The 72,089-nt window shown below is 41.9% G+C and overlaps 1 protein-coding gene across 1 annotated transcript; it reads left to right on the top strand.

Annotated features, from left to right (window-relative positions):
* Positions 1 to 14,023: 14,023 nt before the first annotated feature.
* Positions 14,024 to 59,651, top strand: NEIL3 (nei like DNA glycosylase 3). The gene is made up of 10 exons (XM_032329415.1): positions 14,024 to 14,285; positions 28,287 to 28,414; positions 36,829 to 36,963; positions 37,239 to 37,452; positions 40,093 to 40,167; positions 41,731 to 41,897; positions 50,291 to 50,448; positions 51,907 to 52,327; positions 58,131 to 58,305; positions 59,195 to 59,651. Exons 1-10 carry the CDS (start codon positions 14,130 to 14,132, stop codon positions 59,375 to 59,377), a joined length of 1,812 nt encoding a protein of 603 aa, XP_032185306.1. The 5' UTR covers positions 14,024 to 14,129; the 3' UTR covers positions 59,378 to 59,651.
* The last annotated feature ends 12,438 nt before the right edge of the window (positions 59,652 to 72,089 follow it).

Here is a 72,089-nt window from a genome sequence, read left to right as displayed (position 1 = left end):
TGGGTCCTTTAGGTGAAACTGAATTCACCAATGAGGGTTGGGTTTCCGGACCTCTCGGTGAAATACGATGACAGTTCTCAAAGGACAATACGCTTACTGTAGCTGAAAGATAATTAAGGAAGGACCCACATGCAAGTTTAGTTTCGATCTTTTACCAGCTTTTTGGACTTTGGACAGCTAACCTAAATTTTTTCAGCATCCCTGGCTTCTTCTTCAAAGTATGTGCACTGATTATTCCTCTGGCAGGACAACTTAAGAATGCAATATCAAACACAGACTGCTGTCCCCGAAACTGGTAAATAGGAGCCTTTTCTTTTTCCTCCAAATCTTGAAGTTTCTGGCAAACCTTGAACTCAGCGATGTCCTTGCGGAGTCTCATGGTCAAGAAAACAGTACCTACTAATGGGCATGTTGAGGAAATCCATTAATGATGAAAAAACAGACCGAAAAAGTGGTGGTGTCACTTTCTCACCAGATTCCTCTGGGGAACACGCACAGTATAAAAAGCAGTATAAAGGTAGCTGGCAGCAGCGGACAGTGGTGCTTGTAATCGGAGATGAGCTAAGTGTGAACGAAATCTCGCTAGCAATTTGGAAGCAGAAATAGGACAGTAAACATTATGCACAGTACAATGTCATGCCCCCATGGACACTCAAAAATATGGGATGTTGATTATGACAATGATGAATGGGACCAGGCCCCGCAAGCAGTGTCTGGAGCCATTAGCGAAAAGTCGTGCACTTAGGACAGGGAAGCTGTTGCCTCCTCGGCCCTGATGGTGTCCCTCTTCACACACCGGGTTACAGGGCAGTGTTTTAAGAAGGGGAGGCCTTCAAGAAGACAGGAAATTGCATGTTTTGTGACCCCAATAAAATGCTGACCGCCTGTCACGAATCAAACTTTCAATTTCTGCCCTCAAAGCTGATTTACATTTTTTGTTCCTCTTCAGTGCTCTATCTTTGGGATACTCGATTTCCCCAAGGTGGGGGGAAATGGTTGTTGAGCTATTTGTGTCAGAAAGCCATCAGCTTACGGATGTAGCTTGGACGTTGCTTTAACTAACTATCTGAGGTAAGGTCGAGAGAGTCTTTATTTTCAAATAAGGTACTGATTAGGAGAAAATAGGGGAAAGGCTACAGAAATACAGGACAAGCACAATAAGGATAAGAAGGCATGGTGTACAAAATAACAATCAGGATGTCACAGGCATCACTAAAGCAAAATGGATACGGGTAAATATCTTGAAGCAACATGTGATAGAATGTGCTGCTTGCCTACCCGATATCCATCCCCTCCTTGGTTTTTACCAAAAGAACCCCCATTTACTTTTTATTGGCAGTACAGGCGAAAAGGAGAAAAGAAGAGAAACAAAGCAAAGAGAAGGAAAAAGGAAGGAGAAAAAAAAAGAACATAAAAAATATCTACACCATTTCTCAGACTCTATTCCGGAATATGACATTGTTTGGTCAATGATATAAGCTGAAACTTACCAGGAATTTCTACATAGTTTTGCTTTCCTGATGTGGGTGCCAGCTCTTCCTCCTCAGAGCTTTCTTATCCTTCCTGCCAGGAATGCAGAAGGAGGTTCTACAGAGGTGGAGAATGCTATCTTGGAACCATGAAGTAACCATGAGACTGAAGGAACAGAAAGACAAAATAAGGCCAGGATGAGGCCAGGATGTTGACGATATCATGCCACAACAGCAACTTTGCCTACCTATGTCCAGACTTAATATATGAGAAAAAGATACCCTTGTCTGTTATATGCAGCTGAACATATATCATCCCTAACTAACACCAAAAGAGAAATTCTTAAGAAATCACAAATCAGTCAGAAGCCAAATTCAAACTTCTGCTGGAGACTTATGCCTCTACATTTTCTACTCTTCTAGAAGAGTTTCCATAAAGAAAACTCCTTAAAACTTTCTGTGTTCGTGCAAGGATGCTGCACAGACTTTCTCCCATCAGGCATCATTGTGGTAATCAGAAATCCTCCAAGTAGTGTTTTTCTGTCTTTGAAATATCACTCCTTTTTTTCAAATGAAGCACTAAATCCAAGTGATACTGAGGAAGATTATTGACTGCCCTGCTGTTAAAAAAAAAAAAAAAAATCCACTTCCTAGTCAGTTCGAAAGACTCTGAGGTGAGATTTGTGCAAAATGATTTTATCTGGAACCCTTGTAAATGTTTCCATAACTGGCTTGACCACTTCTTTCTGAGTTGTCATGCTTACCCCTTCCCTTCTGGGGAGTTGTGAATTCCCCATGTGTTGCGCTAAGCCGTCCCTTTCACAGTAACACTCAACCCTGGAAGCAAGTCCTGATGTGCGTGCACCAAGGGATTAATCACACCATTGATAATCAAGCTGTCACAAAAACGTCTGAGGAAGCAAACCTCCACATAGGAGCTAGAGCGTAATTCCAATAGGCATTTAGGATATGGCTCTGGATGCCTTCACCAAGTTAGTGCAGGAAGGGAATGCAGAGTTTCTCAGCTTTGCTAATCTAAAGTAGAATATTTTGTGAAGGTAGATGCTAATACTGAAAGACTATGAAATGTGTATGTGTACATGGGTACGTACACGCGTGCGCGCATGCACACACACACACACACACACACCCCTTAGCATTTTCCAATTGCTTCGCATATGAAAACAGCGGAACAGAAAAATCTCAGGTGCCAGTATTTAGCAAGTATGCAAAAAACCCAGAATTTTAAATGTCTAACTGCTTTGGGTCTGATAAACCTTTCAAGTCCAAGAGATTAATAATGGAAAATAGAGCCTGTTGTGGCTTAATCACTAGCTCAAATTGAGTCCAAGCCAACCATAATTAGATGAGAAATGCCAAAGAATCCTTCTGGAGGCTTAACAGATAAACTCTGAACTCTGTCCACATAAAATGAACAATATCAAAATATTGTTATTCATTTTTTTAATGGGTTTCAACACATCTACAAATAAGACTGAGTTTTTCTTTTTGTTGTTGACCTTGGTAGCTAATTAAAAGTATATGCTAAAAGTTAGGGCAAGAGGTGATCTTGCATTTGGCTGTCGAAATGGACCCCTCTGTTCTGTTATAAATATGAGTCCATTTTACTATATTCTAATTGGTGTGTTCTCATTAAGATGTCAAACACAATGGATTGGACTCAGGCACCTCCTGAGATTTCTACTTGTTTTATTACATAGGAAGAGACGGATACGCATCTAGCTGTCAAGTTATCCCCCAGGTACATAAATATGATTGAGAATGATAGTGCATACCCAACTGTCTTAAACAAGCTCACTGTATTTATATCTGACCTTTAGCTAATGATATAACCTGCTTCTATATGGTCTGTCAAGCTCAGGATTGAGTATTTTTGCTCAGACTTTGCACACCTTCGATTGCTTCATGCTAGCAAGGTCCATCTGTTGCTGTCATTCCCCAGCTCTCAATTTCAGTGTTGCCTGAACTTCAGATCATGCCTCTACACCATCCAGGTGAGTCCGGAAAGTCCGCAAAGTGGATGACAAGGCATAATGGCATAATTGAAGCATTTCTGTTTTAAACTCCAGGTTCATTGTGTCAGACAGGTCTGACCCAATCAATCAATCAATCAATCAATCAATAAACAGAAAAACAAACTCCACGTTCATTCTCAGGCTCAAGACCTTCCCCTGTGTCTTCTCTATAGTGGCCAGAAGGATTTGGCGTAGGATCTGCTTTCCTTGTCAGCTGCCACCTCCTTTGCTTTCGCTTCTCCAAATGCTTTGCTGTCCCTACAAACAAGCACCCAGACTGGGTTGTTGACTTTGTCAGAGTTTTCCAGTTCATTGTGTAAAACCAGAAACCATTAAAAATAAGTAGTTATCCTCGGGTTATGGGATCAAACCCCACATTGGGCTCCCCACTGAGCAGGGAGTCTGCTTCTCCCTCTCCCTCTGACCCTCTCCAGGCTTGTGCACTCACGTTCTCTCTCTCTCTGTCTCTCAAATAAATAGATGAAATATTTTAAAGAATTCCAGTAAGACTTCTGTTTCTCAGCTCTTATTTCTTAAGGGGAGCTCCTCACTAAACCCATCCCCACATTCTGACCCAGGCAAGGCAGATAACAGTTGCCGCTTTGCCTTCCCTGTAGTGGGAATCTTGCATGTTTGAAGAATGATTACCTTGATGTATCTTCTCATTGGAACAAACATGGTCCCCAGCAGAATTTTTTGATAGTAATCACCTTCTGGGACCTGATCTCTTTTTTTGTCTTTCAGTTTGACCAATAAAACATCGTTTGTGTTGACACAGTTATTTTGATTCTATTAATAATCTAGCAGGAGTCGTGAGGGAAATGGTCTTCAAAAGCGGTTGGACATGTGAAACAAATATACATAAGTGTTTTCCAAACTGCCAGATGCTATGAATTTCAAAATTCTGCTATGAAACTTTAAAGTTCACTTACCTTATGATGGATTGCAGAAAATATCTAACCAAATAAGTCAGCTTCCTCTAGAAAATGCCATAACACACCTTCGGTATCCCTCTTTGCTAACTAAATACCTCAGAGTTAGTTGAAATAGGGTCCTTTAAAGATTGATAAGTGAATGTTTGAAAGGCAGATAGTTTTATCTTGTGAAAGCTCTTCCAGAAAAAACAAAGATGGCACAAGTCACTTTATAATATTAATATCTTGGTATAAAAATTGAATAAGGACAATACAAAGGAAAAAGGAGAGTAAGCTTAGTTCATTTCTGAACACAGATAAGAAAACATGAAATAAAACAGTAGCCAAGTAAATTCATAATCGGTTAAGAATGATAGGGTGTGAATTGGAAGGGATTATTTTGGGAATGCTATAATGGTTTACTGATCAAAATTCTATCAATGTAGTTCATCATAATAATGGACTAAACAAGAAAAATAAATGATCTCAGTAGATACAGAAAGCATTTAATAAGTTCTGAGGTTAAATACTGATAAAACAGAAGAAAAACTAAGAAAACTGAGAACAAATATGATGTCTTTAACTTGATAAAAGTATTTACTTAAAAGGCTCAGCTAGATAGTGCTTACTGAAAAAATTTTAACATCAACAAAGTAAGGATATCTCTTATCACCACTACTATTCAATATAATACTGAAGGCCCCAGCCAACACAATAAGACAAGGAAAATAATTAGAAATGATAAGAATTGGAAAGGAAGAGATAAGACTGTCATTATTTGGAAATGATAAGATTTTCTACTTAGAAAACCCAACAGAATGAACAAATTAGGACATCTAATAAAAAAGTTAAGTGAATTGCCAGATACAATATAAACTTCAAAGATTAACAGCATTTTTCTGCTAGTCTCAAAATATTGGTTCCCCTAAAAGTTGATAGATAAAACTTAAAAAAATAACAATCTTTAAAAAGCAAGCCAACTGATCCTTCGAGTCTAGCATGACCCCAATATTTATTCATAAATTGCAGTTACACAGTTTACATACAAAGTGGTGTATATATCATAAACAAGATTTTCTCACTTTCAAATCTTGGTTCTATTACTTACTGGTTGTGTGAATTTAAGAAAACTACATAATCACTCTCTGCCTCACTCCTCTTGTCTGTGAAGTGAGAATAGTAATAATAATAGTAATAATAATAACAGCAACACTTACCCACTTCGGATATGGTGAGGATTAAGTAATTTCATGTTTGGAAGGCATTTGTGGTACCTAGCACAAAGTTAATGCTCCTAAAAATTATCTCTTGTTATTATTATAGAACTATTATATTAATACACTAGATACTCTTTGCCTAAACATAAAAATGTTAAAGTAAAATTAAAAAATAAGCATACAGAGAAGTGCTAGTATTTTCCTCTCTTCCCCAGTTGGGTGTTTCCATTTCACACTGGAGTCCAGAGCCTCACATGGAAATTCAACAACAGCAACTAAAACTGTAATAGAGAATAACATGCCACTTAAAATACCAACCCAAACAATGAAACAACTAGGAATCAAACCAAGGAAGAAAACATAGTATCTTTACCTAGAGACTTGTAAAATTTCTAAAAATTGAATAAATGAGACCTTAATAAAAGCAGACAAAACATGGTAAAACTATTAATGGTTTCCTAAGCTTATCTACATATTTAATGTATTTATAGTCAATATTTCAGCAGAATTTGGGGGAGAACAGGAAACATTGTCTAAATATAACTTGAAAACTTGACCATTCCTACAAAGCTAGTATAATTTTGAGAAGGAAAACTGAAAAGCAGGAACTCACAGGACATTAAGATACAGTAAAATAGAACAGTCATAAAAATAGCATAGAATTGTGCAGGATCAGATGGATCCCTGAACCGCAATAGAGGGAGCAAACACATTTGTATATTAAGGACAAGTTTCCATATGACAGTGATGGCATCATAGTTAAAAGACTTAAGTATAAACATAAGTGTTTTAATCACATTTCCCTAGGTTATGCTTCATAACGAACCATTCCAAAATTTCACTGGTTTCCAACAATAAACATTGTATTTCTCCTTCACAAGTTTATGACCAGATAAGAGAATTCACACTCCGTTGAGCAAAGGTAGTCACACAGCTGGTCCTGACAATGGTGTGATAAGTCTGTTCCTCTACAGGAACACATGGCAAGGGTAGGGTTAATGACATTTCTTTGAAAAAGTGAGTAATACCTGGCAGCAATAATTAATTGATCATAAGAAAACTATAAATAAAGTTAATAGAAAAAAATGTAGAGAGATGTTTTATGACACTGAGATGACCTTGGATGGGGAGGAGAGTATGAATCATAATGTGAAATACTGATAAATTTGAATATGTCAAAAATAAAACTTTCGACTCAAAATAGAAAGTTAGCTGACGTATAAAGGACAGGGGAAAGGAAATTAGCATTGTACAAGGGATTATTTTCTGGAGTGTAACAAGAACTCATATAAATCCCTAATTTATAAACTTCAAGAGAGCAGGAATTTTGTTCATTTCCTGCCTTGCTCACCGTGGTAGTGTTCAGTTAAGTCCCTGGCATTATTGAAAGCTCCTTACTGTTCGTTCTGCCTCAAGATTTGCTTCCCATCGATCCCATTCTCCAAAACAGATGTATTAATTGCCTACTGCTTCTATAACAAACTACAAGTTAAGTGGCCTAACACAACAAATTTATTCTCTGACTATTCTGAAGTCAAAACTCGAAGAGCAGTCTTTCTGGCCTGATATCAAAGGGTCAGCATGGCTGGCTCCTTTTGGAGGCTCTCAGGGAGCCTCTGTCCTGGCCCCTTCCAGCTGCTAGAGGCCCCTGCATTCTTTGGCCCATGGCTCCTCCTTCTATTTCAAAGGCAACAGCCTGGTGCCACCATGTCTCCTTCCCTGACTGCTTCTGTGCTCACCTTACCTTTTCTGTCTCTGTCTCTACTGCTTCCCTTTCATCAGCACTTACGATTACCTTGAGCCCACCTGGGGAATCCACACTATTCACCTCATCCAACAATCCGAGGTCACATCACAGCCCTTTTGCTGTACAAGGAAATAGAGTCACAAGTCCCAGGGACTGGTGCGTGAACTTGGGGAGTGGGGCGTGAGGCGGCATAGCATACCAGGGGTTCTCAACGTCAGCACTCTGGACATTTTTGGCTGGATGCTTCTTCGTTGTGGTGACAGGTCTCGTGCATTATAAGCTGTTTTTCAGCATCTCTACCCTCTGCCCATTAGATGCCGATAGCACTCCCTTCCCCCTAGATGTGACCAACGGTCCCCAAACAGGCAAAATTCACCTCTGTTGAGAATCACTGCTTTACACTGTTCTGGTGACCATTAAGTAAAGCTTATGGAATCGTGTTACTCTATTGCATAGGATTCTTTATTGCTCCCCATTACTCTAAAAATGATATCAATACTTCTTTGCATATCATTTTAGATTTTTCTTTTTTTTTTTTTAAACATTTTATTTATTTGACAGAGAGAGATAGACCATGAGAAAGGAAACACAAGCACAGGGAGTGATAGAGAAAGAAGCAGGCTTCCAGCAGACCAGGCAGCCTGATGAGGGGCTCAATCCCAGGACGCCGGGATCATGACCTGAGCCGAAGGCAGACGCTTAATGACCGAACCACCCAGGCGCCCCAATCTTAGATCTTTCATAACCTTGGTTTGTTGTCTTCTCTGGCCACCATCAGCTCTCACTTCCTGACCTCTTGTCTTCTGGGCATCCTAGCAGTTCCCCTAATATGACGTTCTCTCGCACCTCCTGGCTTCAGAAATTGTTTCTCCCCTACCTGCCTGAAAACCCCCTCCTCTGACTCTTCTTAAGATGCAGTTCCCCCTCTTCTTCCTCAAAAGGGAGCTGGGGTGTCTGGAATCCCAGGTCTCCTTTCCACATCTGCTTGTGGAGCTCCGAGCTCACCTGTTAGAGAACTGGCACTCTTTTGCTCTGCTCCCTGCACTAGTCTGTGAGCTGCCTAGATCTCTGACCTTTATTGGGATCCACGGGTTTAGCCCCCTTCCTGCAACACAGGAGGAGCCCATGATGGTTTTTTGAAGGAATGAGTCAATGGCGCATTTCATGACTCATCCGTAATACATCCTCTGGAGGCGGAGACTGATGAGGAATGTTGCCCCAAGATATTAACAAAAAATAACTCACTGGTCTATTACAAAATAGGAAAGAAATCAATTCTCCTATTTTCTCTCAAGGGGGAATACCCTCACAAAGGGATTATTTTGCTCCTCTGTGAGTGCTTGATAGCTTTTAGGTATTGACTTCTCCCAAATCAAGTTCATGCTCAGAAACTACTTTTACTTCCTTAATATGCCTAAGTTACAAAACAAACGAGAAAAATCCCTTCTGCGGAGAATTGTCCAAAACAAAGCTAGAATTAAAGCAGCACAGTCCTGGATTCCACAACACTCTGAAAAGTCTCCCTATGTCAGACTGGCTTCGTGCATCACCTAGGAGGCCCGGCTTGGTTTTGCGATTTCGATTGTGACTGTGCTGGCAGAAAACTGTTACCTGGCACTGCCAGGCTTTGCAGTGGAACGAAATCCACTGCTCTGTAAAGTCTCAACATTTGGTACCTGCCTCAAACAATAAAACTGTCAAAATGGTTTCTGTTGCTGTGCGTTTTATTATTCTTCTGGTAGTCTACTGTTAAAAGTTTCTCTTAATGGGTAGAAACTGGAGACTCTTTAGTAAATATCACCAAAAACACCTGCACCTCATGTTCACTAATGACTGTTTCCTCTATCCAGAGCTCAGAGTAAGAGGCTGTTGAGAGAGGATGGATGTTATCTCTCTACTTGTTAAATATATTCAGGTAATTTATGTAAAACACAGAGATTAAAGAAATTTTCCCCGGTTACATTTTTATCATAACACCTAAAAAAGCTGCCCACAGACTTTGTAAAGAGAGGGCTGAAAACGAAGTTTCACTAACCAAAATATGTCAAAACTTAATACACGAAGGGAAGGTTTCTTCATTGACTTTAATTCCTATTTAAGGGTGACTAAAAGGTTGCTTTTCCTCTAAACCACCATTTCTTAAGCTCATTGCGAAAAATGTCTGGTTGAAGGCCAGTGTACTATAATTGATGTTGCTGAAAATATTTGGCGAAGGCCATGATTTGCCTGGTTGGATCCCAACTCTGTGGCCTTGAACAAATTGCCTAACCTCTCTGTGCCAGTTCCTTCATTTGTAAAATGAAGATAAGAATCGTGTAAACCTCAGAGGATTATTGCAAGGATCAAGAGTCTGTATTTGCAGAATGCTTTGAACGCTGCCTGGGATTTAGAAACATTAAATAAGTATCTGGGATCATTGTTAGTGAAAACGGAGGAATTTTGAACTAAGGACTCTTTAAAGTGTTATGAACTCAGCATTATGTAAACAGCTATGCTCACCTACTATGAGCCGCTGTGACCCATCTGTTTTGTTTTTTTTTTTTTTAAGATTTTATTTTTTTTATTTGGCAGAGACACAGTGAGAGAGGAAACACAGACGGGGAGAGGGAGAAGCCGGCTCCCAATGAGCAAGGATCCCGATGCGGGACTCGGTCCCAGGAACCCACAGATCATGATCTGAGCCAAAGGCGGACACTTAACTGACTGAGCCACCCAGGCATCCCCATCTATTTCTTAGTGAAGAATTAGCAAATAAGGGATCCAAACTGCAGAGTGGGTTCCTCTTCAAAGTTTGAATGGAGTTCTGGATTCAGTTTTAGTAGATAAGTCTAGTGAATTTGTGGGCTTGGGGTCCCTGCATCTGCTCAAATGTTTCATGGTTGCCCATTGTCCAGGAAGATGGATTTTGCTGTTCCTTCTCCTAGGCTCTCCACACAGCATTCCCTACGAATCTTTCCAGGGTTATCTACCCGTACGCCCCTGCCTGACAATTCTTTGATCACTGTGTCTCAAATACATCACATATTTGCCTGTATTCCTCTTTCTTAGAATGCTCTTAATTGACCTTTCTACTTGCCGAGGGCCCTCCTTCTTAAAGGACTAGCTCAGACCTCATCTTGTCTCTGAGCATCTCCCAGACATGTTTCTGAGTGATGTGTCCCTTCAGTGAATTCTCTCAGTCTTCAAATCCTTTTTGGTATATAACATGGGCTCTCTTTTCCTCTTGTATCTTTTCATGTCAGCATCTCTACCTACATTGTAATCTTTGGTGTGCAGCCTGACTCAGTGCCTCACACAGAGCAAGCATAAGTATGTTTTTATTAATGCAAATCTTTATAAGTAAAACTCAGGTTTATGTTTAGCTCCTCTCCATCTCCTTTTGGTGATTTCTTACCCTGTCCAACACGTTTTCCATTAGTGCCTAGGAGCTGTATATTAGAGACCTGAGGTCCTGGAGAAAGCTATCTTTTCCAGTGTTTTAGACATCTTTATTTCATCTACACTTACCTGTGCTGCTAGTGAAAAGAATATTGGCCTCAGAGTCAGAAAATTTGGGCTTTATTTCTGTATCTTTGTTGGTGCTTACATGTGATTATGGAAAATAACCAGTGGTTTGAAACACAATTTATTTATTCATGTAGTACAAATATGTATCCTGACCATCATACATACTATTTGTGGTTATTGTGAAGATAAATAGATAGAAATGAATGTACACAAATGATTGTACATGTGGTTGATCTGATTTCCTCAAGGATACATCGAGATTCTTAGCTTGTTGATCTAATAAAGAAAGTATACTGTAGGGTAACTTAATGTATTACCTATTTTTGTTGATGTTTATTTTAGCAAAGACTTTTTTTTTTTTAAGATTCTATCTATTTATTTGACAGAGAGAGATCACAAGTAGGCAGAGAGGCAGGCAGAGTGAGAGAGGAAGGAAGCAGGCTCCCTGATGAGCAGAGAGCCCGATGTGGGGCTAGATCCCAGGACCCTGGGATCATGACCTGAGCTGAAGGAGAAGCTTAACCCACCAAGCCACCCGGGCACCACTAGCAAGGACATCTGAGAACATAAAATCTCAATTCATAAAAATAACACTAAAAATATAAGAAAAGGTATTTGGGGACAGAAAGTTGCAATAATTTCATTCATAAGTTAATAATCATAATTGAATTCAACAAATAGTCATCGAAAGTTTGTTATGTGTAAAAGAGCACCCTGGGTCCTATGGGAAGTCTAAAGATAAACAGGACAGTCCCTCGACTGTTTTCAAGGAATGACTCTAGTGGGAGACCAGTATCCACCCAATTAACTCTAACACGAGGTAGGTTTGGAAAACCAACAGAAAACAGGAGATTAATTTTGACCATACTTGGAAGGTTTTTTAGAGGATATGCATTCAACTAGGATTTTAAGTGGGAAAATTTCAGTAAGCCAGGCTGAAGAGGAAGTAAAAAGAAAAAAAGGTAAGAATAACGGCATGAGCCAAGAAACAAAATACAGAAAAAATTCGAAGAGTAGCAAACAGAATGCATCTTAATTCCTTGAATTTGTAGAGCCTTTTACATTTCTCAAAGAGCTTTCACGTATATTCTGGTATTTGGGAATTAGAACAATCCTGTGGAGGTTAACAGGAAAAATATATTTGATCTTACATATGAAGATAGGGAGTTTTAGAGAAAACAAAGGACTTATATAAAGTCATCAGGGAATACATTGTGCTTCAGAAGACTTGTGAAAAGCTAAGGGCAGGAAGGATGGCAGTTAGGAGAAATCTGACACAGTCTGAGAAGAGCACCGAGAGTCTGCCTCTGGGGTAGGCTTGCTTGCAGGGGTGTGAGGTGGCTCTTTTCGAGGCGCCGCAGATGCATAACTCATGTGATTTTACTTGTAACTGGATGCAAGGAAGAATAACAGAGAGAAGTATCAACAGACCCAAAGGCGAGTCACATATAAACAAAACCCGGCTTGGCTCTTCAGGACGCATCCATGAAGTCTCAGTATCTGCAGTGTTCCTCCCCAGCGCACTGAGCTCTGTGGGGAACGGCGCACCTGATTCTGGCTAAAGATGATATTTGATGCAGACGTGCACACTGCGCAAGCTGAAGAGAAACGAGAAGTCCGTGATGAATTAATGAGGACCATGATGGCTTTAAAATGTGGCCACCAATTACCGGATACTCTTCTCTACTAGAGACAAAGCTTCACCCCTCATCTCTGCCCCCTGTAGGCTCCGCTGACTGACTGGATTCTAACAGATGGAAGGGGAGAAGGCCTGGCTGTGTCACCTCAGGGACCAGGTAATAAAGATCCTTACAGCTTTCTCCTCGCCTTCTCTTTCAGATCACACCTCCAGGGGGCCTCAGCTGCCTGTCAGGAGAAGATTCAGAGGATGACACACCAAGACCACCTGTCCTCAGCCGTGCCATGGAGCCCCTCAGAAGTGGATCTTCTGGCTAAAATCCAGCCTTTTTGTGACCGCAGCCCTGGCCAACATCTTCATGGCAACTTCTTGAGAAACGCTGCCCCGGAACCACCCAGCCAGTCCACTGCCACGTTCCTGACCCCCAGAAACTCCAAAAGAAAAAACGGGATCATTTACTAGGTACCGACAAATAATTAATGCAAAGGTAGAAGCACTAAGGTGTATGGCACTTTCCTCCAGCAAGGGGCAAAGATTATAACTGAATTTAGGATTCTTTCTCGATTATTTAGCAATTTGACCTAGAAGACTAAACAACCATTCAACAAGGGAGTAAAGTACAAAGGATCCTGAGTGTGATCCAGCTACCTCCATCACGGATTGCTCCCCACAGACAGAAATATTTCATGCTTCTTAAATGTTTGAGTTCAGGTTTAACTGCTATTCTTCTGGTCAAACGACAGCACGGTGATAGACTGATTACATCACAGAGTAACATTCTGTTTTAATGTGCTGTATTTTATTTTTCAAAAAAAGGGTAGGTTTTTTATTATTTAAAAATTGTATGGAGTCATTAGCTTCATGTATTTATATGTATGCGTCTGTGTGTAAATTTGAAAAGCTATGCATTGCCTTCATATTTGTATAGAGCCCTGCCTTTTACAAAGCAATTTCAAATAGCATTCATCTGGGGCATCCCATAAAAGAATGGTTGATGAATTCGCGTAGAGCTCACTTAGCTCAGCTGTCTCAAAAAATGAAAGGGTTTTTAATACAGAGACTAAAGTATATTTGGCATATAAAGCCACATTTACGAAAATATGCTAACTCCACAGGAGAAAACATATACGTTGCTTGTTCTAAGCGCCCTTTTCTGAGTCCCTCTCTTCCTTACCCATTTCTAAATAGGGCATACGAGAACCAAAGCCTGCCCAGACTGAGACGACTTTGCATTTTAGGGCAGAACAAGAGGACAACATCACAAAATGGACGTGTGCTGAGTAGTTCAAGGACAAGAGCAAAACCTCAAAGCAAAAGGTTAGAGTTTCTGAGGTCCCAATTGCCTGGGCCCTTCGAGTTCAGCCCTGTTCGGTGGGCTCCAGGCACTGTGGGCGGGTTGGGGCGGGGCCAGGCGGACCTCACCGGGAGGGGCTGGGGCGGGGCCAGGCGGGCCCGGGCTGGGCGGGGCTTGGGGGCGGGGCTTGGCGTCCGGGGCGGTGCAGGAAGCGCGGGAGATTTGAACTTCCTCTCCGCGCCGATACCCACACAGCGGCTTTCTCCGCGGGGTCTGCAACCAGCGAGCCACAGCCCCGGCCGGGAGATGGTGGAAGGACCCGGTTGTACTCTAAATGGAGAGAAAATTCGGGCGCGCGTGCGCCTGGGCCAGGCGGTGACGGACGTGCGGGGAAGCGCCCTGCAGAGCCTGGGAGGCCAGGTCTCGCCTGGCGCAGCCTCGCTGGCCGTGGTCTCTTCCCAGGTGAGCCCTTCATGTAATGTGCTCTGGGGTCAGCAGGGGACAGTGGAATAAAGACCCCGTTGGGTTTCCAGGGCCCAAAAGGTCATCTCTTTGCTCTGGAACAGGCTCGCTGGGGCATAGCGTTTCCCTACCTTCAATTTGTAAGAGGGACGAGTCAGTGCCCACGCGCCTGGGTAGTTAGACGGGACTGGACGGCTGCGCAAAGGCTGCCGGAGAGAGATGCCCGGGCAAGAGCTAGTCGAAGGTGTCTTATTACAAATCACTTTGCTTAACTTGCAATGACCCAGCAAAAGATGGTCTCCTTGCATCTATAGGTGCATTTTCTGCTGTTAATATTACCAGAGCTCCCCATTTCTTTCTTCACATTTCTAAGACAGTGAGCTTTTAGCATGAAGTTTCAGCTTCTCGCCTGCCTGCTATTCTGCATTTGATAAGTGTAGCACAACGAATAATTCCAAAACTGCACACAGAAAATTCAGCACTGACCTTCCCACTCAGCTTAATATTGCCATCTAATGAAGGGGCTATGGAACCCAGCTCTGCTTCCCTTAAGTGAATTTCTTTTTTCTTAAAATATATTGTATCACAGCTTCTGACCACTCAAGGCATTCATTGCAGATGGTGTGATTTGCATTTGTTAAGAATTTAGGACTTGTACTAAAAATACTCTGATTAAGCCATCATGCCTTAAAAGCCCTTTAGATGTGTGGATGATTGTATTTCATGGATGTATGCAATATTGTGCTGTACTTCATTTCCCCTGCAAAACTCGCTCCTAGCCTTTGGTCCAGGAAGAAAAAGCGGCTTGCTATGAAATTAGCATATGCTTACAACTTGAAAGAAATGAGAGTCTGAGAAAGTAATATTTTTCAAACTTGGAAGAGAATAAGTTTTGCATCTTCTTCCAACTTGTGTTTTATTTATTTTAACTCTCTATGTCGTTAAGTGCTCTGCACCTATTCTTTTACTGTGGTGTTTCTTAAAATCAGGGCAGGGTACCACTGGGCTGGATCTTGAGTGTTCTCTTAGAATATGAATGTTTATTAAAAATCACGTATTCCACAAAATTTTGAATACTCAAGTTGCCTAAGGAGCAAAAACGGACACTTCCCCTGTGGACCCTGCATTGGAGTTGGGAAGGTACACAGACAGTCATTAAGAACATAAATACAAATTGATAAATTCTCTGAAGGCTCTGCTACATGGTTCTGTAAGGACTCAGGGAGGTGAGGAGAGGCTTGGCTGACAATTAAACTGAGGTATGAAGAGGAAGAAGGAATGAGCAACCCCTGGGGGTGGTTGTTGGCGGGCAGAACACGTTAGGCAGAGCATTCGCAAAGGAGGAAAGCTTCAAATGTTCGAAGGACTGAAAGAAAAGCAGTGTGACTGGAAAACAGAGAATGGGATAGAAGGAAGGTCGTTTGAGGTTGCTGGGCTGGAGCCAGACCATGGAGATCTTTGTAGACCTGGTTAGGGACTTTGTATTTATCTTACAAGGAATGGAGGAGAGGGCTCTTTAAAGTGTGGTGAGATCCACGCACACTTTGGAAAGGTCACTCTATCTTGAAAAGGAAAAATAAAAGACTGGGGGAAAGCCAAAGTAGATACTGCACCCTCACTTAGGAGAGGGCTGCAGGAATCCAGGGAGGAGGGCTGGCTGTGGAGGTAAAGAGGGGACCAAGTTGCTATTTCTGAAGCAAAGGCAGCCAAGGCTCAGAAATAGATAGGGCCTGGGGCGCCTGGGCGGGTCAGTGCGTTAAGCCTCTGCCTTCAGCTCAGGTCATGATCCCAGAGTCCTGGGATCGAGTCCCGCATCGGGCTCTCTGCTCAACAGGGAACCTCTTTCCCCTCTCTCTCTGCCTGCCTCTCTGACTACTTGTGATCTCTCTCTGTCAAATAAATAAATAAAATCTTAAAAAAAAAAAAAAGAAATGGATAGGGCCTGAATATGTGTATGTATATCATGACTTACATCATTCAACAGTCCTGAGTTTTGTGTCAGGTTTTATGCTAGCTCCTGGGGATGCACAGATGAATGAGATAAACTTTCTCCTGTGAGAATCCAGCTTCATGTTTTAAATAAATACCACCTTGGTATTCAGGCCAAAAGAGCGGGAATGTTTCCTTGAAGTTCGTTGTGGTTATCTCTGGTGGCAAAGCATTAACAGCATTTGAAAAACCTTTACACTTCATGTAGCTGGGAAAAAAATAACCCTATGATTCCACAGATGAGGACTGGGAGGTCCAGAGGGAGTTTAATTAAGTTGTCCAAGATCACAGGACTAGGAAGGAGTAGAACCAGGGGTAAAGAGGGGGGGTTCCCTCTTTTGGAATCCAAAGCCTATTCTCTTAACTATGGCTTTTCTCATTTTTAAAAGATTCAGTGGGAAAGTGGATAATTCAGAAGCAGAAACGCCACATTGCCAAAGAGATAGTAGTGATTGTTAACTAGGAAAGTGAGACCTTGGGTTTTTGGTTATATCTACCCACCATTTGTATTTTTGTTCAGTTATCAGTTGCCTTTCACTGAGAATTCTCTTCTAAGGACTTAAAATCCTCTGTTCAGATTGTACAAGAGAGTACAACCTGATAATAGAACGCAAATGCTTCATTAATTGTTGGGCAATTGTTAACATCTCTCGGAAGCAGTACTAAGTAAGCTATACCCCTTAAATAAAAAAGCCTGCCCTTAAAATTGTTCTGTTTAATACCTTGACATAGAGGTATTAAAAATTGGAATACGTCTTTAGGCTTGGATCAGGAATCTGATTTTATGGGAACTGGATTTGAAAATCAATATGGAATTGATAGTAATCTCTTTGTGGTTATTGAGAAAATAGTAAATATTTTGCCATGGTTTCACTTGCTGGGCTTTTGATCAAATAACAATAATAATGACAATAATAATAATCTTCATAAACAGAAAGGGCCTTTTGCATTTTAGAGGGTTGCTGGATCTATAGTAATTTAATCAAAATGTGGTAGGTTGTCACTGATCTCCAACATGGTCATTACTGTAACAGATGATCCCGTGTTTCCCAGGCATTTATGGTAGGGAGTTAAAGCTGTTTAAATGTTTCTGCTGCTGGCTTGAAGTCACTAGTTTCCACAAGGCAGAGTTTAAAAATAAGTTAACAACTTCATACTTTATTCTTTACATTGCACTGACCATGAAAAAAATACAAAGGAGAGTTAAAGAAATAGCGAGTGGGCATTTAAATAATTCAGGTAATCACTATACTGAAAAACCAACCAGAAAACCCCCCCACCTACGTAGCTGGTGCCATTAATGAACCTGTTAGTGTCTCAGATAGTGTTCCTTGCTTTTGGCTTCAGTTTGAAAGTTCAGAGAGAACACGCTTTAATGTGGATCTCCTTGTGACAACTGATCCTCGTTTTGAAGAAGCCTGCCCGTCCGAGATCTCCGCATCTGCTAGTCATGCATGCATTATATTCTTTCTCTGAATTTTGATCCACCGTCTTGTCAGCATAAAATTATGCCACTGTGTAAGCACATTGCATAAAACTCTGCTGGAGTTCGTGGAACCTTATGGTAAGAAACAGTATCGGAATATCAATGAACATTTCTGGTTGATGAGCTGCTAAGAGCCAATCCTCCGATTTTAATTGTTGGGTGGATACGATGTTTCAGGGAAGTCCGGTGTGTAATCTGCATATGTTTTCAATCTCCTTTTCACCAAACGGGATATGAAACAGTTTATTTATAAGCATTCCTTTCATTTGAAACATGAGGCTCCCGCTGTTCTATACCTCCTTAAGGTTTGATACATGTATTCAGTATAACAATGCTTTCTCATCTTGTTATGTCCTTCACAGTGTCCTGAAGAGAGTAGGCACTTAATCAATGTTTTAAATGGATGGAGAACAGAAGAGTTTTGAATAGCCCAAAATGATTAAGGATTTAAAACTAAATTCAGTCAGGACTGTTTCGTTATGAGTGTGTGTATTTTGTTATGTATGTTATGTGACAGTTCCTACCACGAGAAAATAGTGAAGCCACACAATAAAAGATTTCCTCCTTTCTTCCTCTTGTTCATAGTGGGGAAGAAAGAAATCATTGCTCATTTTAGTGCCATTGTATGAAGGGATGAGCTAATCCACGGAGATTCATTTTCTAGCTAAAGGAAGGTTATGCCTTTCAATACAAAGGGGTTTTATAATTTTATAGGACGTGCAATATGATACTAACCTGGCAGGGGAGATACCGTGATCGAGAACATGCATTATATGATCCCTTACCTTTTTAAGCGCAGACTGATAATGGATTCACCTTAGTGACTGTGGGACATTATTATCAGCATTCAGCCTTACATGGAGTCGTGGAACAAAGGATAATGGAGAACGGGTAACAATCTGACAGATGAGGAGACTAAGGAAGGTGATTTTTTTCATGGCCACTGTAGCTTTTAATCCAACAGCAAAGTATTTGGTTTGATGTAGAAAAAAGAGCACCTGACCATCTTGATTTTGAATTCTAGCTCTTTTGTTACTTTCTCCCATAGAGGTGATACACTCACATCTTTGCTGATTTGGTCAGGATTAGATTAGAAGATGCATGAAACTCTTAGCTTAGTGTCTAGCAAAGTAAGTGTCCTGGTAATTATTTGCTCTGTTTTCTCCCAGATAGGGCTTTCTTGCCAGACCCATATAATGGAGGAACGCTCTTTTCCTTAATGAAGGGTTTGCGATCATTTGGTGCCCTCAAATTATGTACAAAGCATTTAGCCTCTGGGTAAATGCTTGAAGGCTCTGCTCTTTAAAAAATTGTAGAATATGTTTTGATGTATGAACCTAAAGACCTCTCTTTGGGTGCTTAGAGACCGTTTTAAAATTAGGTTCTTTGATGGTTTAAATTGGTAGGTAAGTGACCTCTGATTAGCAAAGTGTTGTTGTATTAGGGGAGAAAGAGGCATGTGGCAAAAAAGGAGGAGAGGCTATGAAAGTAAATGTGGTATTTTCTTTTCTCTGTGGGGAAAATATATAGTTGCACTAGAATTGGAACATTTATCTATAGACAAGTCTTGCTCTGTTCTGAAAAGTTCATCTTCCTTGTTCACCCATCGATAGGCAGGATAAATGGTAATCAGCACAATAAATCGTGTGCTGTCTCTGAAGATATATGTTGTTTTGACAATTTCATATTATTAAGCCACTTGAAAATGGGAAGGTGAACCCTTCTCAATCATACTTAAAATTGTGGCATAGAAGATTTTCATGTCTGTTTCGGGGTGGAGAGGAGGAAATGTTCAAATCACACAATAACAGAATTGTAAGGGTCAGTGTGAGGAAGTCAAGCATATATTGGGCATTTGTGTATAGTTATAACAAAGATAATAGGCTTGTGGAAATTAATTTTTGAATTTGTCTAGGCATCTGGAGCTCATATAAAGAGGTGATAACCCCAGATTCTACCATAGGACAAGTGAATATCTTGCAAATCTTAGGTTTATTTCAAAAGCCTTGGCCAGTTCATACACAGTAGCTCTCAAAATAAGTGGAACAAACCATCATGGGTATACAAGAATTTTCTTCTAAAATGGAATTTTAAAAAAAGACTAAAAATATAAGCAAGTGCTTGAGATGGTCAGTCATAAGTCAAAAATTTTATTATGTCCTAAGTATATTTTCCAAAGCTGATTATTTTAAAAATGATAGTGTGCCGGGAATCAGATAACTTGAGTCTAGTGCCCAAATGATAGACAACTGAATTAAAAGATCTTCATGTATCATTACCCTCAAAACTCAAGCGAAGCATTAGAATCCGTGTTTTAAAGCAGCCATTTAAATGCTGAGTAAACATCTCAAACAGAAACCAGCGCTTGCTAGCACTGGTTGCTGAAAATACATCAGTCCTTTTCTAAATCCCTTCCCCTGAAGAATTCCTAAACAGAATTCCTAAACCTTTTCATAAAGCTTACTTTATGGGATAATCTGGTTAATATAGTATTTTACTCCCATCTAGCTTCTGGTCCTTATGAGAAAGTGGCCCTCGAATATGTAAGCCTCACTCCTTTGCAGGTCATTAGAAAACAAGATACTGGGGGTGCCTGGGTGGCTCTGTCAGTTGAGCATCTGACTCTTGATTTCAGCTCAGATTGTGGTTTTGGGGATGATGAGATCGAGCCCCCTGTTGGGCTCCAAGAGTCTGCTTGGGATTCTCTCTCCCTCTGCCCCTCCCCCTGATCGCATGATCTTTCTCTCATACTCTCTCTCAAGTAATAAATCAGAAAGAAAGAAAGAAAGAGACTGGGTTGTTAATAATTTTCAGAGGAGATGAAACAGATGGTAGAGTAGAAATTTTTGCCAAGAGATCCTGGGAAAGGTTAAGTAAGGATGGAATGGTAGGTGGGGAGACAGCCTGTATTTTTTTTTCTAATGATTAAATTATCGTTGATACACAGTGTTGCATTAGTTTTAGGTGTACAGCGTGGTGACTGGACACGTATATACATTATGCTGTGAGTGAGCCTATGTTTGAAAGCCACGGGGAGTTTTCGGAGGTGAAGGAGGAGGGATTAAGTAACCCCACACACCTTCACTCCGCGCCAGGCGTTGTCTGAAGCTCTCAACAGGATTAGTTAAACACCATAGTCGCTGTCCCCATGGAGCTTAGAGGCAGTCAGAGGAGAAACGTAAGTCACAGTCAAACACTCGTTCTGTATGGAAAGTGCCGTGACAGTGGTTGCTGGATCTGGCAGGGGAAAGGCTCAAGATTACCGGGCCTCCCAGCTGGGGAGCTCCTAATACTAGAGAGAAATGCAATCTGTATGTGTGTGCAAGGAAGAGGTTATGCTAACATTTCATTTTAGTTCCCAAACACCTCATCAAGTATTCAAAAACTAATTCCGAAATGTATTCCAGCCAAGGTCACACAGCATCTGTAGCTGGAACGGTTTCAGAAGTCCTCTGACAGTTGCGGGTCTGTCTGTTTCCTCGGCGACTTCTGCCGCACCTGCTGTCCTTCCTGCTCTTGCCCTTCTGCTGGCCTCTGCGTCGTCCTGCGCACTGTCGTTGGGCCACAACCTGTTCGTTTTCAGTATGTGGAGAGGTGTTAGTTTCATGACCTCTTCATGTCTTTTTTTTTCTTTTTTTCTTTTTTTGTCATATTGTGTGTTATTTTCAGTCATGGAGAAGAGGGTAAACCACCAGTAAAATAAGACCTATAGTACACCTTTAAGGGTTTGGTTTGTGGTTCTCTTTGAGGCCCCCTCAGCCAGAGGACATAGTTCACTTTTCACTGATGGCTGTGCTAAGAGATTTAATGGTCTCGTGCATTTTAAGTATATCGGCCTTTATATTTTTGGATTCATCCTCCTAAGCACAACAGAATTTATTTACAAGGGCATGTACTCCCTTTTGTTCTTTTAAATATGTAGTCCTGTAACCATAAAGTTTTGGAGGGCCATCCACTGAGACTTTCTTTTGCTAAATAGCCAAACTTCCCATGGTTGGATCTCTTAGACAGTCTAAAAACTCTGATCATTGACAGTAATGTGTCTGCAACAGGACAGCCTCTGATGCCTTGAGGAATTAATCCTGGGTATAAAAACTTTTTTTAACCTACCCCTTAGCATTGGAAACAAAGGATGTTTTAGCTGTGCTCTCCATAAGCTGTCTATGGAACCAAATTCCCCACAGTGAAGTTCCAGACAGTCCTGGGGCAGGACCTTATAGACCCCTTTCGTGAATTGTTCAACATTCCCTGGGAGGGAAATCTCGGATAGAAATCAGGATAAGCTAGGTTTGAAATTCTTCTTGATAGACATTAGTTGGAGCTCTGGGGCATCTGACTACCTGGATTTTTTTTTAAAAAAGGCAGTGGTTTTTATTAAAACCCGTATGTTTTTTTTAACCTGGTTTTTACTGTTTCTTTTGATGGCTCTCTTTTGAAACGTATATTGTAGAGTGGTTCAAAGAATGGGTGGCACAGAAAAGGTGATATGAATTGTGCACTTAAATATTTTTTTAACCAATTACAATAAAACCCCATGAGGTATTACTGCTGAATTAAATTCGGATGTTTTGATAATGGGACAGCTGGTCTAGTCTAGCCCCTAACGGTGACCACTAGTCCTTATGGAGTGGAAAACCTCCCAGAAAACAATCTGGGTTTTCAGAAGGCAGAGAATAAAGTAAAAAATCAGGGAATGTTATGATCCTAGTAAGCCCGATTATGTAGACAAATACAAATAAATACTTCCTTATAATAAGATTAAAAACATCCACTGACGAGCATTAAGTCAATGTAAGCAAGGAAGGATACCCAATGTGGTCTTAAACGACGTTTTAAGAGGTTTTAACGACGTTTCCACATAGATGTCTCCGGGATGGGAGGACAGACACCATTTATGTCGAGCCATTGGCCTCGACTTGTGAATGAGTACTGGGAATCGCGTCAGAATCTGGCAAAAATGAATCTTATTATTAGGCGCTACATGTATCTATAGAGGAGGCAGGGTCCTGGGGTCTTCCTCTTAGCTGATAGTTTGATTCCCATCTTACTGAGAAAACGTATCAACCACAAGAGAATTTGCACAAGCACATCTACCGACGAGCGTCTGTAGCCATATAAGCCGCCTTCTTCCTGATGCTGCAGGGGGACTGTCCATGTTCCTGTCCAGACCAGCACACCCCATGTGTCCTTGAGCTTGTCTCTCGCCTAGTGAAGACATCGCTTCAGCCATCATCTCCCCTGCATGACGGTTCTTCTCTCTCCCGGGCTGTCCCGTCTTAAAGCAAACAAACCTTCTGGCCTCTATGTCCCCTCAGCCATCCCTGCGTCCCTGTGTTAGCCTGGACAGCATCTCGTGCTCACACCGCCTCAGTGCCTCTGGTGCTCTTCTCTCGTAGCCTCCTAAACCCACTTCAGCCAGGCTCTTGCTTTCTGTCCCTTCTCCAAAAACTCTGTCATTCAGATCACCTCTGCACGGCTAAATCCAGTGGTCAGGTCTCAGTCTTCATCTGACCTTGAGGTATTAACGGTACCAGACACGAGTTTTCCTCAGAACTTTCCTTCCTTAGCTTGTAGGACTGCGCCCTTGCTGGCTTTTGTTCCTTCCTGGCCGGCTGCCTCCTCCGCTGTGCGCTTCTCCTCCTCCTTCTCCCGACGGTTTCCCATTCCTCCTCCCGTCCCCCCAACCAGGCCATGGCGGTGTCCTAGCCCACCCTTCTTAGCCCCTTCTCTTGGTGTTCTGTACTCCCTCTCCGTTGACGTCGTCCAGTCTCGAAGCTTTAGAAGCCATTAGAATGCTGATGACTAGATACCTTGACAGCTGCAGCCTAGACCTCTTTCCTGACTCCAGATCCCATGCCCAACTGCCTGCTCGAGGTCTCGCCTCAACTTACCTAAAAACTAGCCTCACTTTCCTCCCCCTCCAGTTCCACCCAGATCGTCCTCTCCGTTGCCACCGCTACTGTCTTTGCCATAATTCAGGCCCAAACTCTCCCACATGCAGTGTGCGCCGGCACATGCTCTTTGCTCCCCTTCAAAATCCGCCCAGCCATCCGGCCACTTCTCACCGCCTCTGCCGCTCCAGTATCGGCCCCGAGCGCCTTCCTCTCTTGTCTGGATCTTTGCAGTGGTTCTTCTGAGTTCCTGGACCACTTGCCCCCCGATCTCCTGAGCCAGAATCCAACCCAGCATTTTCAGAGAGAGCATTTTAAAAGGTAACGGAGATCGTATTTTAATTCGTCTTCATTCGTGTCAGAGAAGCAGCCAGTCTGTTGAGTGGACCTTGTGGGCCACACGGTCTGGTTCTCATCTGTCTACACCTTCCCTTGTGGGCCATCCTGATCTGCTCACTGTTATCAGAAACACTTTCCTGGAGGGCCTTTGCACCCCTGTTCCCTACGTGTGGATCATGGCTCACTCAAAACCCCCTTGAGACCTGCTCAGATACCATTTCCTTCATGAGATTCTGAGTGCCTCACTTAGAATTATAACCTGCTACTCCCTCCCCTAATCGTGGTCTCTCTTGCTCATCTCGATTTCTTTCCCAAATGGTTCAACACACTGTCACTATGTTTATTAACCTACTCTCTCCTGCTTGGAAGGCTGTACTCTCCATGAAGGCAGGAGGTTTTTGTTCTTGTTTTCTCACTAATGCATCCCCAGCATCTAGAACAAGCCTCATACACAGTGGAAGGTCAGTCGACCTTTCTAAAATGAATGAATCCAATGAACAGTCATGAACGGTGCATTTTCAATGGCGAGGGACTTCTTTGCAGGTGTCACATCCCACCGTGGCTGTCAGGGGGCGTCACATGACAGACCCAGCCCCGTGAAGAGTGAGGAACTTGAACTGTATCTGCTGTTGACGGTGAGTTTAGCCTGAGTGGAGCAAGTGCTCTTCGAAGCTGTTCATGTGGCGACGTGAGCAGACTTCACGGGAGACGACTTGGGGCTTGTGTCCTGTTTTATTGTGCCAGCCTGCCTAGTTCAAGGTTACCTTGTCTGTCTCTTTGCCAGCAGCCCTGATAACACCCGGTAAAGCTGGGTAAAGTGGAGGAAAGGAGGTGTGAGCAGGGGACAGAGAAGTGGTCCGGTGAGCGCCGCTCATTCCCGCACTTTCCTATTGGGTGAACGAGTGGGGGGCAAGGTTAGCTTCAGGGCGGTACTGTTCCCTGGGGGTCCGGCTGTGTGGAAGGCTAGACTCCAACAAGACAGTGGCCAAGGCTAAAAGGCACCTAAGTGCCACTGGAAGAAGCCAGCGCCTGATCCTGGTTCCAAGTTACTGGGGAACCATGCACAGCAGGTTCCGGCGGTCCAGTGTGTGCTTAGGGCCCGACGTGAGAGAGAGCACAGATCCAGCCCCTCACAAGGCCTGGGTCCCCACGGCCAGTGGATCCCGGTTGCAGGAGACATGGACAGGGTGACTGCACTCCCCCCGCTTGGTGTGGGGGCGGAAGGAGGCCGAGCCCTCCCCCGGGGTCTGCCGTACAGAAAGCTGGGGTCGCGCCTGAGAGCCCCTGGCTCACCTGGGCATGTGCATCAAGCCTGGAAGAGGGAACGATACTTCCTCCCAAGGCAACAGACTTTGAAGGCTCTATGGCTCTAGATGGGCAATGTTCCAGGCCCCAGGCCCCTTCTCATGCATCCAGGGGGATGGACACATGGCAGACTGATGCCTTTCCAGCACTCTGGAGACAGGCTGAGTTTTAGATGAACCTGAAAACTTGGAGGACTAAAGGAGATGAAAGCACCGTGGCGGCAGTGGTCACAGATTCCCTCTCAGGATCAGATGGATCAGCTTTGTCAGTGAGTGCGGGGAGCTCTCAGCCGGCCGCTGAAGGACTTTGCAGGGCGTGGCTGAGACCACTCGCTAGGAAACAGTGTGGGGAGAGGGTAAGAGATTGCTGACATGGGAGTGGTGGGGAAAAAAATTTAGAAATGAAGGTTTTTAAAATGTCACTAGGACCTTAAATCTAAGATCCAGAAATATATCAAACCTAGTCTATGCTGAGGCAAAGGAAACTGACAACAGATCTGTGTCTGCTCTGTATATCATCATCCTCAAAGCGTCCTGGCTGCTTTAGAAGAACTTTGTACCTACTACTTGGCTGTCAACCAACTTGGTTTTCCAACCAACTACTTGGTTGGAAACCGGCACTGAAACCCACCCTCTTAATCTACACTCGGCTCTGTGGCCAGGTGAAGTCTTCTGTTAGGCAGGAAAACATCAAGACTCCTGGTGCTTCTCAATTCAGGCCTCTCGCAGATTCATTTAGGAAAACAAGGCACGTGTGCAAGTAAGTGTGTTCCTCCTTCCCTGGATCCTCCAACCTGTTGTGAGAGGGCTTGCTGATCACTGCTAGGCCGCGGGGGTTCAACCAAGAAAGAGGAAAGGAATCAGAGGCACATGGTGGCCTGTATGTCTGGAGGGCCTCTTGCTAGAATCTCCCACAGGTTCTTCTCGTGGTTTGGGCAGAACTGGAAGGCTGCATCTGTAACCCCTTCCATACGCTGGTTCCTTGGTCCCTCCAAGCACGGGACTGATCCCCAGTTCTTATTATGTGGAGGAGGGTTGTGAGGCTGGTGCCCTGAACGTCGGGCAGCTGGGAGATTCTAGCATCAGAGTAGCCATAACTGAACGTGGGTTTCGTGGAAGAATGGTGTCTGCTCCGGCCTTAGTCGGCCTGGGCTGCCACGACAAGTGCCATCGCCCGGGAGGCTTACAGAGATTTATTTTCTCCCAGTTCTGGAGGCCAGAAGTCCAAGGTCAAGGCTCAGGCCAGTTTGGTTTCTGGTGCGAGCTGACTTCTGGCTTGCAGATGCCACTTCGGTCTCCCGTGGCACAGCCTCTGAGGACACAGGACAGAGAGAGGGAGCTCTCTTCAGGCTCTTATGAGGACGCTGATCCTGCTGGATCGACCCCCACCCTACGACGTCACGACAACTTCAGTACCTCCCGAAGGGTCTGTTTTCAAACACAGTCCATTGGAGGTTAGCGCTTCAACGCATGAGTGTTGGAAGGGACAGAATTCAGTCCCTCGCTGTTTGCAATCTTTTGTTTTGGGGGGTTTTTTTTGGGAGGGGGTGTTTAAAAAAAATCTTTTATCCTTCTGTTCCTTTGAACTAAATACTATAATGTCTTTTTTTTTTTTCCTTAACAAGGGCCAATTTATGAAACTAAAGAATAGAGTGGACATATCATCTTGACTCTTTAGAATGATAGATGTCTGTGAACCAAATGTTTGAGAATCACTGAATATCATTCTACCATAAGCGGAAGGGAGGCTATGATTTGCTTCTAGACAATGTCTAAAGTTGTTTTATAATTATCTCCCTGTCACCATCGCCACTACCTGCACCCCCAGCGCCAGCAAGATTTTATCCTGGATCATCTGGGAATGCATAGGTCCATTTGAGAAAAAGGAAAGAAAGGTTAGAAGTACGTGAGGATATTCCCTTAGATTACGAATTAATGTGTAAATATAATTGTATGTACCTATTATATCTTATAGAATAGCTAGGCATTAATGACAGTTTTAAATTTTTTTATTATATTTTGATTACAAATCAAAGAATATTTATAGACACTTCTCAAGAATGAAAAATAATGATGCAGAGAACACCAGTGTACCCACTGCCCATCCAGACAAAGAGCCTTACCAAGATCTAAACCCAGTCCTGTTTCATTCCCTACCCCACAAAAAGACTGACTGATATTTTGTTTATAACTTCCTCTATCTTTACGGTGTTAGTACCTATACTGTAATCCTCACAATATATTGTTTGGTTTTGCACGGTGATGGGAGGAAGAAGTAATGGGTCTCTTTTTCCTTTATTCTTGCCATTGTGGTTTGAGGAGAGACAGAAGAGCAGGTCGTGCATTAGATCCCATCGCTCAGGGGAGCCCTGTCTTTACCACTGATGCCCTACACCCCCCAAGACCATGAAAACTGAAACCCCCCTTCCTTGGGGCCCAGAGATACCTTTCTGACAGGAGCCTGCTTCAGAGAGCTGCTTCTCTTTGGTGTTTTTGCCTTCTTTGACTTGCTTTTCAACCTCTTACAGTTCCTTTCTCGCTTTTGAGTTCATCATTATAGGTAAAACTACTTTGTTTTCATTTTTTCCAGTATTTTTTAGCTGTTTCGATCAGAATGCACTTTCAGGGAACTCAGCTATGCTTCTAGAAATGGAAGATTCTACTTTTTGGTTTTAAACCCATTACAACGTTTTTCTGTATTTTCTTTTCATATGTGCAGAGCTCTAGGGTCCTGGAAGAAACTCATTTTGATGGTGAACCAATTACTTTCTTTTCCACTTAATTTTTTTGGCCTCTCTCTTTAAATGACTCCATAGTAATTTGACAAAGTGTATGTAAACAGCTGATTCTGTGACTTGACTTGCTGGAGATTAGTCTTCTCATTGAGAAGCACCTGCAAATGAAGTAATAGAAATACATTTAAGAATGAAATTATCATTTTGTTTAGAGACGGCATGTGTGTTTACGTGGGTGTGTGTGTATTTTCTCCTAGGCTGCTGCACTGAATAATAAGAAAGATCCCAGCCAGAATCCCTTGAGACTGTTTAATGGATACGTTTACAGTGGTGTCCAGACTTTGGGGAAGGAGCTCTTTATGTACTTTGGGCCCAAAGCTTTACGGTAAGATAAACCTGCACAACACATCTTACTGCCCTGTTGAGGGATGTGTAGGCTTTTCTTGCAACTCACCTGGTGTCACACACAATCACGTAGAAAGTACTCCAATTCTAAGTTCTAATATAAGAGATTGAGATCCTATCCGATGCGGAAGATGAGTAAGTTGTGATGTCACCGTGACTTGGAGGGCTAGTCCGTGTATTGTTTTTACGAAAAACTAAAATCAGCTAGACGGGCTTCCACGAGATGGCGGAGCAACACAGCTTGGCTTGGCTCTTCATAACCCCCACACTCTCTTCTCCGGGCCCTTCTCCCCTGCTGCTTTCTCTCGTGTTTCCCCCCAAGCATTTATTGTATTAGCAGCATTAGTTTCTTTAAATGTATGACCTCTCCCAGTTCGGTTTCAGCCTGTCTCTAGACATTTAGAGTTCTCCGTCTTCCTTCTTTTTCTGAAGCCTTGTATGGAATTGGAAACTTCTGTACAGAATTCTAGAACTTTTCCCAGAAGTCCCAAGTTCTCCATTCTTCCACAGCCGTTATGGAAAGTCATCATCGCTAATGTGTCCGCAATGAAAGACGTGCAATCTCTTACCTTGGTTGACGTACTGATAAGAATGTCAAAATGTGTGGACTTGCCAGATCATGATCCCCTCTTCAGTTTTTGCAGGAAAATGAGGAAGGCCGTGGATTAGCATGTCTGCCTAATCCTTGTCTTCTCTGAATTTAGCCCAAGGTGTTGCCACCCATGAAGAACAGTAGTGCTCCCTTAAATCTCGCTTAATGTTTCTGGAAGCTGTTGAACAATTTCACCATAAAGGAGAAGCCCTGGTACTAGGCCCTGTGCCTCTAACCGAAGGTGACTGATGGGCACAGGGAGCTAATATGACTGTATGATGGTTACTTTCCGCCCCTCACCTACCGTCCAGTTCCAGAACGTTGAGTTTATGTAATTGATTTCTCTCTGAAATGTTCTCTTTGTTGTCAGCGGCTGCTGTCCTTGGACCACCGTATCACTGGGTGGGGTTTTTTTCTCAGTCTGGAAAGGGTCACACAAGCGCGTGCTGCCTGGCTCACGCAGCAGTGATCTCCTGCCGTTGCGCTGTTGTGGTGCTGGATGGAGGTGACGGAAGAGTCCGCTCGGACTGGAGGGGGAAGCGGTGGCGTCCGTGGAAGGTGGCTGGAAACGCTGATACGCTGTTGCTTCTCTGGTGTTAGGTGCCGATTCATGTCTGTTGGAGGAGCTGGAGGTTTTTATCAATTGTTCTCCACCAGACTGGCAAAGGGGGACTCGTTTCTCAGTTCAGGGCTGTCTGTAAACATTCCCTGAAGTTCTAAACCAGGGCAATCACTTCCTTAAACGCACTGAACTAGGACCCTCCGTGGGCAGCGTGTGTCTCGGTGTACGCGTGCGGAGAAGCGCCGTGGCTGGCTTCCCTTCCATTTCCCACAGCCCTGATGACTATTTGAGGTGATAATTCCAGGGCCGTGGCCGATCAGCTGTTTGAATACAAACTGAGCGACCTAAAATCAACTGCATCCCCTTCCACTGTTGAATTGCAGGTAAAAATACACATTCACACGCTCTCCCAACCTACGCTTCTTAAGGGAATGGATGACTCTGTCACAGAATGTGATCATTGTGTGACGTTACAGGTCTGCGAGCATGAGACAGAAATTTAGTCTTCATCCCTCACCGCTTCTTGCTACCCACCAGGCTGGTCTGCATTTTAAAGAGCACATAGCAGGAAACACGCTTAGTGCTCGCTTATATTTACCCCGTAATGTGCAGCTTTTTACAGTTAAAATTGCCCTGGATTTTAATGTCTCTTACAGGGCAGGCCATGAATCTTCCTGGGATTCATTTGTCATGGAACAGGACACAGACCAAGCCCTCGGTGAGGGAATCCGCCATGCAAAATGCACACTTCAGAGAGATACAAATTAGAGCAACTCTTTCTGTTATGAAAAGATTTATCAAAGTGCTCAAGTGATCCTAACAGTGCCAGAGAACACGAAAAATTATTTGATATGCAGTGATTTTTGGCGCACGGTAGTGGTGTTATGTGTGACTAAGACGGGTGCTCCTTCTGAACACTTTGAAGAAGTTTGTCATCGATAGCAAAACAGAAACCATTTTTAATTTTTTGGCTGTATATGTAACAAATACTTATTAACGATAACTGAGACATAAGAAGCAAGAATAAATTTATACATTCATAATCTCACTCCCAAATATAACCTCTATTAACTACATATGTGTATATATACATATTGGCTATATGTATGTGTATATATTACCAGTATGGCATGGGGATGTATCTACCCGTCTACTTACCCAGACACACCCACCCTGGAAGCTGCCATTTTCCATCAGAAAGAACCCAGCTGTTACGTCTCGGACTCGCATTTAAAAGATATATTTTTTTAATGAGTCTCTCTTTCCAAAACACTTTGCTATTTCCAATTTGCGATTTATATGACTCTGATGGTTTGCAATGATCATATTCTGAAAGTATATCTGAAATATTTTACAGGCTTTGTCATTTTAGAGAAGCCTTGTATATTATCAGTTTTGTAATTTGTTGGGGTGTAAGTGATGTGATCCTCTAAACGGCTATGCATGAGGTAATGTGACAGTTCTTTGTAGTTTGTGAAACAATCTTTAAGGAATCTGTTTTACGCTACTTGTAAAGGGTTTTACAGCTTAGACGTAGTTTTTGTAATCTGCCACATTGCCATTTAGAAAAATGGAAGCATGATAAAGGTTCTAAATGAAATCGGATACTTGAAGAATAGTCAGTCCTGCTAATCTGTCTGCCCACCATGCTCACATGTCTTTTGGGAACAGCATTCCTTCTAGAAAGTGGTCATCAGGCCAAACTGACCACAGAGTTCGAGTTGACTCTAGCATGATCTTATGGGACCTTCTGTCTGATACAGAGTCGGTTGGGTCAGTGTGGGTTCTTCCGTGAGACTTCCTTACCTGGAGCTGAGGACAGTCAGGCCCTATAATGAGGGGAAGCTAGGAGGTGAGGCCTTAGAACTTGTAGGTGGCTGCGTTCCTTGGCTTGTGAGATGGTGGAAAATAAAACCAGCCTACACAAAGCCGAGAATCCGAAAAACCTTCTAGCCCCTCCTGCCATCTGTTCCTGGTCCTAGCTGCTTTCCTTCCTTTCCTGCAGCTGGATTCGTCAGCCCTCCCTCAGATCCTGTGAGCTACGAAGTACTCCTTAGTGCCTAAACCTGTTGAGTTGGGTTTCTGTCCCCTGCAGTTTAAGGAAACTGACCATGATCAGAAGGCAAAAACTTCCAGATAGGAGATAAGTAAGTCGTGGGGATGTAACTACAGCATGGGGACCGCCATGTTTCACAGTACTGTGCCACAGAGTTGGAAATTGCAGAGAGAATAGAACGTATAGGTTCTCATCACGAGAAAAAATGAGTGTAACTGTGTTCGGTGACAGATGTTAACTAGACTTATTGTGGTGATCCTTTCACAATGTCTACAAATACTGAATCATGTTGTGCACATGAAACTCATGATATATGTCAAGGATACCTCAATTTAAATGAAGGAGAGGAGTAAGGAAGGAAGGAGGAGAGAAAGAGAGAGAAAATAAGAAAACTAACCATTACAAGTAATCCACAAGCCAAGAATTAAACATCTTTAGTTTTTAAAATGGTATATTTTGAAATTTTTATTTTCTGTTTCAGTTACCGTGATGCTTTTATGTGTAACTGGAGAAGATCTAGAAATCTTTAGCTTTTTCATTGGCTTTCCCTTCTGCACCTGATAGTTCCCAAAAGTCTAAGGGCAAAAATAAATACCACCCGTAATTATTACCACCAAAAGAGGGCACGCTTAACAGTTTTTGTAAATATCATAGATAAAATATAAATTGTTATATACCATATATTCATACATAATTTATATTACATATGCACAGATTGTGCTATCATCACTACTGGTTAGCATTTTCCCCCATTTTTCACTCTAATGAAAAACTCTGAAGGACATTACATCCTTGAGGGTGTATCTTTCACCACTTTGATGTTTTCTTAGGGTAAATTCCTAGATGTAGATTTGCTGGATCTTGGTTACTGACACTTTCTTATATCCCTTTTGAAGGCATATAGAAAACTGTCATGAACGGGAAGCATCTGCAACTGGCCATACCATAGAGAATGTCCCGTGCATGGTCTGCCTTGGCTCTGATTGTGTAGATTTATCCACACCTGTGTGCAAGGTTATAAAAGTTTGGAAATATGTTAGCATAAAATGCATGTGCAGCACTCTAGTGGTTGTGGAAGGTTACAGACCTTATCGTAGCAGATTGACCTGGCATGGTATTCTCAACTGACAATCATAATTTTACTTAAGTTGACTTTAGGTTATCTGCCTCATAGTTCCACATCTGGCACATCTTCGGGTCTGACTCTGTTGACTGCTTTATCTTTTGACATCAAGTCCCTTTGTTGTTGTTTAATTTTTATCTTATTTTTCTATGTGTCATAACTTTTTAAAATTCCAGGTAATTGTGTTTACAGGAACAGTAGAGACCAAATTAAGTAATATTTAACCTCAAAAATATTAATGCCTCTTCTATCAGGTCATTAGGGCAGGGGATTGAGCAGTCGAGATTGGTTCGGATTTCGTTGTGTTGTAGTCGGCTTCAGAAACCAGCAACATCAGAAATTCAGTGGCTCCAATTGTTTTGTGCCTTAAGTGTGGCCTGGTGTGGCTGGGACTGGTTCTCTGAGTTTCTGTCCTCTACTCTCAGCTTTTAGCAGACCCTGGGTATGTGTACCATGAGGGGATTTCTCCACACGCTTCGCTCCCCATCCCCACTCCCACCCCAGTGGGATACTGCTCTTGCTTGCTATTCAGTGAGAAGTCCATGATGGGGAAAAGGATTCTTCTAGGCTAGCCTCTATCTTGGGCCCTGTGCACATGGACCTGAGGGTTGCACTTTTCTGAGAGCCACTGACCCTTTTCCTCCCCAAGGCAGTCAAATTCTTCCTTCCACGTGTGGGTGGGCCCCAGTAAAAGAGCGTTTCCTTCCTCTGTCTCAGCGGGAACAGATGTCCCCGCATATCACTGCAGGACAAAGCTGATGGCCTGCCTCACCCCTAAAGACGGATGGTTTTGCTTACATAACCTCAGCAGCTGTGCATTTGGCCTGAGCCTGGTGGCAAAGACTTTCCTGCCTCCCCCGCCCCGGCCGCCTGCTTCTGTTTGCTGGTGCAAGACTGTGTGGGCACGAGGCTTCCTGTTATTCCTGCCAGGACACAGGGCTTTCTGTTTGTACCTCTCCCTTGGCTACAGCCCGGCACCATGCCACCGAGGGTGGCTCTGTCAGTCCCCTCCTGTGACACATCTTTCTCATGCACAGGGGTGCACACCCATGGAAAAGGGCTTACATGGGAGCCTGTCCTTGTGTCTGGGCCTCCAGGGATTCTAAATGGTTATATTAGCCACACTCCATATTTAGAAGTTTGTGGAAAATTTGAGCTATTTCCTTCTTACCTGTTTTTACAGGCTCTTCTGCCTATACTCTGTCACAGGTAAAATAATTTGGGTGTCTGCCTTTACACATGAAGGGGGGAGGAGGTTGATACCATTTGGAATTTAGCTCACCTTGCTGCCTGCAGCCTCACGTCTCTGACAGGTTCAAGAGAATTTACGATTCTGTAAATAATAGGACTTTTCTCTTCATGTTGGGAGAGGAGCTCTATGTCCTTCGCTCTTCTGTACCCTAAGGAGATGCAGAACTCCCTGTTAACTTTTTAACATGGTTCATTCCATATTGTTTTGTAACTTTTTTCTTTGAATTTCTGACATAAGCTTTAGAATAATCACATTCAACTGTTTTATACTATTACGTCACTTTTGACCACTTGATGATTTTCATAAACAGTTGCCTTATTAGCAGTGTATGTTTAGTCATCCCTGAGATGAACCTTGACAGCACCATTATCGGTGCCATATGTGTTTGTTTTAGGATGTTTTGATTGCTCTGGTCATTCTTACAATGATAACCTGGAAGCCCGTGGCTGGTGTTTTTAAAATAGTATCAGGCCTTGTTTATTGATTTGTTTTAGGAAATTATTTCGAACTAGAGGCAGTTTCTTAATATCACTTCAGTGCTTAGTTTGGTCATAATTTTTATATTAGAACTTTGGTTGCAAGCAACAGAAGCCCAACTCAAATGAGCTCAGTATTTATTTCTTACAAGAATATGGGGTATCTTACCTGAAGGTAATGCAGACGGATTTCAGGCAGAATTGGAAGCAAAGGCCATTTTCTGTGAGGACGCTGCATTTTTCGATTCTGTCCCTCATTGACATCTGCTGAACTCTTCCCTCCTGTAGACGGGCCTCCCTTGGCTTCTCTGTTGCCCATGCTGGGTAACATTCCCAAAGACTGTTCCCATGTGGGATCTCCTAGTATTAATGGGAAACCGATTTGTCTGTAGCCAGAATCCATAAATTCATCAGGGGAAAGCAGATGAATCCAGGTACTGGATACTGATGGGTATAGCTTGACTCAGGTGTCCATTTCCAGTTCAACTGTGCCAAGGCACAAGAGCTGAGGAAGGGATAAGACACCAACTCAGAGTTGGGCCTAATGCCCGTTATTGGCAGGGAGTCATGCTATGCAGAGTAGATGATCTTAGGTGACTGGTTGGGCTGGGGATGGAAGGGATTTGATAAGGTAGAGTTAGGAATAAGGATCTAAGAAAATTTTCTTAAACTAAGTTGATTATAATGAGGAATCTTGAAAAGCAAATCAAACTCTTGAATGTAAAAGCGATATAAACCTATGTCCCAGTCTATGAAGGATCAGTATGGCAGTTGTTACAAGAGTACAGATGTTACTGTGCCCAAAAATTTCCACGATACTGGTGTATTTTTCTTAGTTTAATATGAAAGTTACTTAACAATAAACCCAACATTTGTCGGTATATTGGGCTCAGTTATCACAACATTTTGCTATTTAATAAAAATAAAATAAATAAGAATAAACTAAAAATTGTGGTTTTTATGCACATTTTCTTCTAAATTGAATAGATTTAATAAGGCCAGAAAAAGCATACTTAATTTGAGTCAGCGTTCTCATTGGGGCTACCCCTGCATTTCATTTGGGTCTTAACCTTTGAGAATTTTTTATGTGGACGCAGTTTCATTATAGAAAGTGATTTAGAATCCACTTTATGAGCCATGCAGCTGACAAGATTTTAGATATGATGGCTTCTGGGCATGCCAGTTGTACACCTTTCACTGGGGTTGAACTTCCATAAGCTAAATTATGGAGTACTTACAGGCACACATTTTTCCTGTCAAGAACTATGGGGCATGTAAAATGCATTTATGATTGATAGTAGGGCACACAGAGTTTAAAACCCACATTTTTAAAGTTAGACTGGTTAACCTTGTACAATACTATAACATGGTGCTTTGGAATTAGAAGCACAGTGCAGTAACATTTGCTGCCAAAAGAGCCATATTTATTAACTCAACAAAGCTAGAAGGAGAAGGATTTGAAAGGCGGAACACAGTATTTCATCTCAAGAATCATTTTTGATCTTCATCATCAGAGGTCCACAAAACCACTTTCTCTCACTCTCTCTCTCTCTCTTTCTTTGTTTTTACTGGACATGCTAATCAATCCTATAAAAACTGAAAGGTTATCAATTTTTCATCACTGCATTGTGGCTTTCAAGCTAACCGTAAATATTTATAAATCCCATCTTCCCGATACATATAAAGGTAAAAGAAAACTAAAAGAACTGAAGACAATATCATTTTGACTTGTTCTCTTCTCTTTTGATGCATAAGATTTTGCAAAAAAAAATTGTTTCATTGTGTATCCCAGAACAAGGGGGAGGGAAAGAGGGTCTTAAACTGTAGATATCATTTCGGAGTAGGTAAACAGTTCCCATCCATTGTGGCTAGAAATACAGAATTTGAATGTTAGTGGCTTTGTAGAATTTATATTAAACAAAACAAAACAAAACAAAACTGTAGGCAATTGAAATTTAGCCTCATCTCATCCAAAGTCTTTGAATCTGAGAGAAAGCTGAAATGTTAGACTGTTCCATGAATAAAAGTACTGCATCTGACAAGAAAAGAAGAACAGGGTATGTTTTCTTGGGCTTATTGTCAGGCCCTATTATTTCTCTAGGAATTTATTTTATTTGTGGTTTGAAAAACTGAATTGTTACATCTTCTAGTTTTATGAGGCTACGAAGCCATAATAGAAAAAGATATAATATTGGCTACGTTTTTCCCCCTTAAAAGTACCTATCTTGATTAACATTTGTTTGCTTATAACCCAAAAAGTGAAATGAACGAAAAAAAAATTAGATACATATTATACTTTCTGCCACTCAGAACTGGGTTTGATTTTGTTTCAGGATTCATTTTGGAATGAAAGGCTCCATCATGATTAATCCACTTGAGCATAAAAATAAAAATGGAGTTTCTCCTGTTTTTGAACTACAGCTCACCAAAGATCTGATTTGTTTCTTTGACTCATCAGTAGAATTCAGGTAAAACAGAAAAGAAATGTACCGCAGCTGAAAAACTGAAGAGATGGGTCTCCGGTTTGAAATGTGGAGATAGATAGATGTTTTAAAAATGATCTGTAATTGGTAAAGCCTCACTTTGAACACACCTTTAAATAATCTGTACGGTCTTCATTGTTGGGTGGTATAACTCACACTCCAATTAACAGAAAGTGTTTATATCAGAGCTCCTTCTAAATGACACTTTGCGAAATTGTAACTCGACTTATGATTAATGTGTTTTCTATTCCTTGCTACAGAAACTCCACAGAAAGCCAACAGAGAGTACGAATGATGGAAGAATTAGATGTATGTTCCCCTAAATTTAGTTTCTCAAGAGCAGAAAGTGAAGTGAAGAAGCAGAAAGGACGGATGTTGTGTGATGTGTTAATGGACCAGAAAGTGTTGCCTGGGGTGGGGAACATCATCAGAAACGAAGCTCTCTTTGACAGTGGCCTCCACCCAGCTGTTAAAGTAGGTCATGAGCATTTTTTAAAATGATTTCTGTATTTTTAGATGCTGTTGAGGGACCAACGTGGAACACGTAAATCTTGTTGCCGTAAAACATTCTCCCCAAAGAGAAACTTTCAGGGTCTTTGTTTCTGTTTGCATCTCAATGCGGCCAACGCTGACCACTTCTTTTACAGCTGCTGTGTGCTAACCCCCGTCCACCTCCCGATCCCTGTCCTCTATAACTTGCTTTGCTTTGTACTGTCCCCTTACCATTGATCACTTTCGAACATAACCTCATTTGGACTTGTTAGATTTATTACTTAAGATCTCTCTCTTCCTGCTCCAACACAGTCTCTCACGAGGAAGCTGTCTGTTTTGTTCATGGAGGGATTCAAGCATCTAGAACGTGGGGTCTGGCACAGGGAAAGCATTCGGGAATTATCTGTCGGGTGTATGAATGAAGTTAGCTCACAACTTGCTCTTTGTAACTGGCATATTAAATTCACACTCTAGACACACTCCCGTATTCCTATTTATGGCTACTTGACATTCGCGAATGCTGTTTGGGGGGAATAAGGTTGGCAGGCGGATAGCAAGGACTGAGGAATAAGGGACTAGTAGGGAGATGGAAACAATTTGGAGGACTTGTAAAAACTCTGCTGGAAGAAGGGGAAAACACAGACCATCTGGTGGGAGGGGGCATGGTCAGGACGAGGACCGGGTTTTGTTGTGTTCTCCTTATTCTTAAACTGCAGAGGCATAAACTAATTTATATGAGGGCAAAAAAATAGTCAAGAGGGAGAGATTAAAATTGTAGGAAAGAGAATGGGGATTAATAGGGCAAAGTTGTAAGAAAGTCAGAGAGATTAGAACCCAAAGCCAGGTAGAAGGCTAAGCATATTTTAGTTTCTAAGGGAGGAACTCTATGGCTTTAATCTACACCCAGCTGGTCTCTTTAAACAAAATGATTTTTTTACAAGAGTCCAAAGATACCTTTTGATTTTCTGTAATTATTTCCTAGATAGTTTTCTTTAAATCCAAATCAATAAGAAATAAGTTTTCAAAGAAACTGGTTAATGATTTTTCTAGATTAGATTCTGCTTTTTGACTCTTGGAACAAGTTGGTTAAATTTCTGTAACATGGGAGTGATGAAACAGAATTTTAATGAGAAGCAAGCTTTTTAAAATCACATAGGCCTCTGTGGAAAATGTTTTAGAAAAAAAGAAACTGGAGTACTGTTACTTAGAATATTGTCATTATCTATGATAAACTGAGAATTTACTTTTTATCTGTATGTCCGACAGGCCATTCGTCTAGGAAAAGATCATTTGCCTACATGTCTGGGAGCTGAAAAATTAATGATAGTTCTCAAGCTTAGCTATTAGCCCCCTAAAATCACATGCACAATTATTAAAAAAGTTTAGTTTAACATTTCAAGGTTTGACTAAATATGGTATATAAGATATGGTAAGAAAAAACTCAGTTTCAAAGTGTTTATGTTTTAAACTTTAAATAAATGAAAAATAGACCTAATATTTTTGTAATGATTATGTTGAGTCAGTGATTTTAGGTTTTTATAGTCATTGATAAATTAGTTTCTGTTGTATATAGATGTTTGTATATATTCACCTACATAAACAAGGTTAAGTCATCAGACAAGCTATTTTCTGGCATCACCATTGAAAGCACATGCTGGGGCGCCTGGGGCGCTCAGTGGGTTAAGCCTCTGCCTTCGGCTCAGGGCATGATCTCAGGGTTCTGGGATCGAGCCCCGAGTCAGGCTATTTGCTCAGTGGGGAGCCTGCTTCCCCCTCTCTGTCTGCCTGCCTCTTTGCCTACAACAAAAAAAATAATAAAATAAAATAAAAGCACATGCTAAATGGTAATTAATTCTACAAGGGTAACACTGAGATTTATGCCAGACCATGACACACAAAATTCTTCCATAAGTGCTATTTCTGAGTGCTTCCGGGTATTAACAAGTACCCTGATATTAATGGGTGTATATAGATTCATATCATTTTAAAGCTCGATAGTCATTCATCCTCGGTCCTTGATGGTCATTCATTCCTGTGCTGATTTATCCCTTTCCCTCCCTCCCTTCTTTCTAGTTATTTTGTTGTTGTTGTTGTTTTTGTTTTTGCTTTTTTTTTTTCCAAATCCAGTGGCCAAAACACATTGCTGGGACTTTGAAGATGTCTCATACAGAAGAGATACTTATTTAGAATTATTTGTATTTAAAATAGAAATTTAGGGGCACCTGGGTAGCTCGTGGGTTAAGCCTCTGCCTTTGGCCCAGGTCATGATCTCAGGGTCCTGGGATCGAGCCCCACATCAGGCTCCCTACTTGGCGGGTAGCCTGCTTCCCCCTCTCTCTCTGGCTGCCTCTCTGCCTACTTGTAATCTCTCTGTCTCTCTGTCAAATAAATAAATAAAATCTTTAAATAAATTTAAAATAGAAATTTATAAACAAGAATGGTATTTTTTTAATCTGTGCTATCATTTGAAGCCATTGTTAATGACATTAAATAGATGTGTGAGAAACAGAAGATATGCATATAATTTAAATATGCATTTAGTTTTCTTAGAACTCGCAACTGGTATTATTTTTGGAGAGTAACAAATTATGACACTGTCTTCAATGGTTTTTCTGTTTTAAGGTTTGTCAGTTGACAGATGAACAGATCCATTACCTTGTGAAAATGATACGTGACTTCAGCATTCTTTTCTACAGGGTAAGAGGAAAAATGTTTCCATTATGTAAAATGTCAACTATTTCCCTTTGGATTGCACCAAAAATGTTAAGGTTGTTTGTAGCCATCTAGTGGTCAGTGTGTAGAGGTACAGGAAGGCAGAGGGACCTGTGGGCACATAATTCACTTCTAGAAATTGGGTGTCATGGGTCAGTCCAAACTTGTCTACCAATAATTATATTAAATTATCTTTACATGATGTTCGGGAACACCTGTGTTAGCATTTTACTTAGACTCTTGTTCTTTTTTTGGACATATGAAAGTAAAATGTAGGAGCTCCAGAGAGAGAGAGAGAGACTCAATTCTTTGGAATAAATATATCTCAACTCAGTCAGATTTTGCCTCTTGCTACCTGTGTGGTTTAGATTATTTAGATAATTTTGGTATAGTTTCTTCATCTGTAAAATGGGATAATAATATTTTTCTATCTACCACAAAGACTATTTTGAGAATGAAGTAAGTACTTGCTAACCTATAAATTTTGGAGAGTTGTATATATGCTTATACCTCTGGATGGGCAGTTTAGAAAACACAGTTTCTCTTTTCAGTAGAGTATAAACATGTCTGTTTTCTTTTCCCCCACAGTCCATTTTCTATTCAAAATTTCTAATTTTACTATGTTCAGAGAGCAGGTATGATAGGAGTCTTCATGTATTGGCCTCATATAGTGAACCTCTTGTTTTACAAGTCTGCCTTGAAGATTATGACAATTTTAATATTCTGTATGCTTGCTTACTCTTTCAGGGAAAGATGATTATAGACCACTACCCATTTTTGAGGCAGATTAAGTTTTGGATATTTTAATACTTGGCTTAAATCAATGGAAGTTGTTTGTGTAATTTTCAATTTATATATGGCAAGTCATATTTCTGGGCCTTGGGATTTTTACTGTGCTGATATAAACCCAAAACATTGTCTTTTTAGAAGCTTTAAATATATACAAGTAGAATAAAACTGTGACAGAATATCAAAATGTCTTTTGAATTAGAATATACCAAATGGGACATATTCTTTGCAAGGAAGGCTTTCGAATTTTTATTTTCTTTTTTAGTGAATTTGTGAGATTAAAAATGAAAAGATGGTCTCGAGTTTTTCACTGTAGCAATAAATTTTTTTGCTTTTGTCTGTTGAAAGAAAGTGAGCAGCTTTAGTATTCTAAAAATAATCAGATTTCTAGCTAATCTAGTCTTTTAACCACATAATTACGTTTAATTAAAAAAAAACTTAAAAGCATGAGCGACGGTTTAAATTGTAGAACTTTTACATCCCATTTAGATAAAAAGATAATGCTATGCAAAGAACAATTTGAATACTAATAAGTTATAAAATAATGGCTTAATTATTTCACACAAATCTTGTTTGACAAATATTGCTGAGTCTTGTCAATAACTTTTCTCAGATGAGAGAAAAGATTATACAGACATATGTACAAACATGTAAATTTTCAACAAATTATTTTCAGAAATGACTTTCTGGAATGTATCTTTGGATCCTTAGCAACACTGTTTTATAGATAATCTTATAATGTTGTTTGTTTGTTTATAGTGCCATAAAACGGGATCTGTTATCTCTAAACACTATAAGGTCTATAAGCGTCCTCACTGTTGTCAGTGCTGTTGCAAAATAACTGTGTGTCGCTTAGGAGAGAATAATAGAATGACATATTTCTGCCCTCGCTGTCAAAAAGAAAATCCTCAACATGTTGACATTTGGTGAGTTATCTAATTTAAAGGTATACTATTTGCCCTAATCACTAACTCAAAGGCTATTAATAAGAACATAATTCAAAGTTATTTGAACCCTTGGAAGGAAATAATAAATAACATCATCAAAAAACCTGGGTAAACTATAGATGATGTATGGACCACTTCTGGATCAGAGAAAATCCCCAGCTCATATGTTAATATCCAGCATTTCACTTTAATCCCATTTGTAAAGTAATCACAAGGAGGTGTAGAAGGTCAATGATTGGAAAAATGCAACTATCTTCAAAAGTTCTTGCTTTATTTGGAAGTAATACTATAAAACTTAAGCAAGATGTCTTTACAAAATTCATGTCTTTTGGGTGAAACAGTCGACTGCTTACTAAACACATATGTGGTGATTCTTCCAGCTGCTGATTATGTCTGTTCCAGTTACACCTTCCAGAACTAAGCAAAGAACCAGAGGATAGGTTCAGGGACCCACTGAGATGGATCTGAACCACAGCTGCATTGGTCACCTGACTTCCATAAGCCTCAGCACTGACTGGTGGAGCACAGTGATATTTTGAGTCCCTTGGAATTAGTATCTGCTTGGAACCAATGTACAGTGTTCCCAAGCGGTCCAATTACTTCCTTTTCACGGATGCACAGTTACCCTGATAAAAGTCCCTACTTCCCTTTAGGAAAGACCAGGATAAATACGAGTAATCTAAAGGAATATGTGATTATAGGCCAAAATAACCAGATCAGACATGAAGTCCATTAAGTGTTACAAGAGTTCAGGAATGTTAGAGGTTTATATATATATACACAAAGTGGGAAAGATCTAGAAAGAGTGTGATTTTCAAGTTTACTTTAAAAAGATAGAATTTTGGCTAAATAAATGAGAAAACAAACATTAGTTAATTGGAAAGACATAGCACGGCCACAAACCCTAACCATTCATTAGCATGGCATGTTGGAGGATGACGGGAACACTGGCCAAGCCCCAGGGAGTCCCTCAGGTGTTGCATCGCAAAAGCTAGTTTTCCAGATAGACTGGGATCAAATAATAGGACTCACTGGTCCTTCTGGGAATGGGTGATGTCTTGCGGAAACCAGTAGATTAAGGACTTTTCAGTGAGTGGGAAATGGTGAGACTAAACCTCACAGGTAGAGAAGCTATTGCAGTGTAAGAATGAGAGAGTGTTCTCGGGCCTGAGGTCAGGGCCCTGGAAACAGAAAAGAAAATAGGTACTTCAATTAAAGAATTTTAAAAGTCAGCAAGAATTGGGACGGATTTGGTATGTAGAACAATGTAAAAAGTTTCAGACTAATAGAAATGTTCACTGTATGGGTCTGGGAAAGTTGGGATAGAAGAGCACAGAAGAGCTTTGTGTTGTGAAGCAACAGTAGATGGAGGAGATGCATCATGGGCCACATCCCAGGTGGCAGGTAATGGCTTTGTGGTGGTTAAGTGAAGTATTCAAGAGATCTGTTCACAGGGAAAGTGGAGGGGAAGGAACCAAGGTCTGAGCTTCAGGGAATATCCAGAGGAGGAGGAAAAGAGTGAGCCAAGAAAGCACAGTGGTGTGGTTAGGAATAAGGCAGGGTAGGATGCCCCCATGGAACCTGGGGCGGGAGGCACCATCTTGCCACGGTGGAACCTGGGCAGGAGGCGCCATCTTGCCGCTATGGATCCTGGGCCGGGAGGCGCCATCTTGCCCATGGCAAGCTCTGTGATGGGCTGGAGGTGGTGTGCGGGGAGGGCCCCACCTGCACCTTCAAGTGTGTCTGTGGCTTTCTTCCTGTCCTCTCTCCCTTTGCGACTTCCTTTCCATGTCTCCTTCTCTTGTTCTCAGCTCCTTTTCTCAGGATCTCTCACAGCTTCTTCCTCACCCCACCGTACTATCATAGATATCTGTGATGTATTTCGCTATAAATATATTTATTGTGCAGATTTGTGGTTTCTTATTTATTACAGGTGTACATTTCTCTGACCAAAAGTCTTTGACACAGTGTCTGGCAGATAGAGGACGCTGGATTCATGTTTACTGAACAGATGGTTAATGTTCTATATTTGTTTTCTTTGAATTGATGACTTTTGAGTCTTTAAGAAAGGTATTCTTGGGGCGCCTGGATGGCTCAGTCGGTTAAGTGTTTGCTTTCTGCTCGGGCCATGATCCCAGGCTCTGGGATCAAGCCCCACCTTGGGCTGCCTGCTCAGTGGGGGATCTGCTTCTCCCTTTGCCCCTCCCCCCTTGTCCCCACTCTTGTTCTCTCTCGCTCTCTCCTCTCTCTCCAAATAAATAAATCTTATTAAAAAACCCAAAAAACAAAAAAAGTATTCTTCCAAATTGTTAAAGAAATGTGTTATTTACCATATAAATAATTGTCCATTCCAAAGGTTTTTTTGAAGTTAGGTTGTAAAAGCTCAGGGGTTCCTTGCAAGAGACATGGGGGCACCTATGAATTAGGGGAGGGCTTGCTCTACTGAGAATATTCCGAGCCCTGCCATCCCTCTCCCTCCTCAGCTACTTGTGATTCATGTATTGGCATTCAGCTTCAGACATCATTTGGAAAAGCAACTAAAAATGTGTGCATAATGAAACATTTGAAAACCAGTAGTATTTGCCTTATTCTTAGAGATTTCTATCATGAAGTATATTCTGTTCATTTTCTCCATGAGTTTTGAAAAAAATTTTTTATGTTGACTACATTTTCTCATTTTAAGGTAAAGTCCTTTCGAATTAAGTGGAAGCAATACGAAAAGCCCCACAGTATTGATCTAAATCCCCGTGTTCCTTCATTTGTAGTTTACTTCACTCCTTCATGAAGTCCTCCCCAGATTGTAGTCTTTATTGATCACACCACACTTTGAATGCCTGTGCCATCTGTTGTTGGCTCTAATTTATATACGAGCTAGCATAATTCATCCAGGTGAATATTTTTTCCTTGAGGGGAAACTGTGCTATCATTTCTTTTTCCATACTAGTCCTTATTTTACAAATTTGTTTAAAAAATCATTTGTTATTACTTTTTTTCTTTATCAGTGTCTGCTCTACGTCAGGTACTGGAACTCCAAAGACAAAATACAGTGCAGCCTCTCAGAATGCTCAAAGTCTAAGGTGGGGAGTCAGTGAGTAAATAGTTCTTTAAAACCCCACTGAGCTTGGAATGGAAGCTCTGCAGAGGGCAAGGTTCTACTAATGGTAGTGGAAGACAATAGGAGGAAACACTTAAATCTATGTGGGAAGAACAAGGAAGTGTTTCTGGAGAAGGTGACCTTTGAGATCCCTGTGGAAGGAAATAGAGTTTTATCGAAAACAAAAGGCAGGAATGTGCATTTGCAGAGCCACAGGAAGGGGAGGGCGTTTTGTTCCTATAAGAAGATATATTCGGTGGGGCCCCTGGGTAGCTCAGTCGGTTGATCTCAGGGTCCTGAGTTGGAGCCTTGTGTGGGGCTCCCTGGTCAGCAGGGAGTCTGCTTCTCCCTCTCTCTCTGCCTTCTGCTCCCCCGATTGTGCTCTTTCTCTGTGTCAAATAAATAAAATCTAAAAAAAAAAGGGGGGGGCGTCTGAAAGCCATCTAGTTTGGAAAGTTATTGAGAACTGCTTGCTAGTGAAGGAAAAGTTACTGATGTTTGCAAGGCAGTTGTTAAGGCAGGTCTGAGCTCATCGAGATTTTTGAGGGGGATGGAGCAATTCCAGAGCGCTCGGGAGACATGAATTGAACAAAATCTGTCACGGGTTAACCTGGATAGGGTAGGCTTGTTCTGGCAAGAGAGTTTGATGACACCGTTGTCATGTATAAAAACATAATTTAAAAGGGATTTTTTTGAAGACAATGACAGAAACCCTGCTCAAATTCTCTTAAACAAAAATGGGAATCTGTGGGTCATGTAACCAAAATGAATATTGGTGGAATTCACAGCATTAATAGAAAACTATCAAAACTTGAGTCTTGGGGCCTGGAACCCAGGAAGGCGACCTCGCTTGGGCTCTCCATGGCTAGAACAGGGAGAAAGAATAAAGGAGAAAGTAAGCGGCTGCCTGACTGCTCAAGCCTCACGATGGTAAACTCCTTCCAGTTTCTGACGAAGAAACACATTCTGGAGGGGCTCCCAGAAAGTATTGACGCTCGGTGAGCGAGGGATCAGATTAACCTGGAGACGCTCGGTGAGCGAGGGATCAGATTAACCTGGAGTCCCCCTAAAAGAGCAGCTGCGCAGCCACTTGGTCATTCTCTTTATTCCAATCTTCTTTAAATGCTACTTGATTTTGTGCACCTTTCTTTTTGTTTTATTAACATTTACTTTGCTGCCCTTAAAAAAAACGATCTGTTTCGTGTAGATAAAGAGAAATCAATTGCTTCCCATGTTGGTGGTTGGTCTCCACTGAGAAGTGCAAACACTCCTCGGAGACATGGTTCTCCTCCACCTGTTTTGTAAGCGTCTGACTTTTGAGAACAGAGCCCCTCCCCGCGACTGGCCTTGGGATCACGGGAGATGAGAGTGGAATCTGGTGGTGATCGCACTCACGGAGAGGATGTGCGAAGACAAGCCAGGAAGGTCCAAGGGGAGCCTTGAGGTTACCTTGACTTTGCTGATCGAAAGACGAGAACGGGCCCATGGAAGAGCCATGGGCAGTGTTTGACAGAGTAACATCCAGGGAGTTCAAGCTGGTGGTGCCCGAGGGATAGCCACTGCCTTCAACAAGGCGGAAATGATGATCTTCCAGCAGGGCAAAATTCATTCATTTCACCTGTATTTGTGACCTATTCACGGGACTCTCTATTCCAGCGGGAGGAGATCTTAGGAAGAAGCTCTGTGTCCTTGGATAATGTATGAGATTATCACATGTATGAGATACATAAAGTCTCTGAGGAGACTTGAAAGGATCTGATGCCTTGTCAAGGTGGAGGGACAGGTGACTGGAAAAGCATGAAGAAGTCTCTGACTTGTTTATGGGGAGACGGAGGCAGGTGTGGCTCTGAGTGGAGCAGAATGAATGCGGGCGGAGGGTCTGGCCCGCCACGACAAGAAGTTCTGGGTGTCTTCGGAGTGTGATGAGCTGCCTTCAGAGATTTTGAATGGGAGAGAAGATATCGAAAGGTCGCTCTGGGTAGCAGGGGGTGTGCTGACTTTGAGTGGGCTGGGAAGCCGCTGGAACATTGTGAGCAGAGGGGTGGCATACACTGACTGGTGTTTTATGAGGATGGTGAGGTCACCATGTGGAGACGTGACTAAGTGTGACCAGAGTGAAGAGATGGCGTCTGGGTGCCTCAACAGTAGGACCCTTGGTAAATGATGGCAACTTGTGGTGGGGGAGTGGGGGTAAAAAAAAAAATGCCTGAATTTAGGATCATTTTAGAAGTGGAGGTAGTAAAGTTTAAGGGCTGAAATGCAATTTAGGGGGCTTTTATGAAAAAAAATATTTAAAAGTTTGAATGCTAAGTTTGGTCCTACTCTGAATATTTAGAATAAGAAACAACAAATTATAATTTATAAACACCACAGATACGAGACAAATAAGATACTCATTACTTGCAAGCCACAACTGTGTGTAATCACTTTAAAAAAAAAAAAAAGATTATTTATTTATTTATTTGAGAGAGAGAGCGTGAGAGGGGAGAAGGTCAGAGGGAGAAGCAGACTCCCCATGGAGCTGGGAGCCCAATGCGGGACTCGATCCCAGGACTCCGGGATCATGACCTGAGCTGAAGGCAGTTGTTTAACCAACTGAGCCATCCAGGTGCCCTGTATGTAATCACTTTTTTCCACATTTTGGCCTCATACTTCTTGCCTTTGCTGGGAGGTGCATGTGTCAAATGGCCTTGCAGCCTGGGTCATAAAGGCCCCTCAGCAAAGAATGCAGCAGACCTCTTCAGGTCCTTCTGAAAGTAGAGACACTGGGGCACCTCGTCCCGGGCACTGAGCAGATGCGAGACGGTGCTGGTGGTGCATGGGCCTCGCCTGACCAGAACCCCCGCACGGACGCCACAGGACTCGTGGCTGGGGTTGCTGCTTGCATTCTCCACGCTCTCCACTCTGGTCCGTGGACGAGAACACAGCGAGCTATGGAAGCTTTGGTAGCTTCAGAGTGCATTTGCCTCTGGACCAGAGTGGACAGGACTCGCTGGTGGACCGAATGTGGGACGTGAGGGTAAGAAGCATTAAGAGTCGCTCCCAAGGTTTTGGCCTGATCAGTGGGTCAGGCACAGTGCCTGATCCATCCATCCCTCACGGGCACAGGGATGCCCTTTACTGAGATGAGACGAGCTAGCAGACTTGCAAGGAAGTATGTGTGTGGGGGGTGGGGGTGATCATGAATTTTATTCACACTAGTTTCCTGTGGCTGCACATGACAGATGACCACAAGCTTGGTAGCTTAAAGCAGCAGAAAGTTACTCTCGCAGCTCTGGATGCCAGAAGGTCAACATCCGTTTCATGGGGCCAGAGGTGTGGACAGGGCTGTGCTCCCTCCAGAGGCTTTGGAGGAGAATCTGTTGCCTTTTGCAGCCTCCGGCGGTAGCTGGGGCTCCTTCCTTTGCGGTTTGCCTCACTCCAGTCTGCCTCTGGGGTCCCATCGCCTTCTCTTGCCTGGGTATCAAGCCTCCCTCTGCCTCTCTTCCAAGGACACTGGGGTTTGGATGAAGGGACCACCCAGATGATCCAGGATAATCTCCCCATGTCAAGATTTTTAATTACATCTGCAAAGATCCTCTTTCTTATAAAGTAATGTTTGCAGGGTCCTGGTAGTATGACCCATTATCTTTGGGAGACCATTACTCAGTCCAGGACAGATGTTTGTTAAATTTGAAATTCCTGTTGCACCTCCAAGTGGGGATTGGAGAGAATTTCTTAGTAGGTCATTGAGAAGTGGAACAGTAAGGGGAAGAAATGCTTCCACAGCTTCTACAGGTAACAGTGAACATGTGCTTACGGTTAGTGAACTCTGTAGGACAGAAGATGAAATGGTGAAAAATGGTAGCATACAAAAAAATCTGAAGATTATTTAAACTGTGTATATTTAATTATGAATAAATGCATTTTGTTGCCTTTCACAGTAAGTTGGTAGGAAGGCAGGAGTTAGGCCAAGCACACAAATTCTATGGGAGGTCGGTGGTTCCGTAGAAACAAATACTGAGTAGCATTAAAAGTCAGTAAAGATAAAAGAACCATAATGAGATGTGTCTCATTTTCAGATTTTCTTATGCTATTTGTTATTTCACCAGAGAAGCTTGAATTTAAAAACTGCTGTAATTATATGTAAGGAGCAAACTGTGCCAGGGGTCAGGGTACTGCTGCAAGTCAAAGAACTCATGCTCTGAGATGGGAGGTCCCATAGCCTTTACCAGAAAGCTTTTCTCCGTGTGGATGTTTGGAATCCTGAAAGGAGTCCATGGGTCTGCCATGTTGCTTACCCAGGTGATGTGCGCTAAAGAACTGCGTATTTAAGAGTAGGGTTTCAGCAGAGCCTTTAGCGGTATTTTGCATAACAATAGTCAAATAAGAATTACCGGAGGGGGGCGCCTGGGCAGCTCAGTGGGTTAAGCATCTGCCTTCAGCTCAGGTCCTGATCCCAGGGTCCTGGAATCAGTTCCCGCATTGGGCTCCCTGCTCAGTGGGGAGTCTGCTTCTCCCTCTCCCACTTTCCCTGCTTGTGCACTCTTCGTGTCAGGTAAATAAATAAAATCTTAAAAAAAAAAAAAATTCCAAATGGGGAATCGTGATTTACGTTTGAGTCCAAAAATCAGGGTTGGTTTTACTCTTTTCTTATGAATCTATTAGCTATCTAACAGGAAGCAGTTTTACCCAAGGGGAAGTAATATGAGGCCAGCAATCGTTTTCTTCATTATTGATCAGGTAGTTGATCTAGTGCTTAGTAGACCCTGTTGAGGAATTCTGGAGAGACATGCACATGAAATAACTAAAATTTTGTCTCATTTTACTCTCCATGTTCTAATTTCTGCCCAAGTCTTTTCTTCCCCCACCACCCCACGCCTCCCCACCTCCTGAATTTGGTTGTATAAAGTTATCTCAGTTTGGCTTGGGGAAGAAGACCGCTTACTTAAAACATTATTTGAGAACTGCTTCCTAGGAGTTCTTGTCAACTATTTTTAGTGTTGTTGTAAACAACACTAAACATTTTTGTTTAATGTTTTAAAATGTTTTAAACATTTAGTGTTGTTTAAAAACAACAACAACAACAAAAACCCCACAACTCTGATTTAAGTAAAAACGTTTTTTATTTCTGTCTTCAATAGCAATCAGCAGGGCACAAGAGTAAACGTTTCATTCCAAGAGAATTAGAGCCAGTACACACTTGGGTATTAGTGGTTATAAGAATTTCTAAAATACCCAGAATGGATAAGAACAGCAGCAACAGTGTTCGTGATTAATGTCAAAAATCCTTTTGCAGCAAGTTGCCCACGAGAAACACGACAATCAGGTGGCCGTCTAGCAGAGGGGAGCACGTGGCCCGGACATGGGAGGAGCAATGGGCGTGTGTGGTCTGTACGCTAATAAATAGCCCGTCTTCGAAGACCTGTGCCGCTTGCCTGACTTCAAGGCCTCCGGGTAAGCCTGGATTCTGGTTCTGAGTTCCTTCTGCTTCAAAGAGGGCTAATTATGCAAAGGTATATATCTTGTTCCACCTTGATACTGCATAACTAAGTCAAATGCTTTCTTTCCGAAAGATTGAAAGGAATTGCCAGCCTTTGCACGTAAACCACGCTAATATTCTGTTGAGCACTTTTTTTTTTTTTTTAAACAGGGAGGGGAAACATGCTTGTGCTAAAAGAGTATGTGCCTTTGTATCTCAAAAAACGGAGATGATCACATCTGTTCTCTACTATTTCTAATGAATTATTCAATAAAGCTTTGTTTTATGCAGATTTCAGCAACTTTGGAGTTTGTTATTCAGTCCAAGTGCTTCGTAAACTGAAAGGGAGGATTTCTGTAAGAATATCGGTGCAGGTGGAATAGAAAATGCTGAATTTTTTCTCTTCTTTATCCTTCCTACCCCCTTGTTATTAAAATCTTTACCCGGACAATTGTACTGATTTCATTGAAATCCTTCAAAATAACTCTTTACAGCTCACAATTTCATGTGTTCAGAGAAAGTTAAACCTCAGAGAGAGCCCGTGATTAAGAACCCGCTCATTGATGTGGCTCCTATTGTGTTCTCAAAGCCTTCTTTCTTCCTTCAATTAGCGATGAGAAAGTTCGTTCTTGACTTGCGGACCCCACATTGTGCCTGCTGTCACGCGGCGTTTTGTTCTCTGGGCCAGAAAGGCGGGCCTCGCCGGGTGCTCACAGCTTTGCTGGAAGGGACAGCGCCTCCTGTTCTGGGATCTTTCAGCAGAGAGCCCTCAGAAAACCACAGTCTTAGGGCTCCTCGTTCATTTCAACCGAAATGCCGCTTTGCATCTCATTAACTATTTTCTTGTTATTTCTCTGAATACGAAAGACTGTGGTTTATTCCAGTCCCGACTCCAAAATCCGGGGATGCTTTGCTGAAACATTTTTAATTAATGTTTAGTCTTTGTAATTCATCTTTGCTTAATTTTACTAAGCCCTTCCCTTTCCTGTGTCATTCACGGAAACATTCCTGGTAATCCAGAGACAGGTGTCTCGCCGCTGATCTAAAGCCTCACGGTAGACCTGCCTCTTAATTACCCTGCTTTACTATGTTGCCACATAGTAACGGAATTGATAGCTCCATGACCTTGAAATGGTAGACCTAGTAGGAAGCAAATGTAAATCTTTGTTAAACCACCTTGGAGCCTCTATGGGTGGTTGAAATTTTGTTCTTTATGTAATACTTCATTTCCTAGCAAGATGGCTAATCCTTAATTGTCCAAAGTAACTTTGTGTTATTCATTCTACATATTCACTGTCATAGGTGAATAAGTTTTAGTCCTGTAAAAAAGATGTTTCAGACAGTCAATATATTACAAATATATAGGTTTATATGTATTTCATGTAGTCTGTATATTATAGGGATACTGCAAAATTACCTCTCTCTCCTCCCAGATTCAGTAATCAAGAACGAAGAACATTCTATTGCCTTTGCCGACTTAGTGAGGTATCCTTGTAACAGCTTTGGAAAACCAAATAAGGAAGTGAAGATCAACAGGAAAACAGCATTTGGAACTACAACCCTTGTCTTGGCCGATTTCAGCAATAAATCCAGTGCTTTGGAAAGAAAAACGAGCCAAAACCAGACCCTAGATGGAGAATTTCAGAACCGTTCGCCAACTCACGTTTGTTTTAATGACCCACTGCACCGTTCCGAGGACAGAGCGAACCACGGATCTCAACCATCTGACAAAGCAAACGTATCGCCTTCGCTCTGCCCTCAGTCTGAATTGTTTAGTCCAGCATATAAAAAATTGAAAACAACCCACTCCTCATCACCAGACCTCCGAAGTGGTAAGCCTGGATTTCCTGCCAGGTATGATACTTCTAACCTTGAGCTTGAAGGTATTTGCATGAAGTTTTAAGAGGGCAGGGAAGTCATCCCCTGCTAAAGCAATTTATGTTGATTTTGGAAGGTAAATCAAACCTGGGAAGATGATTATGGTGATTGACTTCCCTTGCTGTCTCTAGCTCATAATGGTAAAGAAAGGAAGAGAATGAAAACGGAACCTTCTATATCTATTTGTAAAAAGTTACTTTATCCTGACTGTAATGGTCTACAGTTCAAGACAGAATATTTGGGAACAGATTGGGCGTATAAAGAAAACTGTTTAAATCCCCCATCATCCCACCTGATATCAATCACCACTGTTAACATTTTTGTTTAATATATTTCCTTCCAAAGAGAGATAGCTCTTCTAAAGGAAAGCTCACTCAGGACAGTTTACTAAGTGTCTTCTAAAGAGAGGGGATCGGAGTTACTTTCAGTAATTTTCCTCCTAGAGAAAGTGGCTTATCTCCGTAGCCGAGTGGGGTGGTGGTGGTGGTTTCAGCCAATAAGGGCCAAAGAACACGTGTGCGACTTTTGTATCTGAACTTGAAAAGCTGTCATTTTGATTAGTAAATACTAGAGACCAGATACGTTTTGAGACGATGAACTTCACATCTAGGAGAAGCTCCTTCCCACACCCGATGGCAGTCACCAGAGATACAGCAATGTTAACAAACAATGTCATCCCTGCACCTAAAACTACCTGTCCACACGACCTTGCTGACACCCTGTATCTGGGCTTCCTTCCTCTCACAACCTGGTGTAAGGCTCCCCTCACAGAGAAACATTTCTCCACAATTTTTTTCCCAGCCGTGTTTTTTTTCCCCCCCTTCAGGAAGCAGGTGCTGTCCATCCTGCATTTCTACAGTGAAGTGAAGGTGGACAGTCTTCTTCCCGGGAGTCTTTCAGGGCCCGTGGAGATGGGCAGAAAAACGTTGGTGTGTGTGGGATTTAAAATGACTGTGGGGGGAGGGTTGCATTATTAGCTTCTCCCCAGATGGACTGTGTCTTTGCTGAGGGAAAGAGTCTTCCCTCAGGCAGAAAGACAGGGGACCGGCTTGGGGTACCCTAGACTAGCCTCTGGGAACCCTTGGAGCTTATTTCATAATTCTGAGGCAGTATTTGGTCAATAGATGCTTTTGTCTCGAGTCTACTATCCCAACTCGAGATTTACCATCAAGTTAGTCTTGATGATTTATCCTTGGCTGGTTTCTTAAAAAAATCTTGTTCATAATCACTTGTAATAACTGCTTTAACTTTTGTCACTGATACTGAGGAATGACAAACATTTGAATTAAGTTGTGGAGGCCCGGCATGTAACTGACTGGATCAGGACACTCCCTCTACACTTTCATCCATATTAATGTCTAATGAACCCCAATCAGAGGTCGTGAAGGAGCTAAGGTCTGGAAGGTGTGAGTTGGGAGGCTGTCCTCTAAGAAAATCACTGCTGAAGTCTTTCCTGGGCTGTAGCTTCAGCAGAAAGAAGGAGAGGCAAGCATTTGAAAGTGGTGTCGCCTTCCTTGGACCCTGATGGAACATCTCGGCATATTTTTATTTCCTTAGTGCTTTGTAGAAAATCTCAGACAATTTAACTAATGAATTAGGGATTTAAAAAAACATTAATGTAACCTTAAATTTAAATGATTTCTTCATAAGCCATTAGTAAGAGGGTCGTATGATTAATCACAGCACACAGCATTACTTAGAAACGCTGCAGCCTGCGTTGAATAGAAGAACCCCAGGACCGAGACTCTAAAATCAATCAAGATCAACTAGCAGAATAAATGTCAAGTGATGAAATACATTCACCCAGCAGCCCTTCTGCACCCAGCTACTTTACAAGGAATAAATTGCAAATTACTGTCATTTATTTCATTTTTCTCCTTGTCTGGCAGCTACAGTGTTCATCTTGCAGACAAGATGCAGAGCAGAAGCTCACAACATAATACGATTAAAGCAGGTGGTCCACTCAGAGAATTTATAGCCAGTTTATTTTTTTCTTTAATAATTATATGGTAATTAATTCGCCTTTTGTTCTCTTAATGACTGGGCTCCTCACCACATGATGCGTGCTATGTTGATGAGGCATATTTCCAGATTGGTCTTTGGATATACTTGAATTTTATCCAGCTACTGGATTATAAATTGGGTGGTCAAACCGGTTTTTAAGCACTTCAGAATAACTGCTAGAAACGGCTTTAAGTCTTTGATCCAATTACTATAAATGCAGAGCGAAACACTGGAGTACTTAGTCAAAGAACATGTGTTTTCATGCTTTCAGTTAAGGTTTTTCCTGAGCTGAGCAGAGGCTCCCTTGGAAGAGAAATAAAGATGGCGGCGTCGCTCACGTTTTCTCCTGCCTGCCAGTCAGTGTCGGCAGAGCTCCACCTCCCACACCGGGAAGCATGGACCCCTTAGACGCGCTTCCTGTCCCCTTTGCAGGTTCCAGTCCCCAAGGATTTTAGAACCGCCGGGGACCCCCTAGGATGAGTCACTGAACCTCTCTTATTTCATGAAATACCACTGAGCTCCAAAATCTACCTTCAACAACGCTGATTAGTTCAAAACATTTTAGGCAGTGTTTTCATTATAATGAGTCACCCTATCCGTAAGAGAAGTTAGACCTTGATAAATCGAGCCTTGAGAACTACCCACTTTAAAATTACAGAGTTGTGCATGGTCATGTCCTCGTTCTTGATAATAGTCTTTTCTGATCTCTGTTCAGTGTTACTTTTTTATTAATTAACAAGTATTTATTGAGAACCTATTACGCATCAAGCGTTGCTCACTTCTTTTTTTTTTTTTTTTTTTTATTTTATTTATTTATTTGACAGAGAGAAATCACAAGTAGGCAGAGAGGCAGGCAGAGAGAGAGAGGAGGAAGCAGGCTCCCTGCTGAGCAGAGAGCCCGATGCGGGACTCGATCCCAGGACCCTGAGATCATGACCTGAGCCGAAGGCAGCGGCTTAACCACTGAGCCACCCAGGCGCCCAAGCGTTGCTCACTTCTAATGACTTTCATTTTACCATGACAGGGCCAAACCCGGCCCACCGCCTGTTTTGATCAATAAAGTTTTATTGGAACACCTTCCATTCCCATTGGCTGACATATTTTCTGTGGCTGCTTTTTATGCAACAGCAGCAGAGTTCAGTAGTCGCAACAGAGACTGTTACGACCCACAGCCGAAAATATGTGCCATCTGAAAAGATTTGTCAACCCCGGATCTATTATATAAACAGGCCACTTATAATCCACTATGAATATTCAAAGTGATGGTTCTAGTTATCAAAGCAAATTAAACTATTTTGTATGCTAAGTTTACCTAAGAAAATGATCTGCTACATTTTAGAAGGTTTTTAAGTAATGATGGAAACAAAGAGGAACCAAGATGTCCTCAATTAATCAGAACATTTAATTATCCTGGATAATGTTTTCTATCATAAAATTAAGATTAGTTATGCATATTTAGAGTTGATATGATCACAGGTGGCATCAATATCTCGGTTACATTAACTCAGTGCCTCACAAGTTAATGTGCATAAGAATCATCGGGGAATCTTGTTAACATCCGGATTCCAACTCTGTGGGCAATCGCGAGCGGGGTGGGTAAGGCTCTCCCAGGTAATGCTGAGGCTTCTGGTCAGCGGTCTCCCCTCCAAGTACTGGGGATAAGATAGCATGTGGATATTTTTGTCTTTAACTTATACCAAGGAGGAAATGGAATGAAAGCCAGAAAATGGGGAACCCAAGGGGGTCACTGGGGCCTTTCTCTCTCCACCTTAATCCTCCCTTCCACCATGCCCTTCCCCTTAAAGCTCTACTAGTAAGAGAAATGGAAACCTCTCCTGGGTATTTGGAGCTCTGCAGATGTCTAGGTTGAAGCAAATGGGTTAGAAAATGTTCAACTCATTGTTACCTAAGGTAGCGACCTTCAAAATAATGTAGAAAACGGTGTTGGCCTGTGTGCATGTTTTCTGTAAGAAAGCATCATTTCGCTCCTTTCTATTAATGTTCTTTACCTTTTTCCATTCTCTCTTAACAGTTTTTTTAAAAGCACGTTTATGATTCCCTTTGGTTTTGACATGTCTTGGCTACAACCACCTACAGATGTAGCTTCCCTGGAAGTTAAAGTTTTAATATACCCTCTCTTGGAAGGGCCATTGGTAAAATGGAGGGGTGTGGAAAAAGAAAGGCCTGTTGTCTTCAGGCTTTGCTATTTCAGGACGGTATTACCTCTGATTCTAAAATACTGGCTAGTGTCCCCCACCCTGAAGAAGGTAGCCACGAAAAAGTTGCTGGCAAAATATTTAACTGTAATGATTTCCTTAGCAACGCCTACTCCATGACCAGCTTCAGCAACGTATTTAAGCATCTGTTTTATAAGTGATTTCTTTTTTTTTTTTTAAGATTTTATTTATTTGTCAGAGAAAGAGAGCGAGCACAAGCACGGGGAGCAGCAGGCAGAGAGGGAGAAGCAGGCTCCCCAATGAGCACGGAGCCAGATGGGGGCCTTGATCCTGGGACCCTGGGATCATGACCAGAGCCGAAGTCAGTTGGTTAACCAACTGAGCCACCCAGGCATCCTTTATAAGTGATTTTAAAACAATTTCACTGCAAATAAAAGACCTCATATATCAGTTATATCTCAGTAAAACTGGAAAGGAAAAAAAAAAAAAAACCTCACACTTTGAACATTTCAATTGAATATGATACAGGAGCAAGCATACGAAGAATGTAGTTTAGGAAGAAAGAAAAAGAGAAAACATTTATGATTTTTAAGTATTTTCTAAAAATTATTTAAGAGTGATTTTTATCCTGCCCTAGAAACTATTTAATAATGATATTTTAACCAAAACAAATGAGAGAGGATGAATTTTTTATCATTAAAAAGTTTTAAAATAGCCATATTAAGGGGGAGGACTTCTGGTTTTAATTAATGTAAGCTCTTCTCTTCAACTGGTTTATTAAAAAGACTGGTTCTTATAAAGGTATTATTAAAAATACGCAAAATGTTTTTAAAAATTTTAAAATAATCATGAAGCTCCTTTTCCAAGAGAAAATTCCGCTTCTCCAGCTCACAGTAGAGGTCGGGCTTCTGACCTTTGTCCACGGTATGTGGGACTAACCTGCAGATACTCTTGATCCTAATTGTGGGGGAAAACAAAGCTTCCCTAGTAGCTTTACAGAACACACATTTCTGCTCTGCCAGGCAGCCCGTGCCTTGCTGAAATACGATTGCAACTATTATAGTAGCCTTGATCAAAGAAAAGCATAGAAAATTGTCTTTAAAGTGGACAACAGAAAGGGTGACCCCGTTGGCTCTTGTTGGAGCCACTGAAGAGAGTTTGCTACAGGTGAGAAAATAATTAGAGGAGACTGACATTCTAGTTATTCGGGGGGGGGGGGGGGAGCGGCGGACTTGAGAATATTTTAGGGGAAATCAAAGGGGCCACACTATAATCTGAATGAGGGAAGAACTGGTATCACAAATGAAACGTAAGTAAGGTGGCTATACTTCGTGCACAAGTAAGGTGTTTTTGTACTTTAGAAATTCTAATTGCATGCGTTGGATGCACAGGTAGCTTTGGAAGTAAATTGGGATTACCTGGGAAAACCAAGAATTCAAAAGGTGTCCCAGCATGTGTAATGACCTCCAGTGGACCCATGGTCCACTTTTTGGTCCCGTGTCTTGGTACCAACAGAATTCTGACGCCAGGGGGAGGTGGTGGGAACGGTCCCTTTAGCGCTGTTAACACTGTAGTAACTTTGTAACCTGTCATTTCAGTGAACTTGGAATTAAGCTGACAGATGGTACTTGTGCATTACATGCTGATCGTCCTCGCTGCAGTAAACACAGCCGCCGCTGCGTTCTCCGAGTCGTGCGGAAGGATGGCGAAAACAAGGGCAGGCAGTTTTATGCTTGTCCTTTACCTAGAGAAGCGCAGTGTGGATTTTTCCAAGTACGCGTAAGAGTTTTTTAAGCTCACGCTAGTGTAATTGAATACTTCCATTATTAAAATGTAATGAATAGTGGGGCCCCTGGGTGGCTCCGTCAGTTAAGTGTCTGACTCTTGGTTTCAGCTCAGGTCATGATCTCAGAATTGGGAGACTGAAAAAAAGAAAATACTGATCTGTTTCAGTGCTGGAGTAAAAATTGGGGGGGTTGGGCTCATTGAGAAAGAAAATCTCTGTCTTCAGTGTGGTACCTTACTAAGGAATTTTCCAGGTTTAAATCCCTGCACAAGATGTAACTCTGCCCTAGTGAACTGACACATATCCTCTTCAAGGAGATTTTGTGGATGTAATGAAAAAAATATTAGGTAACAAGTTAATAATATCACAGCTGGCCCCTAAGCTCCTTTGAAGCCAAAATTTATAAGACTAATATAAGGGAATCTGACTAAATTAATCCATATAATTCTTCATTGGATTCTTTCCTTTCCTAAGAGATGAAGGAAATTTAGTGTCAAATGTGTAACAAATCTTTGATCTTCATTGTTTGAACTGAAACAGACTAATAACGGAAATATGATGGCTTGACGGCAGGATTCTGATCGTTTTCAAATATTTTCCATAAAGAGGAAGGAACTCCTATAAGCACACCTTCAGACAAAGGGAAACTCAGTCATGGCAGTTTTCTGCGTAATTCAAGCAAATCTGTAGGAGATGCTTCTTACAGTCTATAAGCTTTTTTTAAGGGCCAGAACTAATGACCTGTGTCAGTTTCACAATGCCTGATTAATAGTAGCAGGGAACATGGGATTCACTCATGATGTGCACCCAGGCTTAGTCTGTACGTATTTCTAACCTGCTCCTAAACTTGACAATCCTTCTGTTTTCACCCCGCAGTGGGCAGATTTGTCCTTCCCATTCTGCAACCATGGCAAACGCTCCATCATGAGAACAGTGCTAAAGATCGGACCTAATAACGGGAAGAATTTTTTTGTGTGTCCTCTTGGAAAGGCAAAACAGTGCAATTTTTTCCAGTGGGCAGAAAATGGACCAGGCGTAAAAATTATTCCAGGTTGCTAATATTTTCTCCTTCTGTAGAATATCTGGCATTTAATTTCTTCAAACCATATGTAACGTTTAGTCCCCTTTTGTTTAATAAGAAGGCTGTAGAATATCTGTGGCTCGTTTTATAGTTGTTGCAATATTTGAGAGATTTTTTTTTTTTAATGGGTGCCATCTTTCCATTCTATGGATGATTCTTTTACCCGGATGAAGACTGTGGGTGTTTCATCAGAAGTACTATATATTCTGTTTATCACATATATATAGTGCAAGTAATGACAATAAAGTATTTTTAGTGCACTCTTGGTCTCTTGTAACTTCTTTGGGGAAGGAGTGACTTTTTTTTTTTTCTTTTTTAAGGAAAAGATTATTAGTCCAATGAGAGAGCTGAGTCTCCTATCTGTAATGAGTAGTGTTCCGGGTTATCACCGCTCTTCACAGCATATGATGAAAGTACTTCTTGTTTTCTTAAATGAAATTTAAGGAAATGAAGTCTCCTTTAAGGAAAACAACACTTGCTGGTTTTTATTCTATTCCACAGACTTCAGGTTCCCTGTTAGATGCTAGAGATAAGCCAAACACTTGGGTAACTTCAAATGCATTTTCCTAAAAACCTGTGGGGATTCAGAATATAAAAATAACATTTAGGAACAGAAGAAGTTGTCTGTAGATCTTTGCTAGAAGAGTTGATTTCAGTTTTTCTGATCTCAATTTTAATATCTGAAATTAATTATTTAAAAACAAGTCCATTTAAAAAGCTTAATATGTTATTTTTTTCCTCATTTTATCTTCCTTCTTTTTTTTTTTTTTTTTTTCTTTTTTAAACCCCTCTCCCCCGGCCAACTTTAGTGCAGGTAACTGTATAATTATTTACCAAAAGAAAAGGAAAACTTGAGTCTTACGTTACTTCTGCATGTTTGTGGAAAATTCCACTCAGAGCTGGTTCGGTCTATTAAAAAGATGTTTTCGAAAAGAAAAGGACTGCAGAGAAATGGCTTGACCCTTTCCCATTCTGTCGCTACAATGTCCATACACAGCTCTCAGAGTCACCAGCATATGAAATTCTCCGCAAGGCCAGAGCATATGCTATGGTCTTATCTGCATTTGAACTCTACGTTGAAGAGAGGGACTTGGAACCAATCCAAGATCAGTGATCCCAACCCAAAGATCTCAACAGGACAATGACGACAAGGCAGACTCGGACTGGGCTGGACCACGGGTGAGCTCCGCTGACCTGGTGTGAAGTTCCTAGGTGTGCATTCAGAACAAAACTGCAGACTTCTTGTGCCTCGGGGTGGGGAAGCCCATTTCTAATGAGGCTTCCGTAAATGAGGAAAGTAACGCCAAGGAAATAGAGGCAAATGAAACAAAATCAATTTCAGCACGGTACCTATAGATACTTACCTGGTAAGAAACACGCAGGATTTGTACGAAGGAAATTTTCCTGAGGAGCATCAAAGAACCAGATGGACAGGCCAGACAGGATCTTTTTTAGAAAGAATGGGTGTTTGGAAAGTGACATTCATTCAGACCTACTTTGGAGTTTCAACTGCATCTCCCTTCAAAACCTCAAGGAGGTTTCTGTTTCCATGGTGGGGCAAGCTCTAACTGGACCCAACTCTAGTTTCTGGGTAACCGGATAACTAGGTTCTGCGCACACTCAACAACCATCCTGGTGAGTGAACCCCAGCTGGCAGATTCTGGAGAGGCAGAAGGTTTGGGAGACGCGACCAGCTGGCAGTAACTCGCCATGCACTACAGCTTTAATCCTGAGGGCAGAACAAAGCCAGTGCCAAGTGGAGCTGGCCAAAGTCTGCCAGAAAGGGGCCCGGAGAGGCCACTGGAAAGGGGGGAATAGAGATCCCAGAGGAGGAGCCCCAAGTTCTGTGCTTAAACTGCCCTTGTCCTCGCCTGACCCCTGAGTCACCCCAGCCACCTGCGGGGACAGACTGCACACAGAGCAGCTAAGGACAAAAGAACCCAACTTGCCTGACACAATTTGCAGTTTGCATCCAACCCAGTTAATTGTCAGCAGAGACAAAAACAGCAACACTCTCTGGAGGAATGTCCCCAGTGCCGACGCACCTCCATGTGATAGGATGCCGTCCAAATTATGCAACGTAAGAGGAACCAGGATAATGTGACCTAGTTTCAGGGAAAAGACAAACAATGGAGACCGACTCCAAGATGATCGAGACATGGGAATTAGCACACAAGGGTTTTAAAGCATCTGTTCAAACGATGCCCACTGAGGTCCATGCCAAAGGAATTCGATGCCTGCCCGAAATGCAAATCGTTAAGAAGCAATACGGAAAAGCGGAAAAGACAAATATCTGAATAAATATGAAATATTTCCTATTTTCTCTTAGTTTCTTTACAACACATGGGACTGTTGAAAGCAAGATAATATAACATGTGATGAGACACACGATACATGCAGGCATGCTGTGATGACTGTAGCGTAAGGACGGAGAGGTCGAAGGAGAAGATTCCAGGTTTCTACGTCTTACGCGAAGCGGTACCCTTTTATCTCAGTGGACGGAGGTTTAGTACGTAGACGTAATACCCGCTCCTTTTCAACCACCCTTTCTTCCAACATTTTCTCAGCCCCACACACTGCCCGCATCCTTCTGAGATCCCAAGGATTCAAATGTTGGGTCCTCCGATTGCCGTGGTCCCTGAGTCTGCCATCACCACCAGGGAGACCCCCAGCAAGCTTGTTTATGTTGGTGACTGTGCTTCTCAGTCCTGTAATCTCCAGCCTGGTTCTTTTGCGTAATGTCTGTTAGCTAAGATCTTCCATTTTTTAAGTCGGTTTTAAGAGAACTTACAGTCGATCTTGGAAGCACTTGGAAAATCCTGGTCAGATAATCCAAACATCTCTTCCATCTTATTAATCACCACTGGTGCAGCGTCTTTTCTTCTTCCCATCGCGGCTTTCCTGGTTTGGGGCACGAAGGGTGATCTTTTATTTGATCCTGGATATTTCGTTATGATGTTAGGAAACTCTCCAGCCTATTGAGGTCTTCTGCTTTAGCACCTTGTTCCGCTTAGATCGATGTGTAGGTTGTGACGTAAACTGTGGGCTTCGGGCGCAGGGACAGTGGCAATCACAGAGCCCTGGTCATGTGGTTCTGCTTGGCTTCCTTTGCTCTTGCTGAGGTTCCTGCTCGGTGCTTCTGTGCTATCTTAGGCAAAGAGCCGACTCGCCAGGGTGCTGGGTGCTTCTAGGCCACCATCTGCAGAGGGAGGGGAGCGAGGGCAGAAACCATCGCCTCCCTGTCTCCTGATGCTTCCAGCTGGAGGGAAGCAGGTATGAATCTTGTCCCACTTGGACAACATGGACACCCACAGCTGTGGGACCAGGACCCGGCCTCAGCCTTTCGGAGGCGGCTATTCAACGCTGCCCCGCATTTCCAGGACTCGCTATGTGGTCCGCTACTGTTCAGCTCTTTGGAATTAATCTGCCTGTTTCCTGGTATTTCAGACTCATATCGCATGAGTATGAAGGATTTCGGGGATGGGGGCGGACGGAGAATAAGGTAGGAGTACAGTGAGGGGATGGGGGAAGGAGCCCCTATGTCCTGGGCCTTTGTTTTGAGACAACAGCTGTCATTTCCCTGGAGCATTTCATTGGATTCTCTTGACCTCCCAGGGAATAGGCTTTATTATTGGTGTTGTTTCTTCTCATTTTCCAGTTTAGGAAACCTGGTTCCTGTAGGTGAAGTGGGAGAGGCGTCCATGTCGCACAGGCTGTGGCTTGAATGAGGTCTGCGACATGGGAAAGTCTGCTCTGAAGTAAGCTTTTCTCTTTTCTGTGTATTCAAGTGCTGGTTTCAAAATAGCACAAATAACTAACAGGCAAAACAAAATAATTGTGGTGCGATGATAAGATTATGCTTTTCTCCCTAAAATTTATCATGTTAAATGGGCAATGTTAAAATGCCCATCAATTTGTTTTTAAATTTCCACTACCTTCTGTTCTTCTTTATTTATTTAATTTCTATTCATTTTTTTAAATCCATTATTTTCAGGTACTTTCTAAAGGCACCTGTCATCACATATTCCAAGCCGCCATCATTAGCAAGTTGGTGTGTGAAAGGAAAGAAGTGTTCTAATGAGTTTCCCAAAAGACGTAATCTCTTTTTTTCTTGCTGTGTTTTCTGGAGCTAATACTATGGTGTGTCTCCTGTTACATAACTTGTTCTATCTGCATTTCCTGATGTTCCCTCTTGAAGGGATTTTATATAAGTCTTCTTTGTTCTTCACAGAATCTTGCCCAGCCTTGTGCCTTGCACACAGTAGAAACTTAGTGACCATCTGTTGGATTTCATAGATAAAATTTAATATAATGTCAGTGTACTGACCGTTTTTAACCTTGTTACCGCTACTCAAACATGAATGCACTTAAATGTCGTTGAAGAGAGTGCTGCTGGTATATTATAAAAGAGAAAGAAATCCCTGTGTCTAAAAGCTGTTAAGTCTTTCTAGTAATTTAAATGAAAGTGTCTCTTTCTCCCTCTATTTTTTTTTTTTTGGCATTCCATAGATATTTGCTTACAGATGGACAGTCTAGAACTAATCATATCAAAGGGTATGCAATCACTGAAAAGGAAAAAAAAAGAAAAGAAGAATGCTGCCTTACTGCTAAACTGCATTTAATAACACAGAGATGAAAACATGTACCTACAACTCCCGGTGCCCATGAATCTGAACCTTCTCATTTTACCGGAATCCAAATCAACTGGTTTAAATAACTTCTCAGTTTTGAATTCATTTAATCTCTATCAAGCACCTACTATGTGAAAAAAAAAAATCAACATTACATAGGTTTAAAGAAGAGCTTGGCAGTCTCTAAGGTAGGAAATCATAAGGGACACCGGCCCCATAAGCAAGGGGCAGAAAGAACAGGGAAAGAGAGCTCCGTCGCATCTGATTCACGAGCTAGAAGAGCTTCCGGAAAGAGACAGCTATTGGAGTTGCAACTTGCTGAAGATCTACATGTGTGGAAGGGCATTTCAGGCAGCAAGCATAGCAGAGGCAATGATATCTAAGAGCATCGTGCAGGGGATGTGTGGGGAATAGCAAATAGTCCAGGTGGCTTGAATGGTGCATCTTAAGGGCAGGTATGCACAGGAAGAAAAATCTTCGTAAAGGAAGACTTAATTTCATTTCACTACTATGAGATGGGCCAGTTCTTTGTTCTGAGGATATTAAAATAAATAAGCTACCTCCCTGCAGGAGCCCGGGGCAGAGAGCAAGCCAGTACACCCCGGGACCCATGCTGGACCACTGATGTGAACACAGGGGCTTTCTGAACAATTGAGAAGGCCTCTATCCTGCCAGCAGTGCCGGGAACTGAATGTCTACTCTTTAATTATGCAGATTCTGGAATAAGATTGAGTGCTCAAGACTGCTAGTTCAAAGACCTGCTCTATCGCTTAACTTGACCTTGACCATGTGACCCTGAACATCTTTGTTAAGCTTTGGCTACCGAGATCCAAGTCCCAGTTAACTCCTCAATGAAATCATGATAACATACCACATCACAGCACCGTTTTGAGGATGAAGTACTGTATCCATTTCATGGGCTTGCACAGCACTTGGGGGTTAAAAAACTCTATTTTGTCTCATTAGCTTTATGATTACTAACTTTATGATTGCTTAACTACTACGGCTACAATTACTGTGGGAAGTTTCAGGAAAGCATGGTGCCAGTGGTCGGACAGGATTTGAATTTAACCAGAGAGGCTTTTGCGAGTACCTGAGGAAGTGCATGTTGAGTCTGGGAAACAGAAAGCCCAGAACTTTGAAAAAGGAAGGTATGAGGAAGGAGATGCTGGGGTGATTATGTTTCCAGGGATACCTCAAAAATTTAGAATAGAAAACATGAAAGAACCACCAAGAACCTTAATTCGTGATGGAAAGCCAAAGTTTCAGAGAAATCCAGGTACATACTATATTCTAAACGGAAATCCTATAAATCCAATAAGGAATATAAATCACTATCTATACAATTCTAGTTCTAATCTCTCCTCGTTTCTTTGACAGCAGAAGAGACATAGCTTTGGGGGTGCCTGGGTGGCTCAGTCAGTTAAATGTCTGCCTCTGGCTCAGGTCATGATCTCGGGGTCCTGGGATCGAGCCCCGAATCGGGCTCCCTGCTCAGCGTGGAATCTGCTTCTTTCTCTCCCTCTGCTCCTTCCCCATTCATTCTCTCTCTCTAATAAAAAAATAAGATCTTGAAAAAAGAGAGAGACACGGCTTTAATTTCATAGAAGCACAATGTGTACAGTGTTTCTGGGAAAGCAGGTTATAGGATTGTACCGTGCCACCCAGAGCGATGGACCCAAACAATCCACAGGGTCCCCTTCTTTGAAGTCTGCTTTAAAAGGGGTCCATCCACGCTAACAAGGCCTGGGACAGGCAGAGGACAGAAGGACCCCTTTCTTGGAAGTTGCAGAAGGGGAAGCCAGGAGTTTGGGGGTTGGAACACTTTCTACTTACTGTCTGGATGCTCCTGGCCCCTCTAATCACAGAGTACGAGACAGGGCAAGGACAGGAAGTTTAAAGGAGATGAAGAAATGAAACCCTGCTGATAGAAGGAAAAAATAGAGCTCGTGAACAGCAAGGAAAAGAGACGCCTAAAGGATCTGTATGGACACTTCGCCTCCGTTGCTGGCAATCAGAAACACAGATATATGGAGAGAGTTGACAAAAGAACAACCTGCTAAATTTTTAAAACTACACACTAGCATTTTGGACTAAACGCTGTCATAAAACGCAAAACTGCCGAGCAAATGAGCAGGATCATTACAATTCCTCGTCCACCTCGTGCGTTAACGCCTTTACGTGGTTCCAGCCGGCCGCGCACATCGGCATCTTGGCTCACATGTTAATAAATACTTGTCTGCTTTTAATATGCATATATTTTTCTCCTTATTGTGTTATTACATTCAGCTTGTTTGGCCGCATTTAAAGGGAATTTATTTTGCTATCAATGGCAGAAAACAATTTAGGAAGCCGAACAGAGCAAGAAGAATGTGAAATCCAAGTATTTGACTTGGTTATTGACTCATTAGTTTAATAACGTGTGTTCTCCAAACTTGAATAATTTAAATGCATTAGAAATGATACAGCATTAAAAAGTACATTCTTAAAATGGTAAACACTGGATCTAGGATCTGAGTTTGTAGTTATTACTTATTTAAAATAAACAAGCAAATTCCATTGAGATACGGTCTCATTTTCAGGAATGGTCTATTAGCAGGCAGCGGTGAGCACAACAATTAACCATATCAGCGCATTAAAGCCTAATGTCTAAACTCAACATAGCAGCAAACACACATCCTACCATGGCCTATTAAGTAATCAGAAATGATTGCAGATAATTAGCTCATGAACAGCTGCATAAACTCAAGTATTCCATTTTTTATCAGACATGGAGACTTCAAGGGGAAGGGAGGTTTATCAGCCCTGTCCTGAACTGGTGGGAGTAACCCCGAGAAACGAAATTAGTGATGGGATTCTACCACTCGATGGCATGCAGCCATTTTACATTTTCTTTTGCTAATACTCCTTATGTTCACAGGAATAAAGTTCCATACGTGAAAAATACAGAAATAGGATAGTACCAGTGACCAGAAAGTGCTTACGAAATAGGACGATAGGGAAATCCATTAGTAAAATTCCTATAATATGTATCATTCATATTTGTTTACATTTTTGGATCAAATTTTATTTACATATGCCATATATCCCTTCTGGATGAGATTATTTTCAGATATATACCTCAATGATGATATCTTTACAGTAAATATATAGTTCCATTTGATTAATAAATGTACTTGATAAGCATTTCTTTCTTAAATTAGTATCCTTTTTTGTCTTTTTTTTTTAACTAAAGAAAACGTGCTGAACAGAACGTGATAACTATTTTTAGAAATCTGAGGGACTGATATAACAAAAAAAGAAATGTGGTTTTTTTTCATACTGGTCCAGAAAAACAGAACTAAAAGACATGAGATTATGGGTTTAATTGGACAAAAATTCCAAAATTAGAATTCTTAAAACTGAACTGGGTACAATGTGGGATGTTTAGGTTCCATCCAGACGTCATCAAATAATTTCAGTGATTGACCTCCATCAAGGGCAGATGTGGTTAGAAAGGACCTCAGGTTCCACCAAAGGTTTCTTTCCATCGTAAAATCCTAGGAATTAAACCTCTAAAGGAAGTGGTTTGGCGCATAATGAATCATCATTGATGGTGCTAAACTTTTGGGTGGCACTTTCTGAATATTTGCATTGAAGATTTGTATCCTGTCGAATCATGTTTAGTACGTTTATTACTGTTTCTTGACAGAAGTTAGTTTTCATTTTATTTATAGGTCTCCCAAGGGTAAGATAGATACATAGGTAGGGGGTAATAAGCAAAATTTAAAACCATGAATTTCACTCACAGAGAATTAGTGAAATTTAATTTAAATTTAATTTAAATTTAAAACCATGAATTTCACTCACGGAGAATTAGTTGTATTGTGTGTATTTTATATTTGTTTTCTCTGATTATCCTCATTTTTGTAATATTTAGGAGCTGTTACTGGGACCAAGTTGTTTCCAGTCTTGGAGGAAGTAAACATTCAAAGCAACAATTGTAGTTAGATCCAATATGACAAGAGCTGTCATACGGAAACAGAGAGGACAAAGAGCTCCCATGGCAACCTGAGGGACACCAGGAAGGCTTCCTGTAGGAGGAAATACTGGAGGTGAGGAGTTGGCCTGCCACAAACAGGTAGAGATTAGGAGGAGCTCGTAGGCACAGAAGTTTGTGTATGAAGGTTTGGCACAGAGAGAGGCTCTTTGCTGTATTAGGCCTATGGAAGATAACCAGAGCCCAAATCAGCCAACTTGGGCTGTGGTCATTATTTTCATGTCGTTGATTCGTTGCAGATTGTTGGTGACTCTCATGCAAACTTCCCGGAGTTGGACTATTATAAATACTAGCCATTTCTGGGAGCCGGACCAGTAAAGTAATAAAAATGTGGGCCCGTCACATCAGCATCACCCCAAAGCTTGGGAGACTTTCCAGGATTAGGACCGGAGATGTTTGCCGTAGGAAGCCCTCGGGGAACGCTTATGCAAGCTTCAGTCTGTGAAGATCGCTTCTGGAATGCAGTATTTTTACATTTGTTTCAGAAAACATTTGAATCTACTATACTAAAAACAGCATGTAATGCTTCTTTTTTTAAATGTGCTGTAATAATGACTCATTTTGAAATGGAATGGGAATGTGAGGTTGAGGAAAGAGCCACGGACGGTCAGGCGACCTGATTTCTAGTGCCGGTCCTGCACGACCAAATAAAAATAATCGCCGCTAAATAACGTGCAGCCTGCCGAGAGACGAGAGACGGAACGGCTCTTGGACCTCCGAGTCTTCAAACATAAAACAAGGAGGTGGTGCTCGAAGAATTCTGACATCCCTTTCCAAGTCTATAACACTGTGGCTCTGAATGGGTTTCAATGCCAATTATTTGCATAATTACATAACATAATTACACCAGTCTCTCTGCTGAATCCCTTCCATCGTTTTTCCTGCTTCTAGTGTCTTTTGCGAGCCCTCTGGTCCTTGCCATCACTTTGGACCTGCTTTTCTCTCTGTCTTCCCTCTCTGGGTCCGTGGTTGGTTCAGTTACGGGATTGTTGAGAATGAGACACTCTTCCTTGTATACATTTTAACTCTCATGAAGACTCCTTGATTAAAACTCCCCAATAGACTTTTCGATGAAAACAAAACAAATAGCACTCATTTCAGAGTGTGAAACATCCTCTCTAGAATGTCGATGGAACAATTCACAGGGGATGGGAATGAGGGAGAAAACAGACATTCACTGCAGTTGAGTTTTCAGAAGCTCAGACACCCAGGGAAAATAGCTCAACTGTTCTGTTTGTACACAGTACCTTAGAAGGTACTTAGAAGTACCTTCTCATTTTTAATTTTTTTTCCTGCAGACTTTCTTTGGGTTGAATTGCTTTGTCACCAAATCTTGTGTATGTTAATCTTGGGTAAAATTTCCAAAAGGCAAAAGTTGGTAAAAACCCTCCCTAACATGAAGTCTAACACCCTAAACAAATGATTTCTCAATCAAAGCTTAAGGAATACATAAAGAATCCATTGCTTACTGCCTTATAATCTTGGCCACAATCAGTAAATCCGTTTTCTGTACAGTCCCTGGAGCTTCTTTCCAAAATGTTACCTGTATTTTTGCAAGAAGATACAGTGTTTCGATTTGCCTATTTGCTGCTTCATCAGCTCCTGCCTGCTTTCCGATCTGATCTGTGACTGGGGAGCTAGCATATGCCTGCACTTCCCTTCTATCTTACACAGAGCGGCGTTTCAGCACTCCATATTTTATGTCCTGGCACTCTACGCCTAACACGTTCCTGGGTAATGCAGCTTCTGCCTGAGTACCCTTGAGATCCACTTAGAGCATGTGCACGGTTGATCTAAAACTTTTCAATAGCCCTTCTCTGCCTCGGATAGGAAATTACAGGGGAGAGCTCTATTTGCCCATCGCTTTGCAATCATTCTACCTTTATGTCTTATGGTCTTGCATCCCCAAATCGGTCTAATGGCCGTAGCCGATCGTCTGGTGCTTTGCAATGTGGGGCTGCAATCCTACCACGTTTCCAGCAAGCACTCTCATGTTGTTTCTGGAGCCAACGTAAATAGTGTGGATCCATCATCAACTCCGGTGGCGTAAAATCTCCCCGGCTCTTACCAGGTCCAAAAATATCAAGGTAGTTCATTTCTAAATAGTAGATCGTCTCTGGAATATGGATTGCTAGGTAAGCCTCCCCTGGTGCCCCCTCTCAAGAGAATATTAGCAGTAGTCTTTCCAGTCTCTGTGTGGGCAATTGTTTTGTCACAGATCATTTCTGAGCTACTTATTTTCACCTGCTTTATTCACAGGGTTAGTCTAATCCTACTCCTCAACCTGTATTTATTCTTGTCTTTTTCATCTCTTTCCCCTTTGTAAGATGTGCCTCAATCCACCACAGGGGTCCTCATGAAAGCGATCTCCAAACCTCCGATCCGCTCAGGGGTCTCTGTAATTGTGCTCCCGTTCAAGTAAATTCTGTATGTTTTCTTCCTAGAAATAGTCACAATTATAACAAAATAATCCATCATCTAACTAGTTGTTTGATATCGGTCTTAGTTCTTACAATGAACGCTGCATGCGGGCAAGGGTGTTCTGGTTCGACACTGACCCCCAGCTCCCAGGCCAGTGGCTTGAGCACAGCAGCCATTTCATAAATGGTGGGGGAGCAAACAGGATCCAATTACTTTATTAATTTTCCTGACTGTTCTTTGGCGATTACTATAATTCTAAAACTGCAGTCCTTGGGTTTCAACAGCAATAAGGATTGCTGCTTTGCTGACAAGTGCACTCTCTCCTTGTAGGCAAATGGACCTGAGACTAAGCCTTCAGAATCCAAATTACCATGGAAACAGCCTGGAGGCCTACCTGTTTGCTGTGCTTCCCACACTCGAGGGAGCTGGAGGCCCAGACAAGTCCGGGGTCCTGCGCTCTGCATTTCCTCCCAGCCGCCCTTCCTTCAGGTGGGTTGCTTTACAACTGATTGTGATTAGAGTACTTAATCTATTCACTATAACTGATTAAGTTACTGCTTGATTGTGTTACGGCTTCATCCATTTACTTTGATTAGATTGTTGCTGGAAATATATGGATACAATCAAGCTTCTGCCATTGTCAAATTCCTCAGGGTATTTCTAAATTTCTCCACATAATCTTTTTGGCGACTCCTTAGGGTGCCGTCATTTCTACAGATAACTAATCTCATCCATTATGTTTTGAATCTCCCGATTTTATTCTTGGAGGGCAACTTCATCTCAAACTCCTGGGGTGACTTTCCCTGCCCTCTTCAGTACGAACCACACCCAAACTCCTGGGGCTTCTGGAAGCAGCAAACCAAGGCTCTATGTCCTCTTCCTTCTCTACTGACGGTTCCCTGTCTCTGAGGACTGGGGGCAGAGACGTACTCCTATATGACCTCACAGAGGGTAAGAGAGCTTTTCGTGAGTTTTTCACTGGGGGCCTAGGATGAAGTTTCTGTCATTGTCTTCCAGATATTAGAGGCGGACAGCAGGCAGAAGCACAGTGTGTTAAAAATAATAGTAATAAAAAGCTTCTGATGGCTCAGTGTTACATGTTCTTGGAAAACACAACTTGGTTCCTATCCAACGACTTCCATTCAGGTCCTTTTTGTGAGGCATAGTGGGTCAGACGAGAGTTCTACCCAGGCTGTCCAGCATCTCTCCTGGCTCTGGGGACTGCAAGTCAAAGCCAGGAGGACCCAGCAGAATACAGTTGGGAGCTATTCGGCTCTTTGTTCTGGAAGGAGGGCAAAGAGCAATGGAGTGGGCTGTGCTCTTTTATATATTTGACTTTCCAGAAATTTTTCCTTTAGAAGAGCAATGAAAAGACTTCTCTTGGTATTCAGGGAAACCAAATATCAGAGGCTTTCCTGTGGCTCCTCTAGAAATGTTAGAGTGTGGCTAGCCATTGTCTAAGTATTTTTTCCCCAAAAGATTCATTGGAGTGTGAAGGATCTCATGGTTAAAAATTAGTGGCTGAAATTCTTTTAGTCTGTGAATAATGAGTGCGTTGGCTTTATCCTTGTATACTGTCGAATTATTTTGCTGCTTGGG

Source organism: Mustela erminea, chromosome 21, assembly GCF_009829155.1.
Source record: "Mustela erminea isolate mMusErm1 chromosome 21, mMusErm1.Pri, whole genome shotgun sequence".
NCBI classification, from domain to species: Eukaryota; Metazoa; Chordata; class Mammalia; order Carnivora; family Mustelidae; genus Mustela; species Mustela erminea.
Note: the sequence above shows the minus strand (reverse complement) of the source record. Positions and strands in the feature narration are given on the sequence as shown.

Bases quoted from the DNA above. Each gene is read 5' to 3' on its own strand.
- NEIL3 (XM_032329415.1), top strand. From the start codon at position 14,130: ATGGTGGAAGGACCCGGTTGTACTCTAAATGGAGAGAAAATTCGGGCG. The intron at 14,286-28,286 runs GTGAGCCCTTCA...ATTTTCTCCTAG, and splicing joins TGGCCGTGGTCTCTTCCCAG to GCTGCTGCACTGAATAATAA. The intron at 36,964-37,238 runs GTAAAACAGAAA...TCCTTGCTACAG, and splicing joins GACTCATCAGTAGAATTCAG to AAACTCCACAGAAAGCCAAC.